The sequence below is a fragment of the Mesoplodon mirus genome, assembly GCF_964341445.2.
Source record: "Mesoplodon mirus genome assembly, chromosome: 5".
NCBI lineage: Eukaryota > Metazoa > Chordata > Mammalia > Artiodactyla > Ziphiidae > Mesoplodon > Mesoplodon mirus.
The window spans coordinates 113,216,470-113,279,690 of NC_138980.1; the positions used below are offsets into that span (position 1 = coordinate 113,216,470).

General features: G+C 38.6%; 1 pseudogene across 1 annotated transcript; it reads left to right on the top strand.

Annotated features, from left to right (window-relative positions):
• The first annotated feature begins 37,250 nt into the window (after window positions 1–37,250).
• On the top strand, window positions 37,251–38,133 carry LOC309804428 (protein RER1-like; annotated as a pseudogene). The gene has a single exon. The product of its transcript is annotated as a protein RER1-like (transcript).
• Window positions 38,134–63,221: the final 25,088 nt, after the last annotated feature.

Here is a 63,221-nt window from a genome sequence, read left to right on the forward strand (position 1 = left end):
TATCATACAGTGTAGTTTCACTGCCCTAAAAATCTTCTGTGCTCTGCCTATTCCCTCCCCACTAGCCCCTGGCAACCATTCATCTTTTCACTGTCTCCACAGTTTCACCTTTTCCAGAATGTCACATAGTTTGAGTCATACAGTACATAGATTTTCAGGTCGGCTTCTTTCACTTAGTAATATGCACTTAATTTTTCTCCATTAGAATGAGCTTGATAGCTCATTTCTTTTTTGGTGCTGAATAATATCCATTGTCTGGATGTACAAAAATTTATTTATCCATTTACTAAAGGACACCTTGGTTGCTTCCAAGTTTTGGCAGTTATGAATAAAGCTGCTATAAACATCCATGTGCAGTTTTTTGTGTGGACATAAGTTTTTAACTCTTTGGGGTAAATTATGAAGGAGCCCAATTGCTGGATCATATGGTAAGAGTATGTTTAGTTATGCAAGAAACTGACAACTTATCTTCCAAAGTGACTACCATTTTGCATTCCAACCAGTAATGAATGCAAGTTCCTATTGTTTCACATCCTCTCCAGCATTTGTGGTCAGTATTCTGGACTTTGGCCATTGTAATAGGCATGTAGTGGTTTCTCATTGTTGTTTTAATTTGCATTTCCCTGATGACATATGATGTGGAGCAGAGTTAAGTCATTTTGATTGAGAAGGGTATCATTTTGTCTAGTTCTTCCAATAGCAAAGATTTGTTTGTTTCATTTATCCATTACCAAGCACTGTCACCTAGCAGACAGCAAAGTACGAGGGTATTTGAAATACAGTATAGGTGAATTCTGACAAATAATAGCTAAGGAAAAATTTGGATGAGGTGTATTTCTAACATCAGTGAGTATTTTGGTAAATATGGTAAAAGCTTTTTCCTGGTGAAGCAGAGGCCACCTAGAGGGAGTCAATGACCTTGGGCAGAGGTGTTGGAAGACACTAAACATAATCTTGCCTTCTTCATAATTTTGACCAGCAGCTCTGGCCCTGCCTTAGTCACTCACTTTTGTCTCTCCATCTTGTGTGCACTTGTACAAGGTACATCATGGCAGTTATGGCAGAAGTAAAGCCAGATCTCATTTTAAGGAAAAGTCTCTAAAAGCCTCCTGGAGGATAGGGCAGAGGGAAAGAAGGAATACTGTTTATAATCACTGACACTGAAAAATGTATTTATTTGTTATTTTACTGAGGGACCACTCTATATAAAGCTCTGAATTAAAAATAATTTCAAAAGTATAGGAATGACATAGAGTCTCCAAAACCATATACCCTTCCTAGAAGAAAAAACACATGTTTATTAAAATTAAGGAATACAGCAAGAGATGGCATAGACCCTATATAGCAAATATCCCTGCCTTGTACCAAACCAGTAATAGTCTTATATATGCTGCCAGTCGGGGGAATAAAAGTATGACTTGGGGGACAGGAATAACCATTCACAGAAGTGCTGAATCACAGAGATTTCCCCAAGCTTGGGCAAATGCTAGGCAAGAGGGAATAACAAATGAAGAGATGCTGTTTGGAGAAGAATGGGCCCTGACTGGGGCTCCCGCCTTCCTGCACAAATGTGTTGATTATGTGACTCCAACTAGGCTGAGGGAAAGATGGTTGGAACATTTCCTTAGACAATGGCCTGATTGAAAGGTCACTTCCTGCCACTTTCCATATCCCTGAGGGGAAATCCCATGCTGGCTCTAGTACACAGTGATGGCTATGTTGAAAGCCAGGCTTCTGAACAAATGCCTGCCTGCCAGAGTCACTGGCCTCTACTTTGGGGTTTAGAGATGAATTAAAGATAAGTATTCATGCTTGAATGTCCACTCAAACATAATGCAATCTGTACAATTTTCAATTCACAACCATTGCAAAGTAGCCGTGAGTGTTTTTCTATACTTCGTTGACCCTATGATTTTTCATACCGTCTAAGAAACAGAAATTCCTCACTCCCAAATGAGCAACATTTTGAACTCAACCCTGACCCTAACATGATAAAAATCTGTGCCGTTGAAAAGAAACATAAAGTGTTTTGTTGTTTTGTTCTGTCTCTTCCCCTGAAAGCCATCCAAGGGCAGAATCCTGTTGCCTGTGTTCACAATGAATATGACATAGAAAGAACATGATATTTTAGACAGAGCTTTCAGAAAACTCTATATAAGGACAAAAAGAAACATTTGATGCTGAATTCTTTCCTAATTTAAGACATTTTGAGTCCAGTTTTTATTTATTTTTTTTTTTAAAGGAATAAGACAAATTCCAGGACAAATGCTCCTGGGATTTCTTGTGTGAGCTAAACGCAGTGATGAGCAGACATTGTCTAAGTCATTGCAGGAACCCTAGATAACCTAAATGTTCCCTCTGTGTGCCCAGCCAGCAACAGCCTGCAAAAAAGATCTCACCCCTTCCCCAGCTGCATCCACACTCCCTGAATTCTGACATATTTCAGTACCCTAGCATTTCAAACCTGTTGGTGTGTAATTTTGAAACTGCTCTCACGTTATTTCGTGGCAACATTTAATAATCGAATGCAATGCTTATCAAAGCAGATGATCTGCAACAGAATCACCTGGCGTTTTTTTTATATATAAATTTATTTATTTTTGGCTGCATTGTGTCTTCTTTGCTGCGCACAGGCTTTCTCTAGTTGCAGTGGCGGGGTGGGGGGCGCTATTCTTTGTTGCAGTGTGCGGGCTTCTTATTGTGGTGGCTTCTCTTGTTGCGGAGCACAGGCTCTAGGCGCGCGGGCTTCAGTAGTTGTGGCACTCAGGCTCAGTAATTGTGGCTCGTGGGCTTAGGTGCTCCGCTGCATGTGGGATCTTCCCGGACCGGGGTTTAAACCCGTGTCCCCTGCAACGGCAGGCAGATTCTTAACCACTGCGCCACCAGGGAAGTCCATCTGGTGTTTCTTTTAAATGCAGATTCCTGAGCCCCTGCCTGGAATGTGGAACATCTATGCGAGAGGCCTGGGTATCTGCAATGTTAGAGAAAATCCTGTGGTTTGAATCCACAGTGTAAAGAATCCTGGACTCCAACTATAGTCTTAGTTCCACTATTCACCATTCACTGTAGACTTTCAGCCGGTCATTTAATCTCTGGACTCAAGTTTTTTCAACTGTAACATAGGATTATTGTGAAATAGTATATGCAAAAGTACTCATACATATAAAAAGTTATTCACACGTGTACTTGTGAATTCCCTAGTTAGATGATAAAATCTTTGAGACCCAAGAATCTCTTTATTGTACTTTCCTTATCGGTAATGTCATATTTATAGCTGGATTTCAGTAAATAGTTGTTTAATGTACTATACAGCACAAGATTCGGAAGCATTTGCACCCTGATACTTAGAGAAAGTTAATTAGCCAACAGGAGTCCACATCAATGTAGAATTTACCTTGGACCAGGGTCGTCCCTAGGATTTGAAGGTTAATCAACTATCAGAGTTGATTAATTAAACTGTTGTTTGCTGTCGAACAAAGCTTATTAAGGTGGACACGTAAGGCCTCCTTGCCTATTTATTCAATTTTCCAAGAGAAAAATAATTCAGGTAGCCTGACAAGTCAGGCTGACTACCTAAAATGGATCAGAGTAAGAGTAAGGAGATTTTGTTTTAATTAAAAAAAAAACAAAAGAACTTTTATTGTGGACATTATTTTAATTAATGCTTTCTCATGTCAATATGTTTAGTACTATATTATATCCCTACTTTACAAATGAATAAACTAAATCACAGCCTGATTTGTCTGTCTCCACAAGAGGAAAAGACCCATCAAAGGGTTGGGCTGATCACATGGGCCTGACAGGGCATCCTGCACCCAGAGAGCCATGAATCTGCTGCTAACAGTCACTGAGTAACTGACTCCCTTGTGCTCTGTTCTATGGCCGACCAACTCCATTTTTTTTTTGGTTGAGATATTTATTTCTTTAAATATGGTAAAGTCTTCATTCAGGTTTAGGTCAGTTTTATAGCCTTGGAGTTATTTCGTCTTGTAAAGTCAGTGTTTCCACAAGTTCATATTATGTGGTAAAAAGATGAGCACTTTTTTATATGAATAATTATATATTTATGATATGGTTATTAGAAAAAAATGTATAACCAGTATACCAATCCTAATTTCAAAAATAGTATTACAAAGATGAGGTTAAATAATTTTAAATGGTGAGTTGATATAAAGTTAATTTAATGAAAAACATTAAATAATAGTTTAGGTATTGTGCAGATATCACCAACTTGTGAAAGGAGAAATAAGGGCAGTTTGGGGAAGACTGGTTTAAATTGACTTTGCATACCTCTCTGTTTCATTTTGAGTTGCTTTTATAATTTAACTTTAAGAAAAAATATTCGTTTCTCTATTCTCAGGTTCTTCAGCAGCTGCCTCAAAGTAGTCCCTCTTGAACCAACAACATATCTGTACTTCACTTGAAATTATGCAGCTGATTATGTGATTCCAAATCACACTAAATACAAAGATAGTAATAATAGCTTCATTTATTGACTATTAGCATGAATTATACACTGGTTTAGTCATTGTACATATAGTGTTGTTAATTATCAGAACTCCTGTGGGGTAGGTATCATTATCCCCAATTTATAGGTGTGCAAACTGTGAAAGTGAATAATTATCTATAGCCACCTAACATGCTAAATGTAGGAACCAAAAATGGAACTCAAATCGTCATTCCCTTAAGTCTTTGTTCTCTCCCCAATACACATTGCCTCTCTGTACTAAATTTCCTAAACTATACGGCCAAATATTTTTAAATGTCTTACATAGTAAAGTTGCAGTGAGAATACTGAAGTTGTAGAAGAACTATAGGCTATATCTGTATGTGTCTTTAAGTGAACTGACTTGATTATATTTGTAAATGGGTTATTTCCAAAGTGCCTGCTACCTTATTATATCTCCTTTTCAATCAAGCCAACACTCCCTTCTTCCCATGGAGATCAAAACCTGGCAACCGTATTCGTATATGAGACCCTAGCTGGTCCTGTCCCGCTAGGAGTCAACACCTTTCCTAAGTCAAAGTTGCTCTGATTGATTTTCTTTCCTGCAAATCTGGACCGAGGACTACTTTGCTAAACAGAGGACATGTAAATTGGGGAGCTGTGAACAGTAGAGGGTATAGAGAAGCAGAGAGGGAAGACTGAAGCAGAGGTGTGCCTAGAACTGGAGAACAAGGCCTTGAGATGAGAGAGAGAGAGAGACAGAGAGAGAGACTATATTACACAACAGAAAATTTAACACTTGGCCTCTAGCTAGAAAATTTTGAATGAAGAAGGGTATTTCAAGGAGTGTGAGTCCCTCATGAGCCCCTTCTGCCCTTGTGCTCTGTGAAGTATCCTTACAATACATTCTTATGTTTCAATTAAGCTAGTCTGACATGGATCTCTGTTATTATAACCAAAAGGGTGTTAAGTAATATAGTCGCAATGTTGGAAAGAAATTTCTCCTTAAAAACTTTCCTTGGAGTAACCTTGAACCATTCAGTTTCTTCTGATCATTTACTGGTAGTGATCATATTAGAGATGATTTCAGTTAGTTCTAGAAGCCAGTCCATTTAACCAAATTGTAATGTATACACTCAATATACAGATAACTGACTCAAGTTCTTTGATGGGTTTCATTAAATTGTCTAAATATTTTTGCATCATAAAGACATTCAAATGAGAAAATATCACATTCTTCCCAAAAGAGCAAAACCACACACACACACACACACACACACACACACACACACACAGGCTTCATTTATCAAACAAACACCTATTCATCTCACTTAGCTCCCTTTAGTTGCGCCTTCTACTCATCCTGTCTTAACCATTCTTACTGGAAACTCCAGAATAATTTTTGGCCCAGACGAAAGTAGAAGCAGATTTAGCAACCAAAGCATGTATATTTAAAAACTGCCCCTTACTTAGCATGTGTTAATATGATGGTGCATACCAGAGGAACAAAATAAAATCATCACAAGAAATGACTGCAAAACACAAGCACTCTGGATAATTCAAATGAAGCCTTCTGGCTGGCTCAAACAATTTGGTTTTGATTTCATACATCACCAAAGTGAGACATTAAAGAATACTCTATACAGGGCACTTTTTCTGTTGTTCATCCATGTTTTCCCCTGGGTTTAAGAAAGAAAAAAAAACAGTGGAAAATCATAGCATTTTTTCATTGAATTGATTTTTTTAAATGAGTTTGACAATTAAAATCAGATTTTTTAAGCAAGAAAAAAATACATATGAGTAAGAAACTTATACTAAAAGTTTTAGCAGAATGTGGATTAAATTATTGGTTTTTAAACCATGCTTTAAAAATGGCATTGACTCTGGAATGGAAAAATCAGTAAATCCAAAGTAGAACAAGATTTCGACACTAGTAAAATTGAAAGCTAAGTTAAAACTTTGTGTACATTATTTGCAAACGTAATAATCCTAGGAAGATTCTGACTATAACATCTTCATAGCTGAAACTGATCTTTTCCTAAGTGTTTGCTTCCACTGATTGTTTCTAGTTTATTAGAGAAATTCTTCAGGCTATAGCTATTGAAGTCTGCAGTTGATCCTTCAAGTAGATTTTGGGTAGCAAATCACATGGGCCTGACTATCCAGTCTGTTGGCCTTGTTTCTTTTGGCCTAAAAGTTTTTCCTTTCAATATTTCCTGCCCCACGAGAGGAAAGGAAAATCTAGAGAGGTGGGAGGTACCATTGCTTTGTGAGCTGCCATAAAAGTTGGCAGGTGCTAAGAGACTGGAGTGCTAGAAGACCACTAAAGTTATAAATACATGTTTTAAAAAAATCTTGTGAGTAGTACATTAATATTATTGTATGTCATGCTGTAGTTGAGTTTACTTCTACAAAGTGAACCCCTTGCTGAAAAAAATGAGCCAGCAGAGATTACTTTTGATAGGAGGAATTAATGCAGAAGGCTTCAACTGAATACTTCTTTTTGAAACCTAAACACTCAATGTGCATTACTCATTAGGAGTAATTATTAAGCCCTGTTAATATACAAGTATATAGCAGAGTAATGGACCAGGCTGGCCCCCCACAGGAGAGTAAGCAACTTCCCGTGAAAAGCCTGTTAGAGACAATGTCTCCCTAAATTCCCACAGTGGTGCTTCAGTCCCTGGTTAATGCCAGTGGAAACCTGTAGCTGTCAAAAAGCAAACACCTTTAAGGCTCCATGCAAACTCTTTCTGCTGCTTACAGGATCCTTCCCCTTACTCCTTTCTTTGGGAAGAAATATTTTTTCCTTTAGTCTCAATTTCAAGGACATTCCTTATCTGAAGCTTTTCCCCCATCAGCTCCTTCCTTTCACCCAACCACCACTGCTGCTGAATTAATAGATCAATCACGTGCTCCTCTGTGTTACGATAGCATTGTGTAAATACCTGTAGCACAGCACTTATCATGTTGTATTACAATTAGCTCTGTGTGCATGGATCTATCATCACGATCCCGGAGATTTTTGAAAGTGGGGACAATGTGTTATTCATTTAGTGCTTTGTTTATAATAGGTACCCAAAAGATATTCATCAGAACAAGTGAATGAAATTCTCTTAATAGAAGTATACTCATGCTTTCACTCATTCATACCTCTATTCAACAAGTAGTGTTACTTAGAACATATTTTGTGTCTTACTGCAAAATATTTTCAGATCCATTCCTGAAAAGTAGAGGGTAGAGAACTGGAGGTCCCTGGAAATCTTTCAAATGGATGACATCATGTAGTGGACAAGTGCAGAGAAAAAGAGACAAGAATACAACTTCTCCTGATTAACAGTTTTGCTTATGGCTATCTCTGATACTAAACATATAGCATGTGCTTGATGAAGGCTTTTTGAATGACTGATTAATTGATTACAGTTGAGGTTCAACTGTTTTCTGTCCAAGCAGGTGATAATAACATCTGCTAAAAATCTCATCTTATACAAAAACTTTCTTATAAAGTTCTGTCCTATTAACCCACACAAGACTGATGCCATTCCTTACTAAAACCTTTAAAATTTCTTGTTTGTATATCTTTATACTCTAAATATATATCGTCATGATCATACTTATACAGTATTTGCTGATAATTGGTGCCCTTTTTAATATGCTGACTTTCTCAGAATTAGAGAAAAACATTTTCTCTTTGAACTAAAAACTAATATTTTTATGCTTTTATAAACCAGGAATTTGATTAATTGTTTCTTTACCAGGACAGTGATCACTTACATTAACAATGATCACCCAGAGGCAGTGCAAGTTTTGGGGCTCCTTCTGTAGTCTCATCAAGTGACAAAATTACATTTGGTGCCATGTTAGTATCAAGCATAGATGACCATACCATAACTTCTTAAGCTTTCACAGTTGAAAGAGACTCTAGGAATACTCTGTTTCAAGTTCAATGCAAGAATCCCTTCCCCGACTTCCACACCACTAAAATCTGTGGCTATAATCAGGGGCAGAAACTGTCTTCCACATTGACAGGCTATTCCATTTCTGAAGAACTCTGATTCTTAGAATGCACTTCCCTTTACTGAGCCAAAATCAGATTCCCTGAACTTCAAACACTGATCCTGGCTCTAGCCTCTAGTGTTTCAAAGATCTAATCTAATCCCTCTTCAAATATTGAAAGGCAGCCATGCTTCCCTCTAGGTATTTTCCAGTACAACTTATAAATCTGAATAAATCTGTATCATCCAGCACACATGTGTCTATTAACCACAAGGACATCATGAGAGATCACTTCAAAGGCCTTGCTCATGTACCAATGCCAGTATTTTTTCAACCACCAATTAAATAAGCAAAGTGAATTGGTCATGATTGCTCTTAAGAAACTCGTGGTGGCTCTTCATGATCACTGTCTACTTTTGGGTGCACAGAGCAATATGCTTAGTAAATCTTTTGGAAATTGGCTCATTTTGTTTCCAGAATCTCTATTTCATTCTGTCACAATTCAACTGGTGGGTATGGGGTGGAGGCAGGGGTAGACTCTAAGTATTTGAAATGGAGGAAGGGGATAGATTTAACACAGGGAACTGGTTACAAAGAAGCAGAAAGGCTCACTGAACAGGGACTGGGGTGGCAACCCAGAGATTAGAAATAGCAGGAAGTCACTGGGACTTCTAGGCTAGAGGAGGAAAGGGAGGAGCCTATGAGACCAGGGCCAGGACTTAGGGTCACCCAGAGGAAGATGGAACTGGGACAGGAAGGTAGAGCAGGAGTTGCAGGTACAGAGAAGCCACAGGACATTTGCAGAGATATCAGCTGAGGCACAGAGAAAATAACCTGGCTTTCCCCTTCCTCCAGCCCTTTACTCTCCCGTTGGGGTTTCCCACTGGCTGAACCCACTGGGGAGTCAGCTGACATGGAAATCTGGGAAATGCAGCGAGCAGGGAAGCCTGAGCAGAGCAGGGGAGGGACAGAAATGGGTGCCTTTCCACAATTCTCCATGATTTTTCAAAAATTACATACTTAAGGAATAGTTCAGTACTTTTGAATAAGTATGACATAACTCTGTTGCTATTGTTGTTATTGCTGTTGTCATTTACCTCCACAGTATTTACCAGTGTGTAGCACACAGGAGACACGAAATTAATACAATTTGTCTGATTTTGGAAAAATCGATTATTCCCTCAAAATAGCTCCTCATTTATTATCTCGTCTCTTGCTTGATGTTCAATTTCTGCCTAATCATGTTTGCATTACGTTTTTTAGTTTATAGCTGGTATTAATAAATAACTAACTGGAATTAAGTCGATCTAATTTTTCTTTCTTGGAGGGTTCACTTGAAAACATCTGCACTTACTGATTGTTTTTCTAACAATACACACCCAACTTTCATTGTTATGAGGAACATAAAGTGTATCATAAAAGTGTTCAACTCAGGGCTTCCCTGGTGGCGCAGTAGTTGAGAGTCTGCCTGCCGATGCAGGGGACAGGACACGGGTTCGTGCCCCGGTCCGGGAAGATCCCACATGCCACGGAGTGGCTGGGCCCGTGAGCCACGGCCGCTGAGCCTGTGCGTCCGGAGCCTGTGCTCCACAACGGGAGAGGCCACAACAGTGAGAGGCCCGCGTACCGCAAAAAAAAAAAAAAAAAGTGTTCAACTGACATTTAAATGATGTACATCAAAAGGTCTTTGATATTATATTTTCATTTTTAAAGTTGATATATTTTCATTTTTAAAGTAATCCCCTTTTTTCTTTTGAAATTTTACTAAAAGAATATATACACAGTATCTATGGCACAAACATTTTAGCATTTTAACAGCCAGGTGGATCTTCAGTCAGCTGACTGAATTTATGAATTTCACTAATCTTTCCATGACAAAACAATGGGCTTTAACAGTAATTGGCAGAATTGAACAGTAATTGCATCATTGTGTTGATTCAGGATGCATATCCAGCTTTTCCTGACTGTCCAAAGTAAACATTTTAATAAAGGACACTACACTGATCTTCAAATGGTGACATTTAGAACTGTGCTGTTCCCTATAGTAGACACTGACCATGGAAAGCTACCAGAAACTTGAGATGTGGTTCTTCTGAAATGGCATAAGCCAATTCTTCTGAATAAGCATAAAATATACCAAATTTCAAAGACTTAGTGTGAAGGAAAAATATGCAAAATACCTTATTTTATATAGATTTCATGTTAAAATGATAATCTAGATAGATTGTATTCAATAAAATGTTATTAAAATTAATGTCACCTGTTTCTTTTTACTTTTTAAAATTTGGCCCCTCGAACATTTAAAAATATATATGTGGCTAGCATTTGTGCCTTTCATTGTATTACTTTTGAGTGGTGCTGGTCTAGAGCAAATGAAGACGTGACTGTCTGCTGAGACAGGACATAGCAACTAAAGGGGAAGTCATCTCTCCTTTTAATTAGTTTGGTAATAGCAACAGATTCAATGTCAGACATTTAAAAGAGACAAGACTATTCTCTTCAGTCAAGCAAAACTCCCACTGTGGTTCCTAAGAGTTCTGCCTGAGTAAAACAAATGAGATTAGGCCCGTGATGTTTACTTCATACGAAAACATTTTTTTTTCCGAAACTTTCTTAGTACACTGTTGGCTACCAGGCTGTGGAAGTGCAGAACCAAGAAAGGATGAAAGAACAATAAGGGAACAATTTGAAAGTGTTGTTTTGAAACATGTAACTAGTGCTGTCAGCCCGCTGGTTCTTTCCATTTTGTACATTTACATTTCCTGACTGTAGTTGAAGAACATTTCACTGCGTGTTACTATCAATCATCCTTAACCTAGAAATGCACTGTACATTAGTAACAGTTAATTGGCATATTTAAAGTAAATAGCTACTTAGTTTTGTTGTGAAGGTTTTGCATACAAATCTCTAACACCACAGGCTTTGTTTGTTTCAATAACAAATACCCCTGTCTGCACCATTGCCACTTCTGTCAGGAGATGAATAGAGATGCAATCGCATTGAAATACCCGGCACACGAGACGACAGCCCGAATGATGTGCAATGTGTAAGCAGGCCCTCCTTGCTCATCAAAGATGCCCACACAGAGGGGAGAACACACACACATGAAAAAGAGAGGCAATGGCAAGTTTTAGAAAGATGGTCAAGAAAGAAAAACAGAAAAAACAGAAATTATAACTTTGCCTATACATTTTCTATGCGTTAATAACCTGAAAGGGAGATTATTTAGCTGACACTGTCTTGGCCTCTGCCATTTGTTCAGTGTCAGGTTCACACTCAGCAAGCCTCCCAAAGCTTAGGGAGAGATATCATTCTACTCTTCATTCCCCTAGGAGCCCAGTAGCAAGTGGAATTGTGCCTCTTCCTTGGGTAGCAGAGCTGAAATGGGAGTGGGTTAGGTATTTGATAAAAGAACATAAAATGACATGAACTTCTTTCCAAATGTGAAGCCAATATAGCTATAATATACACCTTAAAAACAAACAATCCACATTACATTTTGGGTGAACTCCTATATTTCCTAGACCTAGAGGGATGAATCTTTAAATGAGTCCTGACATTTCCTTCACTACCAGCACCAAAAAGTCAAAAGAGGCTATCTGGTAGTTATATGTGTCTGGGTGTGTGTGTGTGTGTGTGTGTGTGTGTGTCTGTGTGTGTGTGTACTGTGAATCAGATGCAGTGCCACTCATTCCTCTAGCCACAACTCTGAAATAGAATTTCCACAGAAGAAACAATATAAATTGTTGTCCATATGGATCATTATTACAGTCTATAAAAACCCTATAAACTTATAAAAAGTTTTAAATAAACTAACATCATTAATAATAGTACAATTAGAAATCAGAAATCATAGTAATACTGTTGTTAGCACTAATAACATTATTTCAACTCTATTCAAAGGTTAAAGAAAAAAAGAACAGGTTTTATGGAAATAACCTGGAGAGAGTTAACCATTACTTATTTCTAATATTATTTCTTTGACAAAATTCAAATCTGAGATACCAAAAAATAGTTTCCTTAGAACACCATTGAGATACATCATCATTAAGTGGGCTTTGCTACTTTTATTATGGGCTATCAGCTATGGCATTTTTCAGTGCTTGGAATATGCCAACACGTCCTGCAAAGGTAGGAGTGGTCTGAGCACGTGTTCTTCATCCACTCCCATGTATTGCATCTACCTTGTAAGGAAAAAGAAGGAAAGTTGCAAATAATGTTATTTCAAACATCAGAAAATGTGAAGCGGGGAACCTCTCTTAGTAAAACTATCAGGAAGAATTTCCCATCTGTTCTAAGTTTCTAACATTGAACTCTTCAGCTGTGGTCCACAGTCTTTCACGGCTCACTATAAATTTCTAAATAGATGTTTTGCCATCACTAACTTAAAACTAAAAAGTCAGAATTCCTGGTGTTTTCAAGGCTCTACTGCCAATGAAGCTTTTCCATATCTATTGGGAGCAACACCATCCAGGCTAATATTGGGGCAGCATGAGCCTCTTTGTCACATGGCTGGTTCAGTTCAGGACTTCATCCTGTTCCTTCTCCTGGATAGTATTTCCAAGATGGATGTATTCCTTTCCTTCCACAACTACCATTAAAGCTCCTGAGTAATGGTTAACACATAACTAGATGACTGCTCTAACCTCCTTGTCGTGGGTGGATCCATTGTCTCTATTTTGATCCATCTTACATAAAATGATGGAATTACGGACTCTAAAGTGGTACTTCTCACAGACACAGAAAACAAACTATGGTTACCAAAGGGGAAAAGGGGGTGGGGGAGGGATATATTAGGAGTTTGGGATTAGCAGATACAAACTACTATATATAAAATAGATAAACAACTAGAACCTACTGTATAGCACAGGGAACTATATTCAATACCCTGTAGTAAACCATAATGGAAAAGAATATGAGAAAGAATAGATAGATAGATACTGAATCACTTTGCTGTACACCAGAAACTTACACAACATTGTAAATCAAGTATACTTAAATTTAAAAAAATAAATAAATAAGTGGTGATTCTTAAACTATCTGTGGTAGTGAACACAGTTCTTATTTCCTCCAATCCATAATGGACTGAAATTTTGGTAAGCTAAAATAAAATGAATTTCTGGAAAAGTGATCACATGCTTGGATGTCACAGCTATGTCAAATTGCTATGGAAGTTTCTAAATGATGACTCTCAATTTCTGTATGTCTCATCATAGACCTTTACCAGTTTGCTCATCTAAATCAGTCTTTAGACCACACTCTGAGTAGCAACAATGAGCTACTTTCTATCAAATCACCATCATTTTCTAGGCTTGCCATTTGTATACTTCCAGTCCAAGCACCAAAAGTAAATATAAAACTAAGTTATCTGTTCAGGGCTTCCCTGGTGGTGTAGTGGTTAAGAATCCGCCTGCCAATGCAGGGGACACAGGTTCGAGCCCTGGACTGGGAAGATGCCACATGCTGCAGAGCAACTAAGCCCATGTGCCACAACTACTGAGCCTGTGCTCTAGAGCCCGCAAGCCACAACTACTGAAGCCTGCGTGCCTAGAGCCCATGCTCCACAACAAGAGAAGCCACTGCAGTGAGAAACCCGTGAACCGCAAGGAAGAGCAGCCCCCACTCACCGCAACTAGAGAAAACTCACGTGCAGCAACGAAGACTCAATGCAGCCAAAAATAAATAAATAAAATAAACAAATTTATTTTTAAAAAAAACAAAGTTATCTGTTCAAATGAGTTGTATCTAGAAAAGACCTGAAAAGCTATTTTCTTTCCCATTAAGTAATCTCTGATCATAAAACACTTTAGAATTCTATAGGTGTTAGATAAAATCTAAAGATAATAAAAGATCAAAGATCTTATGGCAAAGAGGTAACAATACCACGATCAAAGTACGAGAGGGCAGGAAGATACCTGAAAATACTGTGGCCACAAAAGTCACGTGGAGAAGCAGAGAAATAACAACAACAACAACAAACTATCCAAGCTTATTTTAAACATTTTTAAGAATGTTCTGCAAAGGAGATGCACAAACTGTACCCAAGATCTCATCACCAAGATGGCCAAATTCAGAACTGCAGGGCAAATACAGAAATAAACGTTAAATAATAAGTTCTCCTGTGAACTCTCCCTTCCTAGCTTGTTAGTTTTTTTTAAGTCATCAAACAGTTTATTCTGTTTTATAGAAACAAAATATCTAGATGAATTCCTGAAATTTCAACCATATTGACTGATATGAATATGTTGCAGAGATACAGAGATATCTCAGGTGCAATGCTCGCCCTCCAGCTGTGCCTGGGCATACCATTTGTATTATGGACTAAAATGCAGAGCTAGCAGTACCCTGATTCCTAGGCTCAAAGAGTCATAATAATCCCCTTCCTTCTGGGTTCCATTGCTTGAGCCAGATTACTTTTCATACTGTTTCTTCATATACTTTGCAACATGATCACATTGCATTTTTCTTCAAAACTCTGGCAGATTGTTTGGGCTAGAGATAGATGGAGACAAGAGGCACCATCTGGTGCAAGATCTTTATTCCTTGTTAACACTACAGGAGTTCTGGTATTTTACATGGTTCAGGCAATAGCAAAGATTTTTTTTTTTTTTAATGTATAGTTTGAGAAGGTGTAAGATGGTCAAAGGGCCCTGGCACTGATCACATCACTGATTTCCTTGGTGTAGAGTTGGGCTTTTTGTTTTTGTTGTTGGGTTTTTTGTTTTTTTTTTTTTCTTCGATTCAGACAACCAGTGGCATATGGTTTCATGATTCACAAAGATGGTCCTTGACTATAGATTTGACGATCTCAACATAACTTCCAGGCTTGCCAGAGCTGTGTTACAGCAGAGAGAGCAAATAGCTCATGATATTTCTCCTCTGATGAGTAAGCTCCAAAATCGCAGGTTTAAATTTGATCTGGGATTGAAAGAAAAGGAGCTATGTCCTCCCATGCCAGCATCCATGCTTTTCTCTGTCAGAGGTGAGTGTCTATTTTTGTACCATTGACCCATGGCTTCAGGGGCCAAAAACTCAAATAATGCCCAGGTGAATCCTGTTGATTCAGAGTGAATACACATTTGCTCTTTTCTATACCTTTCTATTCTTTGGAATTCCAAGCGCTTCCTGAAATTTAGCTTTCGTTCTAAAAATCTGGTGACTGTTTAATAGAAAAAAATTTCACCTTCTATACACAATTAAAGTCAGTATTTTCTAACAGAATTAGCTAAGAGTTGGGAGCCAGGAGATTTGCCTGATGATGCTAAGCTAACTCACAGCTACCTTGTGAGGATAAGTGAAAAAATGAAGTGGAACGGTGTGTTGGAAATAAACTAAAACACCAAAACAACAAAAAAAAAGTGGCTTGTACAAGTTAATCTTGACTGTATTTTAAGAATAAAGTTAAAGGAAGCCTTCACCTGTTGATCCCTGATTTCAGAAGGCTACTTGGAGTTACTGCTGTTGGAATGTGTTGTCAAAAATTTGAAGTATTTTTTCCAATGAACAGATTATTTCCACCTTAATCTCTGTGAGATGCTCTGCCATCACCCCGTACACCCATGGTCCTCATTCTCCTGTCTCCTCTCAGCTATTTCTGGTGCTTTTGTTAATCCCAAATTAAACCCTCACTTCTCTCTCATGCTTCCTCTGGATACTTTCTCACCTTTTTACACAGTTTTCAGGGCCCAGGAATTACGACTTTTTTCCTACTGAGCCCTTTGACCACTTGTGTGTCTCCACCTTCCACTACTCCCTCACTGAAAGCTTCCTTTTTTGATATCACGAAATGGTACAGATATCAGTGAATATGACTTGAAATAAAGAAGGAAAAGAAGAAATAACAGAACATATCTAAGAAAAAGGAGGGTGCTATGTTGAAGGAAGCAGATGTCAATACGACAGCAGATGGTGTAGATAAACTCGGTACTAGTATGGTCAACTTGTTGCATTTGCCACATGGTCGCAACTGCAAACCATTACATACAAAACTCAGAAGTATAAAAAGCTATGCAGGTGGTTATTCATTGATGCTCTGTAGTCAAGGGCTATGCCACAATCAATTCTTTCTATATTTGTCCAAGAGGCAGAGTACCTCACAACGTGTAGGTCATTTTGTTTAAAAGCTAATAACTTGTGAGGAGTCTTATTTTTATGTTAACAGTAAACAATCTCCTCCAAAGTTCAAAGGAGAGATATATGTATACTCCTCACACCCCTCGGACTCCATTTTGTAATAGGACACAGCTTCTTCTTAGACAGATGCCTCAAAAGAAAAAGTGAATGAATGTACATCACTTTGTCTTGATAAAGTAGAGAAAGCAATGTCCCTGTGGCAGCTTATTTCTTCTTCACTCTGTGTGTTGGAGGTGAAACAGGAGGTGGAGTCCAGGGAGTGACCAACATCACTGTGCTTTAAATTGTAATAACTTTCGAAATCCGGGCTTGGGAGATAAATCTGAAGCTAGGGACACATTTAGGCTCCAGGTTGCTGTCAATAAATAGATCATCCCCAAATCTCCAATGGTTCCCAACTGAATATAAAATAAAGGCCACACTTATCAAACTGACATTTAGAGCTCTCCACAATCTGATAGCAACCTATCTTTCCAACATTTAAGCTGCTATTTTCATTCACTAACCCTCAGTTCCCTGTAGAAAAATCTATTCGCTGTTACTTAAAAACATTGTATGGATTCCAGGGGCTGCAATTTCGTTTACACGTATCCCTTTTTGAGACGGCTGCCTCACTTCTCAGTTTATCTGAACAACATCCTCGCTTTACATCCAGCCTAAAGGCTCACGCTGTGTTCTCTTCCCAGTTGCTCTAGACCATGATGATTCCCTCTCTCTGCTGATCATCCAGAGAACTGATCTCTCACAATACTCATTAGGCTTTTATTGTGGGCTATCTCTGGTTACGAGTTAACATTTTTTTCCGCAAGCCCCGTCCTCTCCACCAAATTCTTCTGTACCAGGTGCTGTGATTAAGTCCCAGAGAGTAAGTTCCTTGGAGGCAGTCACTCATTTCTATGTGCAGCCTTCATAGGGCTTAGAAAAGGCACTCACGATTTGTCAATGGATCATTTTATTGAATTCCTGCCTTTTAAATATAAGTGTATAATCGATGTTAAGTGTTTGACTCCAAATTTCTCCAACTGTAGAGACTTTTGCCACGTTGAGGCTGGCTTTATAAAAGCATATTGCTAGGCATTAATGTAAGCCTGAGATAACACCCTAAAATCAAAGATAGAAAAATACAGATTGAAAGCCTAAGAAGTAAAGTAGAGATAAAATAAAAAATTTCCCTTAAAAATCTGCAGTAACGTGCTCTGGTTTTTAAGATATCTTTTCAATATAACTAATAGTCTGACCATCAACACAGTACTACAAGAGAGTTTTTTTTTCAAAAACAAGAGGTCTGTAGGATTGACCCCATCGGGTATTGACAGCAAAAATAAAACATACAAACTAGACTGTGTTGAAAATACTGAGACAAACTTGGTCTGTATACTCTCAGCTAAGCTCTGAAAGAAGCACTCTTCTGAATAAGCTGGGACAATGGAGCATTCTAAAAAGAACTTAGGAAAGGAAATTAGGGAAGGTGACAGTGTCTAGAAAAATAAATGTAGTGACAAAGACAAATTTTACACCAGCTGCAGTGTGATTACATCTATATAGGACTACTGCACAAACTTTATGCCAAAGTAACCATTCCATTCAGCCAAACAATTGGAAATTCAGTCAGACAACGAAGTGGATTGACTTCACTCAGTTAATTGGCCAGTCAACTGAACTGATCGAATGTGCAGGCATTAAAAAACTTTGCTTGTAACTAAAGTGGCCTTAAAATTCAAAGAGCAAATAGCTGTAAAAAGCATCTTCTAAGCTTAAAGTAACATACAAAATGTGGTGTCGCAGACCATCAGCTGTCCGCCAAAGACATGTGCTCCTCTCCATAGTGTAGAGTTGTTACTGGAAAGTGCCTATTCTGCCAGAAACTCCATTTCCCAGCCCCCTTGCATTTAGGTGAAACCATCTGACTAGTTCTCATCCAAAAAAAAAAAAAAAAAAAAAAAAAGCCTAAGTGGTATGGGCTATTTGGGGGATGATTTCCTAAAATCTATTCATGCCTTCACCATGATTCCTCTTCCCCTATCTGTGCAGGCACTTCTTTGCATGCTTTCACCATTGCTACATATTGCTCCTTGTGGTTGGGAGAAATTTTGCCATAAGCTAAGAGTATTAGTCAGCTCAGGCTGCTATAACAAAAAAATACCATAGACTGGGTGGGTTAAACAAAGGCATTTATTTTTCACAGTTCTGGAGGTTAGGAAGTCTAAGATCAAGGTGCCCACAGATTTAACTCTTGGCAAAGGTCTTCTCCCTGGCTTGCAGAAGTCGACCATCTTGCTGTATCCTCACATGGTGGAGAGAGGAAGCTCTAATGTCTCTTCCTCCTGTTATAAGGACACTAATCCCAACACAGGGGCTCTACCCTCACGACTTCATCTCAACCAAATCACCTCCCAAAAACCCCTAATAATACCTCCTACTATCATCACATTGGGGGTTAGGACTTCAACATATGAATTTGTGGGGTTGGTGGGGGGACACAAACATTCAGTCCATAAGAGTAAGATTTCTACACCCAAATCTGATATTTATTCATTTCTATTTACCTATCCAAAGTTTGAAAAGAGGTTCAGAAAAGAGCCCAATTATTTGGGGAAAACTGGGACCACTGTCCATGCATTATAATTCAATATTTGATTATAATAAAAATAATGATGGTGATGATGATAATAAAAAGTGAACAGGTTTTTGTTTGTTTTTAAATAAGAGATTCTTTACAACAATTTGTTGAAATAAATATCACGTTCTAAAGGCTTTTCTTTTTAGTCTTTCAAGGGAAAAATAATTTCTTTCAATTAAAACTGAACGAGTCAAAGCTTAAGAAGTCTCTCTATAATTATGTTTAAGCCTGTTGCAATTTATTGCCCCCAAGGTATTCATTGGTAAGACCTCTAGGGCATTACTATAGCCGTAGTGTTAAAGTTAACTTATTCAAACCACAGTTCATACAAGTAAGCCCCCTGCAGAGCCCCTACTATTACTCAGTGCAAGGAACTACATTGTCTTCCTAACCATCTAATTTAGAATGAACTTAGATGAGCTCTTATCTGCACTGTAGTCTTGCGGAGCCAGAAACATTACCCAGAAGCTGGACCAGGAAAAATAGAAAGTAGGGTCCTGTGAAGTGCAAAGGCATGAGACAAACCTTAAGTGTCCATAAGATCTTAGAAATGAAATACAGTTTACCTAACAGTCCTACAATTTCTTTCACTGTTAGCTAACTAGCATTTACAAAGTTAAATGAGAAGTAGCTTAAGCAAAAATCCCATTAAAAAAAAATTTAAGAACTACTTTTCCTTGCTTTGAACTGATTTTCCTATTTCCCCCCAAGTTAGGCTGTTATTTGGGGTTTCCAAATATAATAGTGCTTCTGACCATTCTTAATTGCACCATAATGGGTGTTAAGCACAGGAGAGTGTGCAAACAGACTTGACTTTTCTAGTCTTTGACTGTTCCTTGCCTCTGGCCTCTGTCAGAGAGGCTTGCTAACTGCATCTCAGGGGAGCAATCACACGGCTTGACTCAGCCTGTGGCTCTGACTATTGGGACTTCCTGAAGTCACAACCACTTTGGCGTCCAGAACTGGGGCACGGCATGTCTACTCTTCATAAAATCCAGAGATTGCAAGGGAAGCGTGAAACGCGAGAACTGATTAGGGATGCACCTTAAATGGTGTCAAGGGACCCAGTTAGCGATGCAAAATATGAGATAATATAAACATAACATTCACTGCCAGTTGATCACTTATGTGAGCACCATGAAAAGCAAAATACAACAGAAAAAAAAATTGGAGATGAGTAACAAATACAAGATTTCCTCCAAGATAATTTTGCATAAAAGTTCAGTTTCATGGGAAAAAATGCATAATAAAATGACGTGGAATGATATGCCAGAAACATTTGTTATGTCTATTTGTTTTTCTGGAACTTGCTTGGTATTAATCATTTGTAATGGGTATATCCAGTCTTTGTTATACATACACCCTTCCTTTCTTGCATTATTGATTGAGAGAATTGAAAGTTGGAAGATGCAATTATTTTGGCTGTATTTAACCTTCTGTGACTACAAAGAATGATTCCATTTTCACTAGTAAGAAGCCAAAGTAATTTTAATTCAGGAATTTCTCTTTTAATTATTAGTTTTTAAAGAACACAGCATTATACTTAGCAGAGGGTCCCTTTCTTCCTCAGTATTCTGGTGTAGCTACTCTCCTGTCAGCCTAGACTTTCAGAGAGAAGAGGAAAAATCTTCATAAAAGCCTTGGCCTAATTAACAAGAATGAACTAGATTTTATGATGAACAATTTATAGGCAGTTAATAGAGCTCATACACGGTAGCCAGGAGCTAGATAATTTATCATAAAAGGAATCTCAGTTACACTCCTAATCCTCATTCTCTTGATACTACAACCAACTGCATTCACAATTGCTACTTTTATAAGCTTTGATTTACTGACAAATGATGCTGCATTTTATAGAGTCATAATGAGACTTATAAATGCAGTAAATTCTTGTATCTCTGCCCATATGCTTCATATTCTTTGCCAAACAATTTACTCTTCTGCATTGTTATCTCTAGATAAAAATAATTTTTCAAAGATCTCCTAAGGATTCTTCACACTAGCACAAATGAGAATAAAAAAATAGCAAATTGTTTATTAACCATCCTAAGTATTTGTTGAAAAGAAACTGATTTATCCCTAAAAGAACAATGCAGCTATTGTAATGAGTTTTGAAAGAGTAATACTTTTCAAAACTACAAATAAGATAAAAAAGCTAATATCCAAATGTAATTTCTTAAAGAACAGAATTTAAAGTAGATGAGACCCAGGAAATCATATTGCCTCTTCCCACTTGGTGTCTTACTGCTGTTTCTGTTTTAAAGTTATAGCAAAATACAGCACACTGGGTGGACAGAACTGGGTGACTGTATATATACTGCCATCAGATCAGCTACATTTCATTTATCCATTGATCTACCAAGGGTTTCCTGAAGTCCTCAAATTAGATAACACTTCCTCCAGGAAGGCTCCCCTGACTACTGGTATCCCTTTTATATGCCTTCTTACCATCCTATTCTTCCTCTTACCACAAAAACAAATACTGCTGGATTGTAACAAACACTACTGCCTAATTAGCATTCCATCCCCTCATTGACCATGAGCTCCAGGACAGTGAGGACCACCATTTTCTCACTCTGGAGTTGAACACAATGCCTGGGACATATTGTATTTGTAACTGAATGATATTCTTGGTTTCCAGAGCCTGTTAATGTGAGAATAAATCATTCAAGTTGTATGAATCAGCAATAAATTTGGTCACTAAAATTGACAGTGAATAAGTGTGTATTTTAAAAAGTTGAAGAGTCAAAAGTCGTGACTTTCTATACTCCTTTCTTATGACCAGCATTATAAGTATTTTTAAACATTATGCTCTGTTTAGACGTTCCGCATTTTAAAAGGGACATGTTACAATAAAAAAAGGTGATAGCGAAAACAGTAAAAATAAGAAATGACTAGAATAGAAATCCAGGGGAGAAGGTCAGAGAAATAGGATTGTTTGACCTGAAACAGATGTGCTAAATATTACATTAATCAAGGTCTCTGGGGACACAAAGAAACTGCTGCCTGTTTCTTGAAGGGCCCGTTGCAAAGGTGTTTAGGCCCCCATAAATAACAGCTTCCTGACCTAAGAGGCTAGGAGATGTGAGATTATGTGTCTATGGGTCCACTCAACAGACCATTTTTCAAATGATTAGGGATTTAGTTCTGCCTGCCAGACAACCAGTTTTTGTATAGCTGATCAAATTACAGGCACATGGTCAATCTTAGTTTATCAACTATTCCCAAATATCAAATATGTCTCTCTTTCAACCAGGGTTTCTCATCTCCTATTGAGAAGTTATAAAGATAGGTTCTATTATTTTTTACAGCAAGACATTTTTCTAGTAGAGAAAAGGGGAAATGATCTTTTTTCCTCTCAGATTCACCCTATCACTACAGAGAAGCTGAGGCTCAAACAGATGTCTCAGAAGTCAAACCCATAGCTGCCAAATCACCCACAAAAAGATAGCATCCTCAGCACACTCAGAATGGCTAGTAGGAGAATGCAGCTGAAAATCTGTTAGTTCCTTGACACCTTTTCCAATGTAGTCCCTGTCACAGACGTGCAGGGACCCCAGTGCAGGCCGTGCAGAGACCCCAATGTAGGCCATGCCCCTGGCAATGTGTGCTGAGTTTACCAGCCCAGCAGGGCCTTGACAGCCCATGATACCTAGGAGAGATGGAACCAACAATTCTTCTACCCTGAGTCAAAATAAAGCCTAAAATCCTATCTTTTATGATTCCTAATGTCAACTAAAAATAATAGAGGTGGTTAGTTCAGACCTAAGATTCACCTTGGAGATTTTTTCTAATCGTACATATCCCCCAAAGTGTCTTTTTTCCAAATGGAATTGGTCACTGACATGTGGATGTGCTCCTAATAGCAAAATAAAAATATTCCCTGCCTGAAGCATTATAATAAAGTTGTCTTTTTCCATTTCGTTGTCTCAGAACATTTAATCAATTGACATGACATCTGGGGCAGGTCAAAAGGAGCCACCTCTATTAATTTATAATTGCAATAGTCAACTTATTGATGGCCTTCTCATTACTTTAGCTTATTTTTATCAGTTTTAGTTTTTAAAATGTTGTTAAACTGTAAACTTTCTTGGGAGTTGAGGATAAAAACCCATACCCTTTTTAATCCTGTGTTCCCATTTTTAAAAAAAATCCAGCCCCAAGGAAAATTCTGAAGTGGACACACTTGTCTGCAAAAAAGCTGGCTTTCCACTTAGGAAGGTTTCCTATTGCTTACCTAATTTTAAGAGCCCAAGATCTTCCTCCTACCAAAGTCTCATCTAAGTTTTACATTAAATGAAACTTTGAAAGTGTATTTAATTCTTCTAAGATAAAACCAGGTAGCCCCAAATTTATAGTCACCTTCTTTTTCCAGCTCAGGAAAAGACCTATTAAAAGTTATTTCCAAATGCATGAGAACATTAATCAATAATTTTCTTCTACCTGCAGTATTGTCTCTTCTCTAGTTATAAAATAAAAGCCATGTCTCCTTATTAAAGAAGGAGTTTGTGTGTGTGTGTGTGTGTGTGTGTGTGTGTGTGTGTCTGCATGGGAGAAGTGGGAGAGGAAGCAGCAGAATGAAAGAAATACAAATACTTCCTAGGATGCTGAATGGCACAAAGTAAGCAGTTGCCTCATTCCGCCTACAAATAAAACCAAATCTGCCCTTTTGTTCTCCCCACTCCCTCCTCCATGACCCCCAGCCCCTCCAACCCCTCACCAACCTGACTCCTGGGCAGGAGCCAGCTTCCCTGTCTTTATCTTCCTGAGTTTACAAGAGGATTCTGATGACCCTATCTCAATTCTGGCAGCAGAGAGCTAAGTACTTTACTGACAAGACAAGGCTTGTCCCAGGCAGACAATGGGAAGTAGATAACTGTTAAAAATGCTTAATTCCAAACATGGGAATGAATTAGCTGAATCGCTTTGGTAATGATTTTCCTCACTAACAAATACCAGGAGGAAAAGCATTCCTTAGCACAGTGGTGTGTACATGACAACTGGTTGGGTTCATTTACTTAACATGCTTTGCATAAATTGTGATAAATAGTCTACATTTTTCCTGATATTATCTCCATCTTATTGTGAATTTCAAGTCTTAAACAATGGCTGTGTTTTAAATATTTGAGAACATACCAGACAGGTACCCTCCGCCCTATTACGAAAAATATTACAAATACTAGCTAACTTGGGGAATCTGCATCCCATATTTGTTCCCCACAAAGCTTATAAAATGTCTGTGCATATTTGCATTTGCATGCAAACTTTCTTGCTGAACGTAAGTATACTCACAAAGTCGCTGTCACTCTCTTATTTGTGCAGCCAGAAAGTCTGTTAGAACAAGGGCTAAACTGCATGCACAGTTCAGGGCATCTTTGAATGGCACACCCTCTCTACAGAATGTGGGCCACTCATCTAGACATCCTAGTATTTTGACATAAGCCCTGTCAGATAGAAGATTCCATGCTACCAGATACACCTCTTTTGAAAATGTCATCCAGGGTAGAAATTGATTTTCTGCCTCAAATGCAGCTGCTGCTCTGAGAAACCTCCTATCCTATTAAAAGTGTCCTTGTTCCACCTCTATCTAGACATAGGGCACATGATGAAATTGACATATTTGTAGGAATGCAAAATTCTCACTGATTCATTCATTCAACAACTGTATACAAATCACTGTTCTAGATGCTGGAGATGTGGCAGTGAACAAGATGGCGAAGGTCCCTGCTCCCATGGAACTACTTTCTATGATTTCAAATAGTGTATTATTATGAAAAAATAATATGAAACAGGGTAATTTGCTAGAGAAAGATTATTTTCGATTGAACAGTCAAAGAAAACCTCTCCCAAGGCTGTGATATTTGAGCAAATCATACACAATTACAGATATTAAATAACCTAGTAGAAAGGACACAGGATTTGCAGACAGAAGACTCAAGTTCTAATTTCTTAAAAGTCTTTAGGCAAGTTCCTGAAAGCCTTCTACCTTTTAGCACAGAATTGGTATCCCACTGGGGACATCTCTCATTCTCCCTAAAAGGGTTGAGCCTGGTTCAACTTGATGAGCTTTTCCATTATGATATTTATATTATGACTAAAACCCGCTACATCCATCTTTTTGAATATGAAGACTCTAAATCAATGGTTCTCAACCCTGAATGAACAATAAGTTGAAATCCTAACCCTGCTGGCATTGTTTTAAATGCTGAAGTAAATAATGTAATACAAATTAGTAGAAAGGATTCAGAGGCACAACATACAAGCAGCTAAGAAAAGGGGGCAGGGTGGGGTTTTCCAGGATTGGTGAGTCTAATGTCTCTGGATGCTCCACTGCCTTAGAGAAAACCACCTGATAGAAGCGAAAATTTTTGAAGCAATTCAACACTTTCATAGCAGATTTATCGCAGGTGATTTAGCATTAGATATCTGTATCAGGGCAGAAAAAAAATCCATGTTAACATCATCAAGCAACATTCGAATCAGAGGTGATGTATGTGTTTGTGGTGTTACCACATTTGTTACCACATTTTTTTTCAAATTATGCAACAGAAATCACACTTTCTTGAGGTTAAATACTGCCCTACTCTCTTCAAAAGATTTTAAATTTCACACCTCCACCCACATATTAAATTAGTAGTCCAAACCAGATGGAGGTTAGCATTTTAGGTTATAATGACTATCTGGAGAAAGTCTTTCCTTGCATTGCCCGTACCTATCGCTTTTACCTTTAGGCTTATTCGTGCTTTGCTTGATTTCTGATGTTAAAGTGCATTTAAATGGTTCTAAGTCTTACTCTGACTATACAATTTGCCATATCATGGCCATGTGAAGTGGCTCAAAAATAGTTTTGTGATAGGTCATTAGGAAGAACCAAGAGAGAATTCAGAGATGAATGGGAAGCATTTTAATAAACAAACACATTCAAAAGCCAGCACCTTTTCTCATGGTGCTTTCTATCACCCCCACCAAGCATACATTTCTTCTTTCTATTCACATTTTACCCAATTTTCAGGGCTGAACTCTACCTTCATCTCCTTTCTCCCTCTACCAGCCTTCTAGAATGCATAGTTTGTGATGTATATGTACCATTGACTTGTCGTCCCTCTGTTTTTGTATTTGATTGATTTAACTGAAGTATAAGTCCCTTCAAGATAAAAAAAAAAAACATACCTTACATTGTTGTCTCTTAATAGCTTCTAAGTAGTTAGACTAGAATCAGGCAACAAATGGAACTACTTTTGGAGAAGACTTCTTGTCTAGGGCTAGAGCTTGACCTGAATCATGTATTCAGAAAGAAATAGCAGAATAGACCCACTAAGCATATTCCTGGTTAGAAACCAGTAGTTTTAGAGACAGGAGGAAAGATCTCAGAATCTGAAGGCAGAGCTAGATTTGGAAGTTAGTTCAATCACTCCTCTGTAAAATGGGCTCACAGAATTCCAATAGGAATAAAAGTAATATGTGTAAAGCAGCTATACAGTGACTAGCATACAGTAAGTGCTTGGTAAATAATAGCTGTTATTATGATGGCCCAGTATTGCTTGAATAAAAAGACTTCTAATATATTTTTGCCTGCAAATCCTGGATGAAATGAGACATAAAAAATTGTAGGCAAAATTAAAATTTGTGAGAAAGATTAACTGGGTCCCACTGAGCACTTGGCTCCAAGTAAAATTTGGATCAGTGTAGGAAGAAGACTACTCTTTGACTTCTCTCTTATCCCAGAAATGCATCTTTTTTCCTTCCTTTAACATCTTATAAAGCATTAAAGCTTCCATGTTCTAGAAATTACAACAATGTGGTACAAAGGAAAGAGCCCAGGATTTGAAACAAGCATATGTGGGTTCTGGTCTCATTGGAAGAAAGTAGGCAAATATCTTTACCTCTGCACCTTGTTTTGATCCAATGTAAAATGGGCATACCTACTCCCCAATGCTCTTGAGAAAATCAAGATGGTTTATAAAACATCAATACCTTGGAGTTGATCAGTCAAACAATTCAGTAATCAAGTAAAAAAAAATCAGTGGATACTGCATTGGTACTTATTGTTTACCATAAGCAAAGAACCATGAAAGACACAAAAGAAATCAGAGCCAGAGAACCCAGTCAAGAAGAACTAGTCACCAATGAGACTGCAATTCACTTAAATAGGGCACAAAACTAAATGAACATAGTGCCAACTGTGAAAACACAGAACATTCTGTACAGAGTGATGATACACAGAGCTTGATCATTAACCTCCCAGGGCTATCACTCAAAGGCCACCTCAACAGATCTCTAATCCACCTCTGAAAGCCTCATTTCTCAAGTCTTGCTTGGGAATTGCTTCAGCCAAGTTGAAACACAAGCTATCCCCAACCATGTGCTGAACTTTCCCTCTGTTTGCTCATGCTCTTTCTTTGCACATCTAATCACTCGGCTACCCAGAATTTTTCCCCCTTTTTAAATCTCTTCCATTGTTTACCACACATCCTAATGGTCACTTTCTCCATGAAGCTTTCCTCAGTCTTCAAGTTAACTACATATTCATTTTCCACTTTTGAAACCCCCATTTCATTTTGTTAGTGGCAGTCTGTACAGTCTACTTACACATTATCTTTTCCCTCTTGGATTATAAGAGAGAAAACTTAATCTCCTTCACCTTGTATCACCAACAACTTGTTCATAGTAGGTATTAACTAACTTTTTGAAAATTATATTTACTAATGGAACCTGATTGAGATGCTTATAAAACATGCAATCTTAATCTTGATTTGAACAAAACAACTCTGTGCTACCTCATTCATTTACTCCTTAAATAGGTATTGGCACCTATGATATGTAAGTCTATGGGATACATGCAGGGAAACAGCTGATTGCGGAAGCAGATGATAGGGCTTTCCTAGAAGAAGTACAGGATGGGATGCCTGGGGGTGGGGAGGAGATACAAACTCATTCCTTAACGCTCTCCAGTGGACATTTAATGACTTAAAAAAAGAGTTTTCTCAATAGGTGATCCATGCATCAGAAAGCTGGCTTTGACACCAACCCTATCTCTCCAAAGAGGGTGGGAGCAGAATGATTCAAGTTCAGCGAGACAAGAGACACGGAGCAAAGGCAAGAAGAAGACCCTTCCCTCTCTGCATATTGAACTTTTAGTCCGTATCAGAGGAAAATATTGGGAAGATTGATAAATATTTCCATTACCCTAATAAAACTTCATGTTACATACAAGCTATTATTTTCACCATTATATCTTTTTCTCACTTTTAAAAAATCGATTCAGAACAATTGAATCTTAGAAATGGTAGTGTTGAAATATGGCAAACATCTTACTTGCAGCAGCAATAAACTTGACACTGAAGCCTAATGTTTTTTGTATATTCCTTCTCTATTTCTCTTTTTGGATTATAGATTATGAAAGAGGGATTTTATGCAGCAGTTGGTGACAAAATATATTTCTTACTAATGTGTAATATTTGCTACATTAATAATTTTATGGCTTTAATTATTGATGCAAACTTAATTGTGCCCCATGTCCCTTTTTCTTGCAGCTCAATAAAAACTATATATTTCTTTAATTAGGCTTCATTTGAAGACTAGAAGACAATGCAGGGGTGGTTTCTTGCTAATTCACCTATCTATAGCCAGGGAAAAAACGGAATTAATGTCTTCAGTGTAGTTTAGCAAGAAAAAATATCTAACTGTTCTGAAAGTGTGACTTTCCTTTGCACAGTTAACCTCACCCAGAGGCCAGGAATATATAGGCAACTGAAAGCGAACACTGCAACAGGGGATGATATTCTCCCCTTCCTGGCTCTGGGGAGAAATTTCATTGATTTTAGTAGAGATGGAAAGGAAAAATTGGGGTCACCTACATGGTTATCATACTGTCTTCCCTCTTTATATTCTCGACCTTACTCAAAATCTAATCTTAGTCTTTCCTGCTTGATTCCAACATTTTGTTGTGGTAGTCCACTTACAATCACCAGGAGTATTACAATCACTTTGTTCTGTGTCCAAACGTTTCAAAACAATTACCAGAAAGCCTGGATGGAAGGAAACTAACATTTGCTAAGCATCTGGTCTGGGTTATACAAGGTGCTTTCAATCAATTATTGCTTTAATCTCCAGGGGTCACAATCGCAAATGCCAAGAAGTTCAAAAATGAAGAGAGCAGATAGGGCTTGAGAAACAAGGAGCCCTCGGAGCTCCATCTTTCATTTTCCACTTTGATAGAGAAGTGAGTTCAGAAAAAAAAAATGTGACCACCTAGAGGGGTGGGATAGGGAGGGTGGGCGGGAGGGAGACGCAAGAGGGAAGAGATATGGGAACATATGTATATGTATAACTGATTCACTTTGTTATAAAGCAGAAACTAACACACCATTGTAAAGCAATGATACTCCAATAAAGATGTTAAAAAAAAAAAAAGGCAACAGACATGGAATGCAAGAACCCAAGGGGGACATAAGAAATTTTAAAAAATTAAGAAAAAAGAATAACATTTGTAACATTCTGTGAGAATAACAGTAGAGCAATGATTGCAGATGATACTCCATCTCAGTTTCAGGTGGACTTCAGGAGAGACAGGACTGGCCAACTGGAAGGCTCACGTCCCATCTCAGTGAGATTCTCAACTCTGGCCCACCACTGCCATGCTGAGAGCTCTTCTAAATTTTTAAGTGAAGCTTAAAAGCTTCATTCTTAACTATATTCGTTTTCTAGTGTTACATGAAAGATTACCACAAATTTAGTAGCCTAAAACAATACAAATTCATTACCTCACTGTTCTCCTAACTCAGGAGGTTGAACTGGAGTTGGCTGGGTCCTGTGCTTAGGTGTCACCTGGCAAAACTCGAGGTGTTGGCAGGCGCTATAATCACATCTGTGACTCTAGAGTCCTCTTCTAAACTCACTGATGGTACCATTTGTTTTCTTGTGGTTGTATGACCAAAAACCCTATTTTCTTGCTGGCTGTTAGAGACTATTCTCAGCTTCTAGAGGCTACCCTCGCATCCTGGCCCTGTAGCCTCCTCCACAGACCCTCTCACCACATAGAAAGCTTACTTCTTCAAGCTTAGCAGGAGAATCTAATGCTTCAAATCTCTCTTACCTCTTTTAGAAGCTCACCTGAGTAGGTCAGGTTCATCCAGGATTATCTATCTCCCTCTTGATTAGGTCAAAGTGAAATGATTAGTGACCTTAACTACATCTGCATAATTCCTTCTGCCCTATAATGTAACATACTCATCAGAGTAACATACATCTTTTTCCCAAGTCTCCTTCCTACTCAAATTGTAGGGGATTAATGCAAAACGGGGAGGGGGATCTCGGTGGCCATCTTGGAATTCTGCCTACCCTGCCCTTTTCTCAAGCTTCCAACAGAAATATAGCACTCTTAAAAAATGAGCTGCTGAAAAAAAAAAAAAAAAAAAAAAAGAGCTGCTGAATAACCATGAATACTTTAACTTCCTTTCATTTTCTACAACTGCTTTGACCTCTTGGCACTATCTTATCACATTATCTGATTGGTCCAATGCCCATCTATATTCAGTGCCTGTCTCTAGTTTTAAAATTTCAGTGTTGGAGCTTTTTCCTGCCATTTGATAAGCATAATAAATAGTTGTCACAAATGAAATTTGCACAAAAGCTGACTGTGATGTCAATAGCAGGTATAGTTTTTGTAACTGTAATGTAGGTTGATTCTTGAAATCCTAAATTTATCATTAGTACACTCTATTCAGAGAGAGTTACTCTCTTGATATACATAAAAAATTCAAACTTCAAAGCATTTTAGAAAATGACAGGCATCTGAAAGTCCCATTTTTATTCTAATGAAAATATCTTTTACCAAGAAGTTAAGATTTCTCACAAAACGTAAAGGGACTTAAAAAAATAAGGGTACTAAAAAGTGTTATTATTTTCGGCAAGACAACTCATAATCATGTTGATTTAGGAAAATCTTCAAGGATTTACTGAGGCAATTGTAAGGTAAACTCAGTTCTCACAATGAAAGGAAAATGCTTTGATAAGTTTTCTGGGGTTTCCTTTCAGCTTACTTGCTTCTTTGCCTATAAAAATATTTTATATCATTTTTAAGGGCAAGCTATAAGCAATATTTATGTTCAGAGAAGAAATCCATCTATAGGAATTCAGATTTAATTTTAAAAACAGGTAAACAATCCTATAAACAAAGTCAGTGATTTCCCCAGGTACTTTTTGAAAATAAATAAAAACAAATCATCTCTGGTTGTCTCATTTGTTGTTTGAACACTAAACAGCAAGACATTGGGATTTTTGAGAGCAGCTGTATTATTTTAGACTTTACAAATCTATATAATAACTCATGATTTAGAAAAGAACTGTTGGATTATCTAGCTAGTCTTTTTTAAGAGTAGCAGTTGAAACAATCAGCTTACTTCATGCATGGAAGAGAATTCCTCAAACTCTCCCCCTTAAACGAATATTCAATCAGTTAAATGACAACGTTGTTTAAAAGAGAAGTATTTTATACTTCTCCAATTCTTATCGATGAATCTCTCATTCTCAATTTTAAAATTTGTTGTGTCAACTAAACGCCTGTAAGTGGATTGACATACTTTTTATAGTACATATATTAACTAGATCAATTCAACCAAATGCCAATATTTCACCCTATCTGATTTTCAACACAGCATGTTGGTAAATACTTATAGAAAAATGTGTCTGTATATATTGTTTCCAGCTTGAGAAGGTTAATATGGTTATACAAATGTAAGCCTAATTTGGAAGTCTGACGTGATAAGCAACATTTCCAGACACTTTTTGATGTGCCAAGGGTGATTTTTGAAAAATTTGTGATAAGTTTATTGTGGTCATTTGGTAAAAATAATAATTTCAAAAGACTAGAGAAAAGGTAGCATTATTAATAGGAAAAAAAAGCTCATTTTAAAAGCACATTCTTATTGATTTTTACTATATTTAAAAATAAAAGCAAAGCCAGCTTTAGCTCCTGATCTACCTCTTCATTCCTATTGAGTAAACAGAGAAATTTCTACATGGTATAATTTGAGAAGCACTGAGCACCTTCAACTGGCCTTGCTTAATCCCGGTGACTAAGACTTCAAGACTTAACTTTAAAGGCATTGGCAACCACCATTTAAAGGCAGAAGTTATCTAGCAGGGGTAATGTGTAAAGTCATTATCACATAAGATTAGTTCTGAAAGATAAATTGTGGCCTTCTAATGAGTCCCTAGCAAAATAGGAGCCAGAGTAGTCAGATTTAAAGAAGTTAGGAAAAAGAAAAGTCATCTACGAAAACACCCCAGCCATAATAATAATCCAGTGAATATCTGTGGAGTTGAATCATCTTGAACAGAGAGCAACAGACTTCACCTCTGGGAACCTGTCAAAGGGTAACGCTTTGTAGCTGAATCTCAAGGGAAAGTTTGAGGCCCAGGGGAAAGGAAATGAACAGAGGCTGCAAAAAGAGGTAAGGAGAGTACCCATATCCATGTTTGGATACTTGAAACAAAGTAGAGGTGAGGAATCAGGAGATGTTGTATAAATACTACCCAGAGATATGCCTCTCCTTCCACAAGTATAAAATTCAATCTTGTTACATAGCTGATAATTCATTTTAGAAACCCATGAAGGTTAAACTGACACCTAGAATTCTTTACAGAAATTTTTTTCACATATCTAGGTAGCTTGTAAGTGTAATTTTCATATCATTTAAATAAAACAGAATAACAAAGCTTCCCTTTTGTATCATGAATCCATGGGACAATTTAGCTATTGGCTTTAGCTAAAAAATAGAGCTATTGGTGAGCAACTTGAACAATCACCACCAAGTATAAGATTAAGCCAATTTTGCACTTTTCAGTGAATTCAAATCTGCAATATGGTCCTAATGGCAGAATGTATCTTTGGTTTCACTGTCTGGTCCTTTTACCCAAGATAACATAGATTGCAAAGTTTAATTTTATACTTATAACCATTAGCATTTATTTTTCTCCAACAGGGTATCAATAAGTTTCTGCCAGTGAATTGGCAAAATCATGACTCTTCTTAATTTATTTTTTGCCTCTCAATAATTTTGCAACACAGCTCTGTTTCTAGGAGCTCTGCTTTTACTTCTTGTGGGAGAAAAGAAATTTGTTTGCACAATGCACAAGATCTAGGGATCTGTAACATGAGAAACTGAGCAATTGTTTCAATATATCCACCAGTAGTTTTCAGAGGGTAGGCTCATACAACTGTATTTAATCAGAAGAACTTATCACAGAAGCTTGGGATACAAATGTCAAGACATTGCATATGATGAAGTGTTGCCTGTTAGTATCCAGGATATCCAGAGTTCAAAGGGAAAATCCACTAGAAAAGACTTCCCAGAAAAGTCAGGGACTTCTGGATAATAGTTCAAATATGCCTACTCCTTACTTGAATGACTGATCATATTTCCTTGATTCAAGATACCCATTTTTCACAACTATGGTTTTCAAAATCAGGAAGCAACTTTTTATCAAGGTACACTTTTAATATTGTGATTTTTTTTCCTTTTTTGGAAACTTATTATTTAATCAATGGTGAATCTAATGATCAGTGGTTCTTTAAACTCAAGAAAATAGGTATTCCAACAAATAGGTACAAGATCAAGAATAAGAAGAGTAAAACCTTACGAGAGGACCAATATTTGCCCTGATATGTAAAACCGCAGTAAATGAAGAAAAACAGAAAAGGAAAAATTCTGTACTGTGGTAGGGATCTTTGCTATTAGACACTAGATCTATGTTTAAAAGCATGTGGAATGCTTCTCCAGCCTAAATTTAGTATCCTTGTGGGGGAGAGAATTTACTTGTTATTTATAAGTGCCCTGTGTGTGTGTGTGTGTGTGTGTGTGTGTGTGTGGTTTCCAAGTAATTCAAAGCACACTAGAGACCTTAACACCCTACCTACAAAATGACAATTATTGTTTTCATGAAAGATAAATGATTACATTTAAGAGTGGTGTTAGCAAAAGAAATTTTTTTCATTGAAAAGTTGTAGTTTGACCTGTTTTGACACATTAAGGGGAGCCTTCCAATCTGAAATTTTTTCTTAACTCATGAGTCAATCAAGTAGTTCTGAGACTGTAATTGAGCATTTTGTCAATACAAGGAGACTTAAAGATTATCTAGAACACTTAACTCATTTCACAAACAAGAAAAATGAAGTCCAGAGTCATTTGCTTTGCCCAAGGTTGCCTAATTAATTAGTGCCAAAACCATGGGTAGAACCCAGTACTTCTTTTTGCCAGTGTAATGTTTTTTTTCAGTGGAGAAGAGTATCTCCTTCCATAAACATGATAGAATACTGTGGTTCTGGGAGGCTTTGCCAGAACCTACAAATTGAGCCCAGGTCTCAGAGAAGTTTTGAGAAAGCACAGCTCAGTTCTACCACAATATTTCAAGTGGTTCTCTGTACTTCTCTGGCCACTATGCAGAGATATAACGTCTATAGGATTTTTGTAGTGGACCTGGGAATGCCTGCATTCAAACAGTATTTTAAGTGGTCGAGGAAGTCTTTAATAAGTTAGAATCATGCATCATTTTGAGAATTGGAAGAGCTCTGTGCAATACATTTCATTTTATTCCCTCAGTTTATAGAGGAGGAAGATAACATCTGGGAAAGTAACATGGCCTATCACATGCTGATGGGTGCAGGGTCAGGACTGGAACACAAATTTCCTTGTTCACTGCTTTTTCATGACACCACACAGCTTTACCATGAATTATGCCCAGGAAATGGAAAGATGCAAAGGTGAAATAACCAAAGACAGCTTTCTATGAGAGATTTCTCAAGCAAATGATGAAATTGGTGATACTGGTCCTCAGGCCTGGCTAATTCTCTATCCTTGTCCCTCTCAGTGGTCAGTGTCCTCCCTCATGGGTTCTCCCCTCTCTTGCTATCAATATATACTTTTTAGGAAAGGTTTCACAAGCTATCTTATATCTTCTTAGCAACTGTATTTGGTAGGCATTAGTATTAACATTGCCATTTTAAGATGTGAAAGTGAAAGGTGCCTGAGGATTGAGTTACTTCTCCGTGGCTCTACAGTTTTGTAAGTGGCAAGCAAGGATTCAAGCCCAGAAGTGTCAGGATTTTAGCACTTTTCTTTAAACATTGCTAATTCAGCACTGTATCTAGAACACAGTATGTGTACAATAAATGTGAGTTACATGAAAATAAAGGAGGAAGGAAGGAAAGAAAGAAGGAAGGAAGGAAGGAGGGAGGAGGGAGGGAGGGAGGGAGGGAGAAGAGACCTATTAAGACTAAGTTGTGATGAATAGCATTTGAACTTGCTATCTTTCTGTTTGCATGTGAACGGGAAACAAAATCTTAAACTGAAGAAATAAATTGGAATTTCAGGCATCTTCCAGCAGGGTGAGAAATTTGGCAGAAGAAGATAAAGGTGCCCTAAAATTCCATGTTGGCCTTTTCAGAGCTTAGCAGTTACAAACTCAGGATAAAATAGTTCTATGATTATTTCAGAGAGGACTTTTCATGATGCAGGAAAATTATCAACCCTGTTTCTGCCCAAATACCACAGGCAGAATACTCCATGAAGTCCAGGGGTGGTTCCTTCCCTCAGTTTCCAAACAGTTAGTTCAGAGAGCATCAAATGCCAGAGGTGGATAGTCACAAAAGTTGGTTTAAAATGTCCGGGTCAGTGGTTGCCCAGTAGAGATCAGGGCAGGCAAACCTAGAGCCAGAATGCAGGTCTTAGAGATTTCATTTGCAATATCTTTGGGTTCATTCTCTAGATTTGGCTAAGGCTTTTAGGTTCTACGAAGCGTTAGCAGGGAGGCCTAGCCATGGAGTCAAGCCCTCTTCCTGGAGACTTCATCAAGTTCCTCCCCGTTCATCGTTCTGTCTATATGAGGTGGCAGAGGAGGGGAGGGAGAGGTAGGACCAGAATACAGAAGCTCACAGGGGAGGGAAAAGGAGGAGGACTGGCACATTCTTGTAAGTTAATTCAAGTGAGTCATTCAAGGATCCAAAGGTCTGAAGGCCTTCTGGATCATTCTAATGTCATTTTCTGCATCTTCTTAGATTACCTATGGTCCATCATCTAAGAGTCAAAGCCAGGTTCAAGGCTCTGCAGAATTTAACTACTGATCAAATGGTCTTGGACAAATCACTATATTTGTACCTCAACTTCTCACTTACACTGATGACGATTAATAGTTGTGTGACCCACCTCACTTGATGGATGCAAAGAAAAAAAAGCCTTTTATATTGTAAAATATTCTGTAGCTGTGATTGTTATCATTGCTTTATAATATGAATGTGCTACTCTACTGTTTGGTCTTTGTTACTTCCTTCCTTTTTTTCCCCTAAACTGTGATACTTGAAGGGCACACCTTACAAGTGACAAGTCAGAGTGGCTTATCCCAATGACATATCCCAATGCCTCCTTATGTGTAACATTAGTTGCAAAGACCACTGCTATATAAATAGAATCATACCTTCTACCTACTTCAAGTAGATGCCATCAAACAAAGGTAGAACATACCTACACATGAATGCATAAGTTTCAAAACCTCACAATAGGACATAACATATATTTTTTAATAAAATATTTTCTAGGAAAAAAAGTTTAAAACAGTAGAACACATAATGTCAGCAATTTCTACCTTAGAACTACTCAATATATAAGATAGATCAAGGATTAAGAAAAACAGGGGCTTCCTTGGTGGCACAGTGGTTAAGAATCTGCCTGCCAATGTGGGGAACATGGGTTCGAGCCCTGGTCCGGGAAGATCCCACATGCCGCAGAGCAACTAAGCCCGTGCGCCACAACTACTGGGCCTGCACTCTAAAGTCCGCGAGCCACAACTACTGAGCCCGCGTACCACTACTGGAGCCCGCGTGCCACTACTGAAGCCCACGTGCCTAGAGCCCGTGCTCTGCAACAGGAGAGGCCACTGCAGTGAGAAGCCCATGCACCGCAATGGAGAGTAGCCCCCGCTCGCCACAACTACAGAAAGCCCGCGCCCAGCAACGAAGACCCAGCACAGTCAAAAATAAATAAATAAAATAAATAAATTTATTTAAAAAAAAAAAGAAAAACAGGACTTCCAGGTACTCGGCTGCCTCTTCCCGGACCGAGCGAAGCGCCCACGTGGCCGCCACCCGCGTCCTCCTTCCTACAGCCCTCGGGAGACCACGCTTGGCGGCAGTGGACTGCCAGCAGGTCCGAAGGTGACAGTGTGGGAGATTCCGTCCATGGGAAACCTTCCGTGGTGTACAGATTTTTCACAAGTCTCGGACAGGTCTATCAGGCCTGGCTGGACAAGTCTACTCCATACACGGTTGTGTGATGGGTGGTGACGCTGGGCCTGAGCTTCATCTATATGATCTGAGTTTACCTGCTGCCAGGTTGGTACATCGTGACCTATGCCTTGGGAATCCACCACCTAAATCTCCTTATAGCTTTCCTTTCTCCAAAAGTGGATCCTTCCTTAATGGAAGATTCAGACGATGGCCCCTCGTTACCAACCAAACAGAATGAGGAGTTCCAGTCCTCCATTCGAAGGCTCCCAGAGTCTAAATCCTGGCACGTGGTGACCAAGGGCATCCTGGTGGCCATGGACTGCATCTTCTTTGAGGCATTCAATGTCCCGGTGTTCTGGCCTATCCTGGTGATGTACTTCATCATGCTCTTCTGTATCACGATGAAGAGGCAAATAAAGCACATGATCAAGTACCAGTACATCCCGTTCATGCACGGCAAGAAGACATACAAGGGGAAGGAGGACATGGGCAAGACGTTCACCAGATAGACGCGGCCGCCCTCCGCGGGCCCTGGATGGCCACGAGTTGCTGTGACGGCGCCTTCTTTCCTCACATAAAGTAGTTGATTACAAGGGAGTTATTTTCTTTTTAAAAAGGAGCTTCAATTATTTGTAACTGAGATATCAGGCTCTTGAAGAAACTTACATTCAAACAGAATCGCCTTGATTTATTTTCCAGTGCCGGTCAGGCGTCCAGCCGCTGGCCTTGCAGGGCGCAGGCCGGGCGGACAGCCGGGTGGGCTGGGGGGCGGGGGAGGTGGGGAGAGGAGTCGGGGTCGGCAGGGCCAGGCCCGCAGAAGGAGCCAGGACGCCCAGCTGCCGCCTCCCAGGACGCTCGCCTGGCCCCGCCGGCCACACGGAGGATGCTCGCCCATCAGTCCGGTGCGTGGAAGTGGTTCTGCAGTTAACTCAGGACTGTAATGCCAGTTTCTGAATTTCATCTCACTAGAGATGTGTTGAGTTGGCCTCTAGCATAATGACTCAAAATTTTGTTCTTAACTACCATGATTGCTTCTGAGGGCCTGGAATTATAAATATATATTATATTTTAATTGTTTGAGGTTATTTTGACACATTTCTTTGATACATGAAGGGTTGTTTTAACTTAAACGAGTTGTCATGCAGCAGCCCCTTTTCAGAGACACCTGGCAGGAGCAGCCAGTTCTGTGGCTTTTAACACATGGCTTTCCACTTTCTACCGGGAAACAACTCTGACCTGCATGTCAACATTTTTGATGTGATAAAAACCAATACTCGTAAAAAAAAGAAAAAGAAAAACAGGACTTGCAGATAACAAATGAAATGTTTCACATATTCATTTCATATATTCATTCATATATACTTTATCCCATCCTTACATGTATATATTTAATCTAAAGGTAATAAATGTAACACAGATTGCAAGTTATAATCAAGAGGTTCATTTTTAATTGTTAATTGTTGTCCAACTTTTTAGAAAACAGAATACAAAGAGACAAAATTTCTTTAATAGTTCAGAAAGCACACCATAAGCTCTAATGGATAGATTAAGAAGCCAATAGTTAAAATTTGGAGATCTTACTATAAGTATTATAATTTTAAACTTTTTCTATAAAACTCAATTACTGCATGCATGCCAGTGAAATTAAAAAAGAGAGAGAAGGGACTTCCCTGGCAGTCCAGTGGTTAAGACTTCACCTTCCAATGCAGGGGGTGCTGGTTCGACCTCTGGTCGGGGAGCTAAGATCCCACATGGCTTGCGGCCAAAAAACCAAGACATAAAACAGAAGCAATATTGTAACAAATTCAATAGAGACTTAAAAAAGTAAATGAATAAAAAATAAAAACAGAGAGAAAAGTTTAAGCATTAACTGCTGTAAACATTTAAATAAATATAACATGTATCTACATATACAACTTGCTAGTAGGTATATATCATTTCTGCCTGATAATTTTCTCTCTCCTCTCTGTGTCTTCCACCTCAGCACAATATGACATGACACTTTCTATATGAAAATAAATGACACCACTTTCTCACTAGGTTCCCCTCAGGGAATAAAACTAATGGACAAACTCTCTGGGGTACCATGGGTGAGGAATTATACATGGTTGGTAGTAGCCTAGAGCTTGACAGGACCCAGGGTTACCTAACACAGTGAGGCCAAAGGAAATGGAGAAGAAAAGTTGAGGCAAGAGGAGTGATTTGAAAAGGCAGACAAAATGATAATGGGGTCCACATGAGGAAGACCAAACATAAGGTCAGAGGCTGGAAGGATGAGGACTGGAAGGCTCGGTGAAAATAGGTTCAAGACTACACAAAGGAGTCACAGCCCTGCCTCTATGAGGGTCCTGGTATGACGTGCCTGATGACATAGGAAACTAGACAGTTACTGACATGTATTTCTCAACTGATACACACCATGGAGTCTATAATGGCACTCTCTACTATACAGCCATGCCAATGGGTGGTGGCATGCCCTCTCAGACATCTGTGGTCGACTTCAATTATTTTCTTGCTACCGTAAATTTCTATCCAAACTGAATTTTTAGAAACTTTAACAATGCATCTGTTGGGAGAAACATTGGGATTTCTAAACTGAGAATGCATATTATACTCATTTTAAGAAAAAATACATTTCAAAGAAAATCTTCAAAGGGTTATAATAAGTTTCCCTCTTAAAATCTCCAGTAACTAATTTTAACAATGGTTTTCTTATCTTTCTCCAGTTGGGCATTTTGTTTAGCTCAAAAAAAAGAAATAATTATAATATCTCTTTTCTAATAATGTCAAGAAGTTTCTGTTATTGCCCAAGTGAAAATATTTCACCGTAGCCTAATTTCCTTCTTCATTATATAGCATAAAGATCAGGAGCCACAAAAATCATTATTTTCCTGATAACTTCAATCTTCCTGTTTCATAAAGGAAAGGAAGTGAAAGAAAACTACCTCTCAACATTCCCAAACCAGTTTGCTTTTGGATTTTGCATATTCAGGCAACTAACTGTTGGCTGTTTTACTGGTTTGAATAACCCATAAGGTACAAGAGAATCTAAGTTCTACATTAGAACCCACATCTGCTTATGCTAGAATGAAAACCCATCTGAGAATCAATGAAGCACATGGAGAGGGTCTAATTAAATCCCTATGCCATTTCCTTTAAAACTGTCAAATTGAAATTGTAATCGTGTATTCATTCACCCCCCAGTGGTGTAGTGGTAATTTTAGAAGTGGGAATATTTAAGCAATAAGAACCAACAGGGTGTGTTTTGCTAGGATATCAATGAGCCTGGACAGTTCCTGTAAGCAGCCAACAGACTGAAAACAAAGACTTTCCTACATAGTGAGTGAATCAGGAGACCCTCTCCAAGTGTACAGCCACACTAATGACGAAGACATAATTCTGTATTAGGAATGAGAACTTATAATAGATGTATTAAGAGAATTATACTATGAAATCACACTAAACTAGTAAATGAAAATAATGCAAAGCATTGGCACATTAAATCCAAGTGATAAAATGTTCAACAAATTAAAAATCAAACATCCAAGATTTCTGGCTTTTGAAGTCACCGTAAAATTCCTAACACTTGTTCTGTCCTCAGTCCTCTTTCTTCTTTGCCTAATTTTGTGGTTGCCTTAAATGACCCCCCAACAAGAATCTAACTGAATAAGTATGAGAGGAATATGTGCTCTGCAACTTGTTATTGGGGTACCTTTTGGCCTCATTTTAGAGGACAGCAATACTTTAAGAGTGAGTCTCTTTAGAGCATGGATTGAAATATCTATATGCTCTTCACATATACTAAAATATATGTTACCCAGGATGGTTTTTGCACTATGTTTAAATAACAAATACGAAAGAAAGGCAACCACATTGTATAGCTAATTCACTGGCTTCACGTAGATTCAGCCTGAGTTAAGAGACCACCGGGGGGCTTCCCTGGTGGCGCAGCGGTTAGGAATCCACCTGCCAATGCGGGAGACACAGGTTCAAGACCTGGTCTGGGAAGATCCTACAGGCCGTGGAGCAACTAAGCCCGTGCGCCACAACTGCTGAGCCTGTACTCTGGAGCCCGCAAGCCACAACTGCTGAGCCCACATGCCGCAACTACTGAAGCCCGCGTGCCTAGAGCCCGTGCCCCACAACAAGAGAAGCCACTGCAATGAGAGGCCCACGCACCGGAATGAAGAGTGGCCCCCCACTCGCCGCAACTAGAGAAAGCCCACCAGGGTATCTCCAGGCCTCATCAGAAGTATCTCCACGTTCTTGCTTCTAGTCTAGAGTGTGGCTTGATCTAGAGGCAGTGACCAAAAAAAAAAAAAGTTCTGCAGATTAATTTGTTAAACTGCTTTCCTCGATATACTTGCTGACCAGAAAATTTGGTAGAGGCCAGTAAAAAAGGCTAGCATGACGGCGTTCAAGCAATCTGCATATTAAAAAGTCCTCCTTTCACTCACCTTCTCTCATTTCATACCTCCCATCCTCCTCCAGGCCCAATCCCAAACATGAACACATCTGTAGGGATGGGTGTCTGGCTGCTCTGCAGGCAGGAAAGATCATCAAGGGGGAGCAAGAATGGAGAAAAGGGAAAATAGGGAGTTCGGTGTTGCTTTTGCCCTCCCCACTCTTTATGCCAGCCCCCCTCCATACAAAATCCTCTTAGAAAGCTTTCCTCAGTCAAGCTGGGCCATCCTCCAAGGTCACTGTATACAAATATAGCAACCTCAGAAGAAAATTAAAGGGGGGTTCCATTGTCCTATTTGTCTAGGGTGTCCTTCAGGAAAGAATGAAGATAAGCAATGTTGACAGTTTTAAAATTTTTTAAGTAAAGTAAAATATACTTCTGTGTAAAGAACTGTTGAAAACTGAGTAGAACTAGAGGTCACATAAAAGAGAGAAATAACTGGATACTGGGAAGGCACTCTTCCCACCTTCCTCGCCACTTTGCTTAAGGCCATTCAACTTCTGGTGTGGGAAAGGGGAGTAAGGAGGGGATGGACACTTAGGAGAAAGGACGTCTATTGCTTTGATCAAATGAATTCACGTTTTCTGATCCGATTCTCCTAGAATATGAAAATCACTTACACCATCAGTGTGGAGAATCATAATGCCAACTCACACATGATGTTCTCTACCCTACACTGGCAACAGGACGATACAGAGAGTAACAGAGATTACAGACAAGTTAAAGGAAGATAAAATTCACAAATAATAAGAATTGAAAACCATCAGAATACCAAGAGAATCCATAAATTGCATCTCTCTGCAGTAAGTCAGATCCTCAACATCTGTCAGTGACAGGGAGAACATACACAAGGTTACGACGAAATTCCAGCACTGAACTCTTGTAAAAAGAAGCATAATCTTATGTCTTGGGACTTTTCAAGCACGGGTCAAGTTTTGAATTCTAGGGTATTGCTCTTTGGGCTCTTACGTTACCTGAGCCAATTTTGTCCACACTTAAAAAGAAGACATCGCTTTCGAAGAGCATATATTCCCACTCTCCAGCATTAGTGATAAATATCTAAAACCTCTGCAGGGGAAAAAAAAAGTATTAAATTACTTGTTCTCAACGTTCATCAGACAGCAAGTTTGAGGACCCAAGTTAATTGAATACTGTCCAGTAGACTCTTTCAGAGGTGTCAAATACATGACCCTAAATTAGAAGAATTATTTTACAGCTTTATTTCCAGAAAAAAAGTGATCAGTTTTACCGAAATAAAAGTATTATCCCTCAAACTTTTATTTCCCTTTTTTTTTTCTGGTAAAGAACCATATAAATGGGTTTCAAAAAGTATCTTTCACTTATAATACCATAGGATATGCTTTTTCATTTTTACTGGATTTTCATTTTTACATATAAAATATCATAAACGTCTACAGTGAAAGGGATGTGTCTCCATTTAAATAAATGTGCCGATTACTAGCATCTTATATTAAAAGGAAATAATTTTACAGCATCAGATGATTCATTCTTTCATATATATATATGCAAAACAAAAATGAACCAGTTATAAGTATTAAGCATTATTAGCAACTTAAAATATAAGTCAATCTGGTACAATGTAAGCAGGTTGATAATGAAAAATAATTAGTTATCTAGTTGGTATCTGGCCAGACAAGAGACATGTAGAAGACATGCAGGTCTAGGCATTTTAGACTAGATAACACCTGACTTACCTTGAGAGAGAAAAAGAGCTAAACCTTGTTAAAATCTCTGCTGTTTTAATTAGAGACGTTGCATCATGAAATACTTACTATTTGCTTTTTTTCCTGCTGCTAGAAAAACACCTGCTTCTCGCCCATTATCTGATCTTTTCAGGGCCCAAAGCGTGGAGAGCAAATGTTCATTACTAAAAGTCTTTCTGAGTAGTATGCCTCAACGAAACTTTATACACAAAACAAAGGCTTGATAGAGGAATATTGATTCCAATAACCCTAGTAATAATTTTGCTTTGGAAGCCAAAAGTTTGTAAGCTTTCCTATTTAATGTGGGTTTTGTCACACCTGTGTAGCCTTGCCACAAGGCATGCTGGGAGCTCAATGATGGGTTCACATGAAAAGTTATGTAAACGGGAACTGTGTTGAGCCAAGCTTACGAAGATTCATTTAGCTTTAAGCCCTTAAGGAACCAAAATGTTGTGCCTAGGAGAGCATCACGATCTCAGATGTATTCGGGACTGGTGTTTATATACAGGAGGGCATGCATGGGAAGCATGCCGTAGCTTATGCTCAACAGGAGAGACAGGAAAAGGAATGGTAAGAGCTATCCAAGAGGTAAGCCTACAGCCAATTGGCCTGGGGTTTGTGGCAGGACCTTATTCCAGCAAACAGAACTGAGTGACACCTGGGAAAGTAAGCACAGTCATGGAAACAGCACAACCAGATCAAGAGATGTGCCTGCAGCTTGGTAGGTAGTGCATGGGACTGACTCTGGACAGTAAGACTAGTGCCAAGTTCCCCCAATGGCAGAGAGCTAGCTCATATTTCTCTTTCAGTCTTAACTAAGACTCTCTGCTCAAACCTGGACAGAAATGAGCCTACAAGTTAAAGGTTTTCGATATCTAAATTTAAATGAGGCTAGAGAAGTTGTGAATCTACGACCACGTGGTCATTTATATTTTTTTCTATCCAACACATGCTAAGTTCTACACACACACAAAAGGACTGACACGTAAGCACACATGCTAACATACTTTTGTAAATATACTATGAATGATTTTCTTATATTTGGACCTTTCAGAGGTCCAGATTTATTGCTGACTGCCAAGCTTTCTTAATTTATGATAACAACTAATAAATTTTACTTAAGATTAGAAAAGCTGCATTAAGTTTATGATCTTTCACATTTGAGCATACTGTTTAAAATGTTCACAAAATGATGGACTTGACTTACAAATGAGCTTCAGGCTTATACTTCATCATAGATTATGAAAATCAGTGGGGAAATGTAGAGTTGTGGAATAACCAGTGGGAATATACACATTTACAATTGTGGGTTTCCTAATTTTAAACTTTTGGTATCTTGATTTATCAAATGCAAACTTGGAACTTCTCCAGTTGAAATATTTCTTAAATTCTAATATAGAAGGATTTACGTATACTCCCCATTGTTTCATTTACTTAGAAAACAGACTGAAGAACAATTATGCTGGATTTCAGATGTCTCAAGGAAATAGTGCATGCATGACATCTGTTTTCCCTGGGGTTTGACACACATTTGCTTTAATGTACTGGTGTGTTCTTCATTACCTTAGAAGCTATATGCTAAAAACAAGAGTGTGTTTCAGTTTTGAAGGAAAAGAAAAAAATCATAAATCCCAAAGCCCTTCTCTGTGAAGAACAATAATTTAGGGGTTACGCATTCAAAAAAGAAAAAATGCAAATGATCATGTTTCTAAATGGCCCAACTTTTTAAAGATTATGTGTAAGTCTTCTATAGACTTCCATATATGTAAGTCTTCCTTGTTATTGAAAAATTATCCAGAGCCAGAAAGAACGTGCCTTTGAAAATCAACAGCTAAAAGAAATAAGATCTTCATCTCTAAAAAGTCCAAGTCATCAATTCAAGATGTTTGAGGTATTAATCCTCTGGAAAATTATTTGGCCTCCAGAAGCAGTGAATTGCTAAACATTTCTGGTGGATATCCTGGAGTTTTGCACAAACTGACACATGAAGTTCCAGGCCGAATACAGAAATCTACCATTCTACACTATACCAGCTGGCTTGTAACATCTACATCTATGAAGAATTCCCCTTAATTAAAAACATATAAAATATCCAAAACACTTCCATGATTCTCATTCACTATCTGTTCAACCAATTTGCAAATTAAGGCATATCCCCCCTCAGGTCACCTGAATTTAAAAGCTTTTGTCCAGTTCCTTCATACTGAAGGAACACAATTCAGTATGATAGCAAGTTGAAGTTCACACATCATATGGGTAGATGAAATAAAATCTCTTTTTTCACTTTATTTGTCCTTTGCCTGAAAGGACCACATCAAATGATCAGATGTTACTCTGCAGCATGAGAACTTGATGGAGCTTTGAAATCAACTGTCTCAAATCATTTCCTAAGCCCAGACAATGATAATAAACATCTCTTGAAGGGTCTAAACCAGACCCATTAGTGAACATGAGCTGCTTCACATCAGCTGACAGGAAAACTGTCTCCTGAAATTAAAGAGCAATTGATAATCAACATTTGCTTTCTCCTAGTACCATCTTTAGAATCTTGGATTCAGACTTTTGACTCATGTATCCTGGTGCACTTAAATAAAACTAAAAGGACTTTAAAATCCCCCACTCAGTGAACTGAAGTATATAAGTGAATTGATACAGTAAATTGCGTCCATACACTTAATTAAATGCAATTCAAAACTTAAGTTGGAGAATTAGAATTAATTTTACATTTCTTGCAATGTCTTTTCCTATTAAAAATGGAGACACCAAGAGAGTCAGAGTGATTTAGGGATAGAGGTTAGAAGGCCCTATTAAAAAGACTAATAAAAAGTGACTTAAATGTCACCATCTCTCTGCCAAAGTATGTTAGCGATATTGTCAGTTTGACATGAGAACTCTATCCTTGTTTGTTGGTGTTGAATTCTAAACACAAATTCTACAGTTTTCAGAAAGAGAGGATATGTGTGTACTTAACAGATGAAACACTGACAGCCTTGGAAACCAAAATCCTCTGTTTATCCAAAGGTTAGGAACAGTGCACTCAGCCACCATACAAATGTAGAGTACCTACATGAGCTTGCCAACAGGAATCTTTAGGGAAGAATAGTAACCCACCTTAGCTAGGCATTCAGCAGGGACAGCTGGCCAAGTCTAGATGACTGAGGCAAGTTACTATTAGCAAATATGTCTGTTGAAGATGAGATTTAGTAGTTTTTATGGTCTATGTCTCTTTTGGTTTGAATATTTTCAAAGCCTAGGAGACTACAAAAATATTAAAGTGAGAGTTCTTTATTGATTTAATGAATAAAACAATAAATTGATTAATAGATTGGTGGAGACTGAATGTATAGATGGATGAATTGATGAACTTTCAAAGACTGTAATTTATAATATAGCTTTTATTTAAATAAAAGACCAAAATGTTTTACTCCTTATTATAGTATATGGTCTTAAACTGTACCCAGTATATGGAAGACGGCTGAGGGAGAAACTGGGGAAACTTTTCCTTAAGAGGCTATAATGACATGGGACTTCCCCGGTGGTGCAGTGGTTAAGAATCTGCCTGCCAGTGCAGGGGACATGGGTTCGAGCCCTGGCCCGGGAAGATCCCACGTGCCGCGGAGCAACTAAGCCCATGAGCCACAACTACTGAGCCCGTGTGCCACAACAACTGAAGCCCGCACGTCTACAGCCTGTGCTCCGCAACAAGAGAAGCCACTGCAATAAGAAACCTGCGCCCTGCAACAAAGAGTAGCCCCCGCTGGCCGCAACCAGAGGAAGCCCACACGCAGCAACGAAGACCCAACGTGGCCAAAAATAAATAAATAAATTTATTTTTTTTAAAAAAGAGGCTATAATGACACAACAATTCATTTTCTGTATATCATAGACATTATCATGGAAGGTAAACTGAAGAAATTCCAAGAAAGAAAAGATGTCATGATTCTAGGTATTAATTCCTCAGTCAAGAGTTTACCCTCACAAAACTCTGTTTATATTTTTTACAAAACTAGATTTCAAATCTCTTGGCTGGATATATGCTGTGCATCAGAACAAGTAACTAGTTCATGATAAGCTAGATTCTCCATACACCAGAATCATCTCCACTTGTAAATTAAGTACCAGTGGAAGTCAAATCAGCAGAGTATAATTTATTAAGCTACTGCTGTGTTAATGCAACTTCTGAAGGTAGCTCATTTACTATCCAGAATTTGATTAGCCCCTAGAAGAACCTGGTTCATTTTATTCAAATAAGTCTATTTCAAATCATAAATTCCACAAACTGACCCTCAGAGAAGAAAATATCTTTGAATTAAGTACATTAGAAATCTGTAAAGTTCTAACTCATTCATTTGCCATCCATATTTATGCCTTGCTAGTTGCACAGGGAGTTATAAAACATATAATCCTGCTGTTTTTCAAAGATAAGTAAGGTAATATCATGGGGAGGCATATTTTGCTCAGGGATCCTTACACCATTATGATACTACCCAATATTTCATGGCAATTGTAATACTTTGTAGACCAGTGGAAAATATATCTAAAAATAACTGTGCCATTTCTGAGCAAAAGCAGAAGTAATTGATGTTTCCTAGAAAAATGATCCCACCTGGCTTTGTAGAAGAGCAGCATGAGCGTTTCAATGACAGGTAGATCCAGAACAGAGCTTTGTCCTCAATATCATTCCAATCCTCTGAAACCCCAAAGCAAGGTTCATAGAGATTCTTTAGAATGCTCCACTTGAAAGCCAGATTACACTATTTAAGTGGCCTATGGAGTTCTGTATTAAAGGCTCCCTGCTGCTCAGGCATTTTTCCCATTATAATATATTGCTGTAGATTTAACACTGTAGATGTTCTATCATTTAACTAATATGGCTCAAAAGGTTGTCATCGGGGACACTTCTAAAGTATATCACTGCAAATAAACCTTGCTACGGAAGGAATTGCTTATTTAGCAAAGACATTTCATGGCACATTTGCATAAAAATACCACTGCTGTCTTTCAAGTTCATCTGTAACATTGCTGCTGAGGAGAAGAGCATTAGATGTGTTACAAATACAAGCAACTTTGGCGGCAAGCTAATTTGTAAATGCATATTTGCAAACTTTAAGTGCACTGCTATGCCCTAACTTATACCCAGCATAAACCCATACATGTTTGTATAATCAGAAAAGAAAAAATACTTATTACTCAGCTTTCCCGTTTAACTTACAGGAAATTAGTAATCAACCACTGGATGTTAGTCCCCCGTTACATGTGGCCTGCAAAGCAGGCGAATGAAGCAATTCAAAGCAAGGCAAGGCAGCTTCCAGAGGAGAAGGAAATATTGGCCGCCTGGTTAAATTGTTTGAAGAGATTTTTTTTTACCCCTCTTCTGAAACCAACCAACAGTGAATGCTAAAGCAGACATGAGAATAAAGCTATTTACCAAGCATTTTCAAAGCCTCTTGATTTCAGTTGACTGTCTGTGCTTGCCGGATACCGCAGAACATGTTAATAGCTTAGGTTTTAGAATCAGAGAAGGCTGGGTTCAATATTTGTCTTAACGTATGAGCTATGTGATCTTAGACAAGTTGTTTGACCTAAGACTCAATTTCCTCATATATTTTTAAATGTGCATAATATACTGATCTTTGTGGTTAAAAGAAGTTAACGGCCTTTTGAGTTAAACAAGGCAGACACCTTTACTTACGTTGTTTAGATAGGGAAAGTAAAGCTCAATGAATTGAAGGGATTTGTGCAATGTTACATAGATAGATAACAGCAGAACTGGATACAAATTCCAGGATTTATGGCTCCTGACATAAAGATATTTCTGTTCCAATATGCAGGATTCTCAATTTGCCTAATTTTCACTGGGTGTTTTGACCTCACTAATGTACACATGAGTTATTTTCATTTTTAATCCAAACAAATCTTTATTAGATTCGGGCATATTAAAAAGTAAAATAGGGCTTCCCTGGTGGCGCAGTGGTTGGGAGTCCGCCTGCCGATGCAGGGGACGCGGGTTCGTGCCCCGGTCCGGGAGGATCCCACATGCCGTGGAGCGGCTGGGCCCGTGAGCCATGGCTGCTGAGCCTGCGCGTCCAGAGCCTGTGCTCCGCAACGGGAGAGGCCACGACAGTGAGAGGCCCGCGTACCGCAAAAAAAAAAAAAAAAAAAAAAAAAAAAAAAAGTAAAATAAAAATCAAAACAACAAACAGGTCAAAAACCTCATACCTGCTATTTTGAAAGTCTGTCCTCAGTTCTCCTAAACCATTCCTACTAGTCACAGATTCTTCCTTTATTTCACTTCTGAACTAAAAAAATATAAAACTTCAGATTCTCTTGGAGACTCCAATAGTGTCCTGTGATACAAGGAAATACAGGACGAAGGAGGCCATTTGTAGGTATGTTATCCATGGATTGAATATTGCCTCGGCACTGCCTTGGTTGCCACAAGCTTACTATAATTTTTCCCCTATTAACATGATTATCTCAAAAACAGATTACAATAATGGTCATAACCAAACATATGCCTACAAATTAATTTATTCACACATTCAATCAAAAAGGTTTTTAAGTTAGAATTTATCCATGTCATTTGTACAATATACCATACTATGTAATTTATGTATTTATTTCCTTTATTATGCCCCCACTCAAGAGAAACAGAATGCAGAATTTGTAACGATTATTATAATACTACATCCCCAAAACCTGGAAAAAGTGCCTAAGGCATAAACATCTATTAAATATTTGTTAGATAAATAAATGAATAAATGAATGAATGAGTAAATGAATGCATCCTTCAATATAATACATCCCCCTATCTTTTTGTACTCTTGTACTCTGACTTCCACCCATACCCTAAATGGGGGTGTAAATTCCATCTAATGCCAACCCAACCATTTTTGCATTGTATCATCTTTTCTCATCTACTTAATGTGAGGTTCTCACCTGTTTAAGGTACAAATTTCCCTTCTTTCCCCTACATCATCCATTTACACTAAATCCTTCCCATCCACATACAATTATGCATTAATATCTATCAACTTGAAAGAAATACCTTGACCCCATAGCTCCCTCCAGCTCTATTCTCATTTGTCTGCTTCCTTTAACATGAATCTTCTTGAAAAAGTAGTCTCCACTTCCTCCCTTTCCAATATTTCTTGACATACACCTCTAAAGCTGTAATTGCTTTTGTCACTATTACCAATGATCTCCATGTTTTCAAAGTCAGTGGTCAACATGGTTTTGAAACATTTTCTTTGTACGACTCTTGGGATACCATTTATCTGTTATTCTCTTCCTTTCTCACTGGTACCTACTTAGATTTTGAAACTTGAATCATTGGAAGGTTCTAGGGTGTTCTTCAAGGCTCTTTGCATCTATTCTCTATTAACACTCACCATCTAGGTAATCTCATCCAATGCCATGGCTTTAAATACCATCTATGTACAATTACTCAAATTTTAATCACTATCACTAATCTCCCCCCTGAACTCCAGAGTCATACACACAATACCTATTTAATATGTTCACCCTGATATCTGAAAGGCATCTCAAATTTAACCTGCCCAAATGCAAACTCTTGATTCCTCTTCTACCCTCAAAACCTATGACTTCCTACAGCCTTCTTCATTTCAATAAATGGCATGTTCATGATTTCGGTTGTTTATGCTACAAAATTTATTGTCATAATAAGTTCCCTTCCTTGCATATCCCACATTTAATCCATCAATAAATCCCATAAGCTCTACCTTCAATACTTATTCCTAACCAACTACTTCTTAATACTTCTAACACGCTAGTTGAAGTCGTTGTCATCTGTCACCTATTCTATTGCCAAGGCCTCCTAAATGTGTCTGTTTCTAACCATGCCACTCTTGCAGTCTATTCTCCATATAGTATCCAATAATCTTTATAAAATATAAATTGAATCATGTTAAAACTTTGTTGACAACCATCCATTGGCTTCCCATATCACTCAGAATGAGACCAAAGGCTCTAAATGAGGGACCAGGGAAGCCCTGAGTTTTCTGGTAGGGCTAAGGTCAGTGGGGGAGCACGTGTTTGGGGGTGTCTCCATGTGTGAGAGAGGTCACCCTCAAACCGCACTGCCAGCCGGTCCTCCTTGCCGCTGAGGACTGTGTCCAGCCCCTCTGATGGCTACAATCCCAGAGCGTTAAGGACTCGGGAAAGAAAGCACAATCGAAGGAGAAAATGGACCCAGCCACCGCAGCAGCAGCAGCCTTGGCACATGTCCTGGCCCTGGGCAATTTAGATCACAGCCAGGCTGCCCTGGGGGTGGGGGTGGGGGGGTGGGGGTGGGGGTGGTATCTGATTTCTCTCTTTTAATGATTGCATAGCTCTGCCCCATGGGGGGCCTATTTTACACTAAAAAAAGACTCTAAATACAAGACTCTAAATCATCTCCTCTGACCCACCCTCCAGATCCTCTGACTTCATCCCCTATCATTCTTTTATTGATTCTGACCAATAATACTAGACTTCTAGCTATTTCTCAGATATTCCAAGCACCCTCCCCTCACTGCATTTATTTTCCTCTGCCTAGGAGAAGTTCCCTCAAAATATTTCCACGGCTGCTCCATCACTTCCTCAAGTTCTATGCTCAAATGGGACTCTGGCTGAGAAGCCCAATTTGGCCAATCTATACAAAATAATGTCCTACCGCCATCACTCTATATTCCCTTATCCTTCCTTCATAGGATTCATCACTAACTAATGTACATTATTTATTTGTTGTCTTTTTTTTTCTACTTTAGAATATAAGCTCCAAGAGAACAGAAACATTATCTTTTGTGTGAATTGCCATATTCCAGTCTTGGGACAGTTCCTGGTATGTGGTTGACACTTAATAGATCTCTATAGAATCAGCTGAATGACCCCTCTTAATTATGAAAATATAGGGTAAGAAGAAACTGTTGTCCCACGTAAAGTTATACTATGACCTTGATCAGACTTAATGAGTCTGCTTCTCACTGACATTCTTTGTCATTCAGAGCCCTAGGGATGGGTTCAATCAATTTGAATAGGGAGACCACAGGCCTTCAGGGAAGAAAGCTACAAAGACTCTACCACCTATTCCCCAAATTTGAGGTTAGAAACACTGTTTAAATAGACTAAGCTGATTCTGCCCATGGTCTCCTTGTCCAAAAGAACACCAAGTGCCCAAGCAGGAACTCACTAAGAGGGCAAGGGGAGTCTGAACTGGAGATTCAGACTCGACATAGAGCCTATGTGCTTAGGAAGCATCTGGAGTCAGACGCACTGAATTGTGTTGTGCTTGGTGAATCAGTGACTGAGAAATTATTATAAAATGGCATTCTAACATTAGCGCTTCAGTCAGGGCACCAGTGATCAGTGCTGGTGCTAGCAAAGAGAGGCGTATGGATCAGCTTCTGTTGGTCTGTGCAAAACCAGCCTTCAGCAGAGGAAAATCAGGATTACAGTTCACTCTCTGCTCTATATTTGGAAAAAGAAAAACCTCCTTTAGGACTCAGTAAATATCAGAGTTCTTAGACACTTCAAGAGACTGTGGATAGGATGGGGAGTGATGGAGATGTTGGCCCAACACAAGAGAGTTCCTGCTAATAATGGCAGATCAAGGCTTCAAAAATTTTTTTGAAAATAAAAAGAAGTATGACTATATTTGCAGATAGGGTTGGTGGAGCAAATCGGATCAATGACTTGAACATGTCACAAAATGTATTCCATGGACTATAAATGGAAGCTACCTAAAAAGAATTTCCATGGCCAAATAAAGTAGGAAAACACAGGCTTAAAAACATTTAAACAACTTCCTTGACTGGAGGACTTCTCAAAGAGGAAACAGGATAGAGTGCAGCATTTCCCAAATGTATAGGATTAGGAAAACTGTCTTTGGGAGTTTTCATTAGGGAGATTTCATTAGATTAAAATTCTGGGAATACACTGGGGGAATGCTGCCAAGTTTAACTGTGTAGAAAGTTTCTAAACTTTCTGCAAGAAAGTTTTATTAATGACTTGAGTGAACACTAGTGTTTTGGGCCAGTTAGATATGGCACCGGAATTTGTACAAAATACTGTATTCAATGAAAAATAGTTCATTTTAATTCTATAGGTGTGGAAAAAGTATTTTTAAACTCCCAAAGATGGGAAATTTGGAAGGGAATGGGCTTCTATGTGTGGCAGGCATAAATTATTCAATTTATAAAGTCCCTCACTTCATTTTCATAGGAACTCTACAGGTATTGTTATCTCTCCTTTTTATATGAAGAAAACAAAATTTAGGGTGTTTAATTGACATACTAAAAAGAAACATTAATGGTAGGAGAGTCTGAACCAGGTCATTCCATTGCCAAAAAAATTAGTGCCCAGGACTAATCAACTGATTCCTTCCTCCCTTCCTCCCTCCCTTCTTCCCTTCCATCCTTCTGTCCCTTCTTTCTCTTCATGATGCCTCTCTAATGCTCTCTAAAATTCAGAATCAATAAAAGAAATCAACAGTCTCACCACTAAGGTTATGGGAGAAATACTCTGTCTTGGAAATCTGCAACTATTGTGCTGGTTACATGAAAAACGGGTCCCATTTCGTATTATAGTGATCCATGATTTTATATGGACCACCCTGCACTTCCTATATTCTCTCCAGCCTCTTTGTATTTCACAGGAGCAAAAACTTTTTTCTCTTAAAACAAAAGCTTCATTTAAAAGAAAAATTAACCATTATTTAAGGGGCAGTTTAAATGCCATTTCAAATCGTACCCTATTTCTTTATAACCAAGGGACTCTACACAGAATATAGACTATTTGTAAAATGGTCACTTTTTTCCAGTCCACATTTCAGTCAGTTGTGTGGTAAGCAGGAAAGCAAAGGCTTCGTGCAGATGTGCTCAGTTACCACCTGAGACTGGTATTTTGCATTCTTGTTTTAATTCTGCTTTATAACCACACCAAGAGTTACTCAAATTTGGAAGGTATGATGGATCAAAAACTTATATAAATTCAAACAAATTGCTGGAAAGAACTTAATCTCCTTATATGCCTTTACCTTCTCTCCATTGCCTTTAAATTTGATTATGATTTTGCTGTTTCATAACCAAATAATCCTCTGCCTTAAATACAGGTTCTCTGCCCCAAGCTGAGCTCTGAAATACTACTGCTGTGATAAATCCTGGCTGTAAGAGTTTGACTTAATAAAACTTACCATCTATCAAATTGAGAAACTTAAATGTTATGAGGATAAATGGTGGTATACTAACTTTGTGGATTCATTCTATAGTAAATTTTAACTTTCTCTTCCTCTTATAGCATCAATCCAGGTCAAGACTGAGATTTTAAATCTATATATATATAAAAATCCATAAACACAGATAAATAAATAAATAAATAAATAAATAAATATTCATCGGTGATGAGGAAAATGCAATTTAAACAATAATGACATACCATTTTTATGTGAGGTTATGGAATTATTAACTAATGCCACTGTGGTAATCATTTTGCTATATATGTGTATCAAATCAACACTTTACACACCTTAAACTTACACAATGCTATATGTGAATTATACCTTAATAAAGCTGGGGAAAAAATGAGATACCATGATTCTGTTTTTGGTGAGCACCCTGTTCTGGCTTATAAACTGCCACCATCTTGCTGTGTGCTCACAAGACCTCTTCTTTGTTCTCTAGGAGACAGCAAGAGCTCCTGTGTCTCTCCTTCTTCTTATAAGGACACTAATCCCATCATGAAAGCCCCACCCTCATGACTTAATCTAAACCTAATTACCTCCAAAGGCCCCACTTCCTAATACATCACATTGGCTGTTACGGTTTCAACATATAATTTGGGGGGGTGGGGTTACAAACACTCAGGCCATAACACTGATGAAGGACCACTTTTGAATATTTGTCAGTGGAGACACAAACATGCTTAATCCCTGCAGCGCTGCCAAAATAGATTTAATTATATTGAGTAATTGTCAAAAAAATAATACTGAGAGAAAAAGGAAGGTAAAAAATTATAAATGCAGCGATGCAACTAATATTAAACATTTTTAAACAAAGAAGTTATAAATTATTTATGATACATATATGTATATAAGATAAAAATGAACTAGAAAGATACACACCAAATTCATGATAGAGATTCCCTGTGGGGACCAGAAGAGTAGAACAAGACTGACACTGGTGGTTAATGGTAAATAAATATGAACAATTTTAACAATTTTAATTATGAAAATGTGTGTTCTATTATTCTATGTATTTTTCTGAAATATTTACATTTTTAAAGTATTTTTTAAAACAATTAAATTATTAGAATCTAGGTACTTTGTGTTTTGTAATAAATTACTAACTACACCAGCGTTCAGAAGGTTGGAGGAGGTCTTGTTATCTTTAGCATGGTTATGATAAATGGGGTTTATATTTGCAGGATAACCAGAATTGTTTAACAGAACTGGTAATTATATATTGGATGTTCCAATGAAATATTTACCCAGTTTGGATGTTGAAAAGACATTTTCAAATATAAAAAAAACTGTGGAAATTTATACTATAATATGCTAAGGCCACTCTGGTTGGCATTAGTAATGTGTTACATGATTGCATTGATTGAATATGAGTAAAAAGTAGTGTAATCACACCCAATACGGAGCAACCTAAGGGAAGATTATAGTGTGATTGGAAGATGGAAAATGTTTTTATTCAAAGACAATGTAGGCATGCATTCTAAACTAAACCACCAGTGGATTTAGCCATTTGCATTCCAAAACAAGTTTGAGATCAAGGATATTTTGCAGAAAAATGTGCAGAATAGAGGAGAAAATAGAGAAACATGCATTTATGTGAGTGAATAATACACCTTTCTAAAAACTCCAGCTAAGCTAGTGGTAAATATTTTGAACCTATGCTTCTCTAAGCAGCACACTCAGAGGATCTACTGTCAAAATTTTAGAACTAGATAACAGTGGCCACTGGCATTTTATTGAGACATGTTATATGGTAATTCATTTTTTACTTGAGGCTTGTATGTGCCAAGAATATGTCCCTGCCAAAACTGACTGCATTAGCTCAGGCCCCATCATTTGTTACCTGCTTATCTATCAATTTACCCCCCTCCTCCAGTTAGTATCCTCTTTCAGCTCATTGTTCATTCCAACATGATATCTCTGATAAAAAATTCTGGTCACATTGGGACTTCCCTGGTGGTTCAGTGGTTAAGAATCCGCCTTCCAATGCAGGGGACGTGTGTTTGATCCCTGGCCGGGGAACTAAGATCCCACATGCCACAGGGCAACTAAGTACGCATGCCACAACTAGACAGCCCGGGTGCTGCAACTACTGAGCCCGTGCATTCTGGAGCCCACATGCCACAACTAGAGAACCCACGCACCACAACGAAGAGCCCATGCACCACAACTACAGAGAAGTCCACGTGCCACAAGTAAGAGTCCACACATTGCAACAAAGATCCCACATGCCGCAACTAAGACCCTATGTGGCCTAATTAATTTAAAAAAAAATTCTGGTCACATCAGTCCCTGCAGTGAGCTCACCCTATGGACTTGGAGACATTTCCTTTAAGAATAGATGAGTAAGAAAAGCAAGATGCAGAAAAATATGCAAAGTATTCTTTCGTAAAGAAAACAATGGGCAAAAAAAGCTGTGTGTATGGGTACTGAATATATATATATATACATATTCACACATACTTGAATATGATTATATAACCAAGGAGAAGACAAATAAAGGATACAAAAGAAGTGTTAGTATGAGTTGGGGAGGGAAAAAGGTGAATAAGGAAGGGGGAGAAGATGGAGAAGAGACAGAAGAGTGCGAGGGAAGATCCATATTCACCTCTTCTGTGAGGCCCTTCATGCCCACCCCTCTTTTCTAAACTAATCACATCCTCATTCATGTTAATTCTATTTCTTAGCCATACTTCTAAAATGGCACACATGTTATTGGTTGAAAAATATTTACTCAGACACTTATCTTTACCTCTAGACCACTAAGCGCCTGGTGTGCTGGCTGAAAATTGTAGACAATGAACAAATGAAGTAACTGAACCAAGCTGAATTTGGCTCAGTTGGATGATCATAATGATATTTATTGACCACATTAGGAGCCATTTCTCAGGACTCAAATGGAAAGTTGCTAAAAAGCTCTTTTAATCGACTCTTTTTAAAAAGATTTATTTATTTCATTTATTTAGTTTAATTCTTTTTTTGGCCACGCTGTGCTGGCATGCAGAATCTTAATTCCCCAACCAGGGATCGAACCTGTGCCCCCTGCAGTGGAAGCCTGGAGTCTTAATCACTGGACCACCAGGGAAGTCCCAATTGATTCTTAGAATAACTCTAAAAAATGAGGGAGATTGGAGGAAAGTTGGCTGGCTTACTCTGTGAATCAGGTTCAGGATACACAGGATGGACACTGAAGAGTCCTGAGAGAGGCTCAGGAGGTCTGGGTCCTATAAGGACTTGGGGATTGGAAGAAACAATTAGCTACCACTCCTGAGAAGTCAAACAAAAAATCCCTGCAGCCTGGTATGTTGTTCATCTGACTCTGCTCATACTTTAGATGCCATTTGTTTTTTCATATGGCTTCCATGCTCCTCTAGCTTTCCCTAAGGACTACTTATATTCAGAGAACCTATAATAAAAAGATTAGATAAACAATAACAATGGCTGCTTTTCACTTATTGGAAATTCACACAATTTATATAAATGTATAAACGTCAGGAAGAATTAGTAACCAAACACACACCCCACACACAATTCCTTAGTATCTTTCATTTCTTCCTTGATCGCAACTTTAAAAAACAAAAACTAAAGACTTGGATTTTTCCTCCTAATTTGTATAATTCCTGAATATAACTGAATGGGAAATATTTAAATTAATTTTTCCATAGCACCACGATCATATCTTTAACATCTGTGATTGTGATTAATGGTTTCCCATCTCCACCACTACCACTATCATGAGTAGTAGAACACTTTTAGGGTCTACTTATCCCAGAGACCAACTTAAGTTAGTTTACATACATGCACCTTAGTTTTTACAGCTCACATACACAGACAAAAAATCTAGTCCATCTGGATATAGATCATGACCCTGACTCTACATATCCCAAGAGGCAAATTAGTAAGCAACCTATTCCAAGCTAACTGAGAGCCTGAAGCCTAACTATAGTTTCTGATCATTCACTCATTCAACAAATACTTAGTGAGCTTCTACTGAGGGTCAAGCACTAAACTACACTTTATAAATACTAACATACATAGAACATGCATTACCTTCAGGGAGCTCCACAGTGAATCCATAGATAATGACAAATATCTGAGGAAAGAGCTATGTTAGAAGATACTTAAGGAACCCAGAGGGGGCTCCAGGGAAAACATCTAGGAGGTATCCTAGAAGATATTGTGTTTAAGTAAGTTTTGAAGGATGAGCAAGAGTTATGCCAGATAATGGGGAAGGGAATTCTAAGCAGCAGCAACCACAGATACGAAAGCATGAAAGCATAAGCCTGGTGTTTAATAAGAAGTTTCAGGGTTGAGAGACCTTCAAGATGGTGGAGCAGTAAGACGTGGAGATCACCTTCCTCCCCACAAATACATCAGAAATACATCTACACGTAGAACAACTCCTACAGAACACCTACTGAACGCTGGCAGAAGACCTCAGACCTCCCAAAAGACAAGAAACTCTCCACGTACCTGGGTAGGGCAAAAGAAAAAACAGACAAAAGAATAGGGACGGGACCTGCACCAGTGGGAGGGAGCTGTGAAGGAGGAAAGGTTTCCACACAATAGGAAGCCCCTTCGCGGGCGGAGACTGCGGGTGGTGGAGGGGGGAAGCTTCGGAGCCACGGAGGAGAGCGCAGCAACAGGGGTGCGGAGGGCAAAGCGGAGAGATTCCCACACAGAGGACTGGTGCCGACCAGCACTCACCAGCCCGAGAGGCTTGTCTGCTCACCTGCTGGGACGGGCGGGGGCTGGGAGCTGAGGCTCGGGCTTCAGAGGTCGGATCCCAGGGAGAGGACTGGGGTTGGCTCCATGAACACAGCCTGAAGGGGGCTAGTGTGCCACACCTAGCTGGGAGGGAGTCTGGGAAAAAGTCTGGACCTGCCTAAGAGGCAAGAGACCATTGTTTCAGGGTGCACAAGGAGAGGGGTTTCAGAGCACGGCCTAAACAAGCTCCAGAGACAGGCGTGAGCCACAGCTATCGTCACGGACACCAGAGACCTGCAAGAAACACTAAGGCTGCTGCTGAAGCCACCAAGCAGCCTGTGTGCAAGCACAGGTCACTCTCCACACCTCCCCTCCTGGGAGCCTGTGCAGCCCGCGACTGCCAGGGTCCCGTGATCCAGGGACAACTTCCCCGGGAGTACACACGGCGCGCCTCAGGCTGGTGTAACGTCTCGCCGGCCTCTGCCGCCGCAGCCTCGCCCCGCAGCCATAGCCCTCCCTCCCCCCGGCCTGAGTGAGCCAGAGCCCCCGAATTAGCGGCTCCTTTAACCCCGTCCTGTCTGAGCGAAGAACAGACGCCCTCAGGCGACCTACACGCAGAGGCGGGGCCAAATCCAAAGCTGAACCCCGGGAGCTGTGCAAACAAAGAAGAGAAAGGGAAATTTCTCCCAGCAGCCTCAGGAGCAGTGGATTAAGTCTCCACAATCAACTTGACGTACCCTGCATCTGTGGAATACCTGCATAGACAACAAGTCATCCCAAAACTGAGATGGTAGACTTTGGGAGCAACTGTAGACTTGGGGTTTGCTTTCTGCATCTAATTTGTTTCTGGTTTTATGTTTATCTTAGTTTAGTATTTAGAGTTTATTATCATTAGTAGATTTGTTCATTGATTTGGTTGCTCTCTTCCTTTTTATATATATATATATTTTTTTTTTTTTTCCTTTTTCTCTTTTTGTGAGTCTGTATATGTATGCTTCTTTGTGTGATGTTGTCTGTATAGCTTGGCTTTTACCATCTGTCCTAGGGTTCTGTCTGTCCGTTTTGGTTTTTTTTTTTTACTTTTTAATTTTTAATAATTAAAAACGATTTTATTTTAATAATTTTATTTTGCTTTTTTCTTTCTTTTTTTCTCCCTTTTCTTCTGAGCCATGTGTCTGACAGGGTCTTGGTGCTCCGGCTGGGTGTCAGACCTGCGCCTCTTAGGTGGGAGAGCCGAGTTCAGGACATTGGTCCACTAGAGACCTCCCGGCTCCACATAATATCAAACAGCGAAAACCCTCCCAGAGATCTCCATCTCAATGCTAAGACCCAGCTCCACTCAACGACCAGCAAGCTACAGTGCTGGACACCCTATGCCAAACAACTAGCAAGACAGGAGCACAACCCTACCCATTATCAGAGAGGCTGCCTAAAATCATAATAAGGTCACAAACACCCGAAAACACACCATCAGATGAGGTACTGCCCACCAGAAAAACAAGATCCAGCCTCATCCACCAGAACACAGGCACCACTCCCCTCCAGCAGGAAGCCTACACAAACCACTGAGACAACCTTAGCCACTGGGGGCAGACACCAAAAACAACAGGAACTACGAACCTGCAGCCTGCGAAAAGGAGACCACAAACACAGTAAGTTAAGCAAAATGAGAAGACAGAGAAACACACAGCAGATGAAGGAGCAAGGTAAAAACCCACCAGACCAAACAAATGAAGAGGAAATAGGCAGTCTACCTGAAAAAGAATTCAGAGTAATGACAGTAAAGTGATCCAAAATCTTGGAAGTAGAATGGAGAAAATACAAGAAACATTTAACAAGGACCTAGAAGAACTAAAGAGCAAAGAAACAATGATGAACAACACAATAAATGAAATTAAATATTCTCTCGAAGAAATCAATAGCAGAATAACTGAGGCAGAGGAACAGATAAGGGACCTGGAAGATAAAATAGTGGAAATAACTACCACAGAGCTGAATAAAGAGAAAACAATGAAAAGAGTTGAGGACAGTCTCAGAGACCTCTGGGACAACATTAAATGCACCGACATTCGAATTATATGGGTCCCAGAAGAAGAAGAGAAAAAAAAGGGACTGAGAAAATATTTGAAGAGATTATAGTTGAAAACTTCCCTAATATGGGAAAGGAAATAGTCAATCAAGTCCAGGAAGTGCAGGGAATCCCATACAGGATAAATCCAAAGAGAAACATGCCAAGACACATACTAATCAAACTATCAAAAATTAACTACAAAGAAAAAATATTAAAATCAACAAGGGAAAAACAACAAATAACATACAAGGGAATCCCCATAAGGTTAACAGCTGACCTTTCAGCAGAAACTCTGCAAGCCAGAAGGGAGTGGTAGGACATATGTAAAGTGATGAAAGGGAAAAACCTACAACCAGGATTACTATACCCTGCAAGGACCTCATTCAGATTCGATGGAGAAATTAAAACCTTTACACACAAGCAAAAGCTAAGAGAATTTAGCGCCATCAAACCAGCTTTACAACAAATGCTAATGGAACTCCTCTAGGCAGGAAACACAAGAGAAGGAAAAGATCTACAATAACAAACCCAAAACAATTAAGAAAATGGTAATAGGAACATACATATCGATAACTACCTTAAATGTAAATGGATTAAATGCTCCTACCAAAAGACATAGACTGGCTGAATGGATACAAAAACAAGACCCATATATATGCTGTCTACAAGAGACCTACTTCAGACCTAAGGACACATACAGACTGAAAGTGAGGGGATGGAAACAGATATTCCATGCAAATGGAAATCAAAAGAAAGGTGGAGTAGCAATTCTCATATCAGACAAAATAGACTTTAAAATAAAGACTATTAAAAGAGACAAGGACACTACATAATGATCAAGGGATCGATCCAAGAAGAAGATATAACAATTGTAAATATTTATGCACCCGACATAAGAGCACCTCAATACATAAGGCAAATGCTAACAGCCATAAAAGGGGAAATCGACAGTAACACAATCATAGTAGGGACTTTAACACCCCACTTTCACCAATGGACAGATCATCCAAAATGAAAATAAATAAGGAAACACAAGCTTTAAATGGTACATTAAACAAGATGGACTTAATTGATATTTATAGAACATTCCATCCAAAAACAAAAGAATACACTTTCTTCTCAAGTGCTTATGGAACATTCTCCAGGATAGATCATATCTTGGTCACAAATCAAGCCTTGGTAAATTTAAGAAAACTGAAATTGCATCAAGCATCTTTTCCGACCACAACGCTATGAGATGAGATATCAATTACAGGAAAAAATCTGTAAAAAATACAAACACATGGAGGCTAAACAATGCACTACTAAAAAACCAAGAGATCACTGAAGAAATCAAAGAGGAAATCAAACAATACCTAGAAGCAAATGACAATGAAAATACGATGACCCAAAACCTATGGGATGCAGCAAAAGCAGTTGTAAGAGGGAAGTTTATAGCGATACAGTCTTACCTCAAGAAATAAAAAACACCTCAAAAAAAACAACCTAATCTTACACCTAAAGCAATTAGAGGAAGAAGAACAAAAAAACCCCAAAGTTGGC